General features: G+C 58.9%; 1 protein-coding gene and 1 long non-coding RNA gene across 2 annotated transcripts; both read right to left on the bottom strand.

The window, feature by feature from the left end:
• Positions 1 to 43534: 43534 nt before the first annotated feature.
• Positions 43535 to 49454, bottom strand: LOC135993188 (splicing factor, proline- and glutamine-rich-like). Its single transcript, XM_065642854.1, has 8 exons — positions 49241 to 49454; positions 47227 to 47298; positions 46738 to 46809; positions 46273 to 46371; positions 45582 to 45689; positions 45122 to 45184; positions 44510 to 44684; positions 43535 to 43983 (listed from the first exon to the last, which is right to left on the bottom strand). The coding sequence occupies exons 1-8, from the start codon at positions 49452 to 49454 to the stop codon at positions 43782 to 43784; spliced, it is 1005 nt and encodes a 334-aa protein (XP_065498926.1). The 3' UTR covers positions 43535 to 43781.
• Positions 49455 to 59681: 10227 nt separating this feature from the next.
• LOC135992849 (uncharacterized) lies at positions 59682 to 60921 on the bottom strand. The gene is made up of 3 exons (XR_010606780.1): positions 60838 to 60921; positions 60378 to 60440; positions 59682 to 59940 (listed from the first exon to the last, which is right to left on the bottom strand). It is a non-coding gene; the product is annotated as an uncharacterized LOC135992849 (long non-coding RNA).
• Between the last annotated feature and the right edge of the window lie 8591 nt (positions 60922 to 69512).

The raw sequence follows: 69512 nt of genomic DNA, 5'->3' as shown, positions 1-69512 counted from the left end.
CCGGCTGGTCTTGGAGGCCGCTGGGCTGGTCCCACCACTGCGGTGCTGCTGGGGACGGGCTGGGGGGCTGTGCAGATTTTGGGGAGGGTGGATGCTCCAGTTTTCCAGGATCAGTCACTGACTGCTGGTGTTGTATGCAGCTCCCAGGGGTAGCGCAGCGCCTGGTCCTTCTGCACCTGAACAAGGGGCAGCCACCATATTCTCGTCTGCCTTCTGCATCTGCATCACGGAGCCTGTGGAGAGAGGAGGCTGCTGAGGCCTCAGCTGCAGGCGGGACACAGGGACTCTCCTCCGCAGCACGGCCCAGAGCTGGCAAGGCTCCCCAGCACCACGGGCTGAGCTGCTGGCCGGGCTCGGCTGAGGTGGACACCTGCACCTCGTGGCACCACTGGGCAGGGGGATTCCTCTGGGCAAGTTCACTGCTCAGGAGCAGGTGACAGTGAGCATCTCGCTTTCTTGGGCAATCTCATCCCCTGCTCCTCCTCGTCCTGCCCTGGCTTTGCCTGTGCCTGTCGCTCCTGGGGCTGCTCTTGCCCAGGCAGGGTCAGTTTGAGCTAAGCCTGGCCCCAGTCAGAGCGAGCTCCTGAGAAGGCGGCCCAGGAATTAAGAGGCCAATTGAGGCATCTGACAGCAGCAGAAACCTCAGCAGAGCTCTGTGGCCAGCCAGTAACTGGCCACTCCACAGCAGCCTGACTAGAAATTCTTTGTGGCTACAAGCAGCCACCTAAGGAAGCAGAGGGGGGAAAAATCAATAACTCACTTTTTTGCCTTCATCCACTCCTGGATCATGACATAGAACAACACAACTGCAAGTGGCATGGAAAACACGGCAGTTACTGTGATTATAGTGCAGTGCTTTCCCACAACTTCGTGGCAGAGAACACTCGCACTTCCCTGGGGACTGGGAGTATCTGTGGTTCTCTGGCCGACCACATCTGGAGGAGAAATTCAAGATGTTAGGCCATCCTGTGCACCACTGCTAAGCCTGCAGCACCTTTGATAAGGCCAGCATGTTCCTCGTTTCCATCAGTGCTGCTGCCTGGAGGCACCATCCCACCCTTTAGGACAGGACTCCCACCCTTTGGGACAGGTTGTCCCACCAAACAAAACCCGGAAGGCCAGAAGGACAGCATGGGGGGAGCGCAGCTGCTTGACCAGTTGCTCCTTTGAGGGACACGGACAGAAGCCGTCCCTGCAGCAGGCAGTGCCACCCCCAGCTCTGTGCCCCGGTCCAGCTCCCACAGCCCCAGGGGACGCAGTCCGGCCCTCTCAAGAGGGACAGGAGCCTTGCGTTCCCTGTCTGCCTTTTCTGCTGCGTGGGCACCGCTTGCAGCCGCTCCCAGGTTTTGGGACATGTCTCCTGCTCAGGGACCTCAGCAAGACTGTTCATTACCTGAGTTCCCCCCACCAAATTCATTTATGCTGCTGCGCTGGTAACCTCCGGGCCTTGGCAGCCCTCTCAGAAAGCAGAGATGAGAGGTAAAGCCTCAGCACGACTCAGGCACAGAGGATGCAGGAGGACGGGGAGGTTCCCTCTAAGCCCCTGCCCGATCTGGCGGTCAGGGCATCGCTTTGGACCTCAGCTCACGGGAGTGATCCCGCTCAGCGCTGATCCTGTGCCTTGAGCCTCTGGGGACTCAGGGCAAGCTCTGGGCTGCAGCTACAGCGGGAGGTACGTTTGTGCAACAGTCACATTCCCCATCAGGTGCCAAACTCGGCCCAGATGCTTCGAGCCCAAAGCACTTTGAGTTTTGGCTGTGAGGTGATGTGCAAGAGCGGGCACTGGGGCAAGAGCCTGCTGACACACACCGATCCTGATGGGTGACACCGGCTGACCACACGACAGCGATTACCTGGCATACCAGTGGCTGGCATCGCCTCTGCTGCTTCAGGAGAGCCTGGCAGGGAGCCGCGGCTTCCTTCTGGAAACGCCTCCTCCTGCACAGCCTCGCGGTGCGCCTCTTGAGAAAGAAAGAGGGACAGTGGATCAAATGGAACCATTCCCCATCAGGGAGATGGTATCTTCAGGAGGAAATACTTCTCAAAGGCATGGCTGATGTTCAGAAACCAGGGCTGGGCTTTTGGGGCTGTGCCTAGCATTGCTCTGAACAACAGCCACACATGGCCCTGCTGGGAGACCAGGAAATCGCACGCGACCTTCTGGTTTGCATTGCACATTGTGGGCAAAGTGTAGGGTGATGCTGAACGCTGTCCTTCAAAGAGAACGGGAAGAAGCTGCAGCCAGGCCAGCTGGGGAAACAGCCCTTTGGAGAAGGCTCCTCTGCAAGGCCCTCGTGCCCTTCCCTGGAAGCACCAGCACCGGCCACATTCGCCCCATCCCAGCAGCTGCCCCTGGTGCTCAGCTTGAACCACAACTGGCCGCACAGGCCCTGCACCATCTCTCTGGCAGCTGCACTGTGTGAGACCAGCATCGCTGCAGAGGGGCTCTGATCGACCCCTTCCCGCTGTACAGCCTGTCCAGACCGGTACCTAAACCTGCGGATGCTGAGCCTCACGGCTAAGGCCAAGTGAAATAAACCCACCGTGTGCCCTTTGCAGTTCATCCAGGACTTGCCTCATGACTTCCGATGGATCTGTGGATGGTCTTGGTCCTTCAGCTTCATACATTGGCCTTGGAAGACCTTAGCAGCGAGATTCGGTTCCAAGTGAGATTAATACTTTACGGAAAAACAAGGCAGAGGTTGTGAGGTCAGCAGGGACAGACTACTCACCCCTGGGACGCCAGCCGGGCTGTAGCCCAGCACCCTGCCAAGGAGCCGGAAAAGTCCTTCCTGCGGGATCATCTGTCAATAAAGAGCCAGAGAAGCTTCCGTCACCTGCTGTGATCTGCATGGGCAGCACTGAATGGCAGAAGCGGTGAGGGCACCGCGCAAGGAGAGGGCACACACACGGGCAGGTCTCTGTCCTCACACCCGCAGACCTGCCCGGCTGGCGGACCTTGGGGCTTGGAGCTGGCAGCTCTCAAAAGAGGAAAAGCCGTGACGTACCCATGGCATGTCCTGGACGCTCGTTCCTGGAACGCAGATAGGAACTGGGATCAGCTTCGCCCACAGGCTTGGCTGCAAAGAAGCGCAGGACACAACAGCTCCCGTGACACAGTTCAAGATGCTTCTTCAGCTCGGAGTGGCCGGGAGCGCAATTCAAAGACGGCACTGCTCCGCGGCACTCATCCCTCCCTTCCAGTCGGGAGCGTGGGGCAAAGAGTCACCACGTCCCTGCAGCAGCACCGTGGTGGGACCAAACAGAGCCCATGCGGAGCTGCCAGGAGAAAGGACACCCTGGAGTTGACAGCAGCTCCAGACTCAACCACAACAAGATGCTGACCTGGCATTCGGCACCGGGGCAGCTCAGGCTCCAAGGGGCCGGCAAAGGCAGCTTGGCAAGGGAAAGCGCCCCGGGACACATCACTGAGCCTGACCCGTTCCCTCTCACCTCTCCTCCCTGTGTGAGTGTGGGCCACACAAGGAGCAACTTGCATTTCACATGGAACTTACCTGCAGGATACCTCAAGGGCTCCGAAACAACATCCAGCCAAGACGCTGGATAACCGTTGCCACCAGCCTCATCTGGAAACAAGCACAGAGGAGAAACGTTTCCGTTGCCCGCTGGGATCCACTGCTGCCTTAGGGAACTGCAGGCACTGGAAGGGGCTCGGGCATCCACGTGGCAGCCAGTTGGAGTTGGAGATTGCCAAAGCTGCACAGGGGCCGGTGAGCTCTTGGCCGGCTCTGGCTGCTCTGCACACACTCTGTGCAGGCCCCGTGCAACAGCCCTCAGGAGCAGCTGGACCAACATACGGCCCCTGGGGGCTTCCCTCCCGGGAGAGCTCTGGCGCACAGAGGAAGCCTCGCAGAGCACTGGAGGGAGCAACCAGCACCCACACTGCCCGGGGAGAAGCGTTAAAACCGTTTGCCCCTCAACACTGTGACAGGCAAAAGCGACGGCCATCTTAGGCAAGGCCTCAGGACGAACCCCAGGCCCAGCCTCCCTTTAGCCTAAGAAGCCCTGGGCTGCTGCTGTACAGTAACAGGGGGCTCAGCACCCAGATGTGCAGATACTTTGCAGCACCCCAAGGGGTGATGGCCTTGGCCTGTCCATTAGGACCCATCAAGGGCCTATTAATTCCTGAGGGCCTTTGTTGTGCCTCCAGTACATTTGCTTGTCGGGCTCATATCCTTAGAGGTGCTCTGGATGGCTTCCCTCTTTTCCTGGGTATCCCATTTGACAAGCTCCACGGCCAGATGACCCCGCTGCTACAAACGTTGCCTCACCCCACAGACCCTCACCATTCCGTGCGACTGCCCAGGCCGGGCTCCTGTCACCACCTCCCGCACCGTGTGTCGGTCAGATTGGTGTCACTGTCTGTTTCAGGCCATGGCCATGGGCTCCCCCAGCTCCTGGTGGTCCCACCGCTGCTGGGGGGAGCCCCGAGCCCGCCTCCTGCCGACCCCGAGGGGATCCAGGGCTGTGCCTGGGGGTTGATTTTGGTACCGCCAGGACACATGTGCAACAAATCAGTCCCTTTTATTCGGGGGACTGTGGGGACGGTGGATGTTCCCGTCATCAGCGCTATGGGAGCCAGACAACACTGGGCTTTTTCCACGGCTTCAGTAGCTTCAGTTCAGCTGGGACCGGGCTGCGGGAACGTTGGGGTGGTGATGAGGCCGGACGTGCTGCTTTGACGACCGTCTGATGCTGCAGAGCACCGTCCTGATCCTGTCCCTGCGGAGCAGATGGTGATGGGCTGGGGGGACGTAGGGGTATGGACGTTCTGACTTGAAGTCCATCAGTTGCTTGATGACATTCTTCTGTTCCCACTGCGGCTGGGCAGCCGGTGATATGCTGGGAGGAGATGGCAGCTGTGGGGAGGGAGGATTCGCCATTTTTCCAGGTCGGGGCAGCAGCTGCTGGTGTTGGGCGCAGCTCTCAGGAGCGCCAAAGTGCCTGGTCTTCTTTTCTGGAGTGAGGGGCGGCTGCCATATTCCTGACCGCCTGGCTGCTGCCTCTGCATCGCGGAGCCTGTGGAGAGAGGAGGCTGCTGAGGCCTCAGCTGCAGGCGGGACACAGGGACTCTCCTCCGCAGCACGGCCCAGAGCTGGCAAGGCTCCCCAGCACCACGGGCTGAGCTGCTGGCTGGGCTCGGCTGAGGTGGACACCTGCACCTCGTGGCACCACTGAGCAGGGGGATTCCTCTGGCCAGGTTCACCTCCGGGCAGGTTCACCCATCTCTTTCAGGCCATGGCCATGGGCTCCCTCAGACCCTGGTGGCCCCACCGCTGCTGGCAGGAGCCCTGTGCCCAGCTCCTGCCAGCCCTGAGGGCATCCAGGGTTGTGCCTGGGGAGCTTGATTTTGGTGTCACCAGGACATTGGTTAGATACCTCAGACCCTATTTATTTGGGGAGCTGTGGGCATGGTGGACAAACTCGTTTCCAGCACATCAGGCACTGAAGGAAACTTGGCTTTTTCTGCTTCCATGGAGCGGCCGAGGATGGGCCAGGGAGACGTGGGTGTCGTGGCACCAGTGCCACACAAGGAGCAACTTCTGGGGCTGGCACTGTTTCATCTCATCTCGGTGCAGCAAAATGGTGAGGGGGGGAGCCCCGTGCCCGGCTCCTGCTGCCCCTGAGGGCATCCAGGGCTGTGCCCAGGCCTTGGAGCTCAACCAGCACCGGTGCCTTCTGGGGTTTGATTTTGGTACCACACAAACACTTGTTCAACACCTTAGTCCCTCTTTATTTGGGGAGCTGTGGACATGGTGGAGGAACTTATTTGCAGCATGTCAGTCGCTGGAGGACACTCGGCTTGTACTGCTTCTGTGGAGCAGCTAAGGACGGGTTGGGGAGATGTGACGGTCGTGGTGATGGTGAGAGCACAGGTTTTGACTCTGTCTCTTGGATGCCATAGTTCTCTTCCTCCTCCTGGACCGGAGTCGGTGATGGTTCTGGAGGCCATGGCGATTCTGGAGAGGCCGGACACTCTGGTTCTGATTCCGGCTGGTCTTGGAGGCCGCTGGACTGGTCCCACCACTGCGATGCTGCTGGGGACGGGCTGGGGGGCTGTGCAGATTTTGGAGAGGGCGGATGCTCCAGTTTTCCAGGACCAATCACTGACTGCTGGTGTTGTATGCAGCTCCCAGGGGTAGCGCAGCGCCTGGTCCTTCTGCACCTGAACAAGGGGCAGCCACCATATTCTCGTCTGCCTTCTGCATCTGCATCACAGAGCCTGTGGAGAGACGAGGCTGCTGAGGCCTCAGCTGCAGGCGGGACACAGGGACTCTCCTCCGCAGCACGGCCCAGAGCTGGCAAGGCTCCCCAGCACCACGGGCTGAGCTGCTGGCCGGGCTCGGCCGAAGTGGACACCTGCACCTCATGGGACCATTGACCAGGGGGATTCCTCTGGGCAAGTTCACTGCTCAGGAGCAGGTGACAGTGAGCATCTCGCTTTCTTGGGCAATCTCATCCCCTGCTCCTCCTCGTCCTGCCCTGGCTTTGCCTGTGCCTGTTGCTCCTGGGGCTGCTCTTGCCCAGGCAGGGTCAGTTTGAGCTAAGCCTGGCCCCAGTCAGAGCGAGCTCCTGAGAAGGCGGCCCAGGAATTAAGAGGCCAATTCAGGCATCTGACAGCAGCAGAAACCTCAGCAGAGCTCTGTGGCCAGCCAGTAACTGGCCACTCCACAGCAGCCTGACTAGAAATTCTTTGTGGCTACAAGCAGCCACCTAAGGAAGCAGAGGGGGAAAAAATCAGTAACTCACTTTTTTGCCTTCATCCACTCCTGGATCATGACATAGAACAACACAACTGCAAGTGGCACGGAAAACACGGCGGTTGCTGTGATTATAGTGCAGCGCTTTCCCACAACTTCATGGCAGAGAACACTCGCGCTTCCCTGGGGACTGGGAGCATCTGTGGTTCTCTTGCCGATAAGATCTGGAGGAGAAATTCAAGATGTTAGGCCATCCTGTGCACCACTGCTAAGCCTGCAGCACCTTTGATATGGCCAGCAAGTTCCTGGTTTCCCTCAGTGGTGCTGCCTGGAGGCACCATCCCACCCTTTAGGACAGGACTCCCACCCTTTAGGACAGGTTGTCCCACCAAACAAAACCCAGAAGCCCAGAAGGACAGCATGGGGGGAGCGCAGCTGCTTGACCAGTCGCTCCTTTGAGGGACACGGACAGAAGCCGTCCCTGCAGCAGGCAGTGCCACCCCCATCTCTGTCCGCCGGTCCAGCTCCCACAGCCCCGGGGGACGCAGTCTGGCCCTCTCAAGAGGGACAGGAGCCTTGCGTTCCCCATCTGCCTTTACTCCTGCATGGGCACCGCTTGCAGCTGCTCCCAGGTTTTGGGACATGTCTCCTGCTCAGGGACCTCAGCAAGACTGTTCGTTACCTGAGTTTGCCCCACGGAATTCATTTATGTTGTTGCGCTGGTAGCCTCCGGGCCTTGGCAGCCCTCTCAGAAAGCAAGGACGAGAGGTAAAGCCTCAGCACGGCTCAGGCACAGAGGATGCAAGAGAATTTGCAGGTTCCCTCTAAGCCCCTGCCCGATCTGGCGGTCAGGGCATCGCTCTGGACCTCAGCTCACGGGAGGGATCCCGCTCAGTGCTGGTCCTGTGCCTTGAGCCTCTGGGGACTCAGGGCAAGCTCTGGGCTGCAGCTACAGCGGGAGGTACGTTTGTGCAACAGTCACATTCCCCGTCAGGTGCCAAACTCGGCCCAGATGCCTCGAGCCCAAAGCACTTTGAGTTTTGGCTGTGAGGTGACGTGCAAGAGGGGTACTGGGGCAAGAGCCTGCTGACACACACCGATCCTGATGGATGACACCGGCTGACCACACAACAGCGATTACCTGGCATACCAGTGGCTGGCATCGCCTCTGCTGCTTCAGGAGAGCCTGGCAGGGAGCCGCGGCTTCCTTCTGGAAACGCCTCCTTCTGCACAGCCTCGCGGTGCATCTCTTGAGAAAGAAAGAGGGACGGTGGATCAAATGGAACCATTCCCCATCAGGGAGATGGTATCTTCAGGAGGAAATACTTCTCAAAGGCATGGCTGATGTTCAGAAACCAGGGCTGGGCTTCTGGGGCTGTGCCTAGCATTGCTCTGAACAACAGCCACACATGGCCCTGCTGGGAGACCAGGAAATCTCACGCGACCTCCTGGTTTGCATTGCACATTGTGGGCAAAGTGTAGGGTGATGCTGAACGCTGTCCTTCAAAGAGAACGGGAAGAAGCTGAGCCAGGCCAGCTGGGGTAACAGCCCTTTGGAGAAGGCTCCTCTGCAAGGCCCTCGTGCCCTTCCCTGGAAGCACCAGCACCGGCCACATTCGCCCCATCCCAGCAGCTGCCCCTGGCACTCAGCTTGAACCACAACTGGCCGCACAGGCCCTGCACCATCTCTCTGGCAGCTGCACGGTGTGAGACGAGCATCGCTGCAGAGGGGCTCTGATCGACCCCTTCCCGCTGTACAGCCTGTCCAGACCGGTACCTAAACCTGCGGATGCTGAGCCTCACGGCTAAGGCCAAGTGAAATATACCCACCGTGTGCCCTTTGCAGTTCATCCAGGACTTGCCTCATGACTTCCGATGGATCTGTGGATGGTCTTGGTCCTTCAGCTTCATACATTGGCCTTGGAAGACCTTAGCAGCGAGATTCGGTTCCAAGTGAGATTAATACTTTACGGAAAAACAAGGCAGAGGTTGTGAGGTCAGCAGGGACAGACTACTCACCCCTGGGACGCCAGCCGGGCTGTAGCCCAGCACCCTGCCAAGGAGCCGGAAAAGTCCTTCCTGCGGGATCATCTGTCAATAAAGAGCCAGAGAAGCTTCCGTCACCTGCTGTGATCTGCATGGGCAGCACTGAATGGCAGAAGCGGTGAGGGCACCGCGCAAGGAGAGGGCACACACACGGGCAGGTCTCTGTCCTCACACCCGCAGACCTGCCCGGATGGCGGACCTTGGGGCTTGGAGCTGGCAGCTCTCAAAAGAGGAAAAGCCGTGACGTACCCATGGCATGTCCTGGAAGCTTGTTCCTGGAATGCAGATGGGAACCGGGATCAGCTTCGCCCACAGGCTTGGCTGCAAAGAAGCGCAGGACACAACAGCTCCCGTGACACAGTTCAAGATGCTTCTTCAGCTCGGAGTGGCCAGGAGCGCAATTCAGAGACAGGATTGCTCCGCGGCACTCATCCCTCCCTTCCACTCGGAGCGTGGGGCAAAGAGTCACCACGTCCCTGCAGCAGCACCGTGCTGGGACCAAACGGAGCCCATGCGGAGCTGCCAGGAGAAAGGACTCCCTGGAGTTGACAGCAGCTCCAGACTCAACCCCAACAAGATGCTGACCTGGCATTCGGCACCGGGGCAGCTCAGGCTCTGAGGAGCTGGCAAAGGCAGCTCGGCAACGGAAAGTGCCCCGGGACACATCACTGAGCCTGACCCGTTCCCTCTCGCCTCTCCTCCCTGTGTGAGTGTGGGCCACACAGGGGCAACTTGCATTTCACATGGAATTTACCTGCGGGGTACCTCAAGGGCTCCGAAACAACATCCAGCCAAGACACTGGATAACTGTTGCCACCAGCCTTATCTGGACACAAGCACAGAGGAGAAGCATTTGCGTTGCCCGCTGGGATCCACCGCTGCCTTAGGGAACTGCAGGCACTGGAAGGGGCTCGGGCATCCACGTGGCAGCCAGTTGGAGTTGGAGATTGCCAAAGCTGCACAGGGGCCGGTGACCTCTTGGCTGGCTCTGGCTGCTCTGCACACACTCTGTGCAGGCCCCGTGCAACAGCCCTCAGGAGCAGCTGGACCAACATACGGCCCCTGGGGGCTTCCCTCCCGGGAGAGCTCTGGCACCCAGAGGAAGCCTCGCAGAGCACTGGAGGGAGCAACCAGCACCCACGCTGCCCGGGGAGAAGAGCCCGCTGGCCGTGAAAGGCTGCACCGCTCACCTGCTCCCCGTGCTCGCCACGGAGCAGCCTGGGCAGGCCAGGCGTGCAGGGCCAGCAGGAGGAGGAGGAGGAAGAGGCGGCGGGTGGAGGACATGGTCCCTGCTGCTGCTGCTGCTGCTGCTGCTGCTGCTGCTGCTGCACTGGGAGCCGGGGGCTGCGCGGCCACTTCTTATGGCTGGCGCGGCACCGCGGGCTCTGTGACCTCACAGTCGCTGTGACCTCCCGGCTGGGCCGAGGCTGCGTGGGGCGGCTCAGGGCGCGGGTGGAAGGTGCTGGAGCAGAGCCGGGGAGCTGCCTCCAGGAGGGGAGCACGTCCCGTGGGGCAGCTCCGTCCAAGGGCTGGGCCACTGTCCTGCCCGGGGCTGGGCCCACGGCTCTGCCCTGCTCTGCGGGCACTGGCACAGGGGCAGGAGGAGCTCACAGTGCCCAGAACTGCCGGAGACCACAGCCACAGGACTGCTGACCTCCTCGGGTGCTGTCAGCAGCAGCTCGTGAGCCCCAAGAGTGAGGGATTTCTGTCTCCAGACAAGCGCAAGCTCCCCTCCTGTCGGCAGCTTCCAGGCTGAGCCTGGTCTGGCGCCTTGGGGGGCCCCAGGGATCACGAGTCTCTTTGGTTTTACAGGAGAGATAAAGCCTTTGATTTTCCATTCCTTCTTAATGCTCAGGCTGGTCGGGGCTCTGAGCCAACAGATCCAGTTGAAGATGTCCCTACTCATTGCCGGGTGTTGGACCAGATGAGCATTGAAGGTCTCTTCAAACCCAAATATTTTTATGATGCGACGATTCCGTGATCAGGCTGCTGGGATCACTGACTGCAGAGAAGGATGCGATCTGAACAGTATTAGTACTTAGTAATTTTTTTGGTTCACTGACAAATGCGATTGCAATTATGGCCAAACTTGCCACCACATCTGATTGAGTCCGTCATGGAAAAAACAAAACCAGTCCATCCAAATGAATAATTAAACCTAGAAAGTTTAGCATCTGCCTATTAATAAATTTATGACCTGCGTGATGTGAAGGGTTAAATCGTGAATACTCCTTTCTTCATCACTTCCTTATGCTCTACACCGACTCAAGCTTTGTGTGACAGCCTTGCAGCTGCGGGTTATGTGTGGGCAGTTTCTCTTTGCACTCACCCGGAGCCTTGTGGTGCTGATGCTGCATCAGCCCGTCCTGCTGCAGCAAAATGGCCACGAGCTCATGGCAGGATGGGACAGGAGGACCCCAGCTGGTGTCCACCACCCTCTCTGCTCTTCCAGGAAATTCCTCTCCCATGAGAAGGTCACCTCGGTATTGGCAGCAGCTATGAAGACCCCTGTAACAGCTACTGCAGCGAACCACAGAAAAGTCTTAACCTCTACTGAACCCTACCACAAAGTCATGTCGGAAGTGCCAACTCCACAACCCCCAACCAAGTCGTAGGGGAGAAACGTCCCCGCTGCCGCAGTGTTGTCCGCTTCCATAACATCGGACTCTTCTTCCTTGGCTTCTCTTGCCTCAAGTCCAACAGCCAGCTCACTCCTAACTTGTAGTAAGAAATGGTGATGACCAAAATATAACTAGAAGAATCCTGAGTAGACAAACATGCAGGTTACAGCCTTTGTGGCCAAATGCCTCCTTCTGCAATGTCTGCTCCCTTGCTCTGCCACCTCACAGCAGCGTGCTGGGGAAGGCTGCTGGGCACCTCCATCTGCTGTGCAGCACGGGGCTGACGCTGCAAGGAATTCATAAACTGCAGCACCTGCCCAAAGAGCAAACTGACCCTTGGCAACCTGGGTTGGAACACCTGGATTTTGCCCCCAGACTGGGCCTAGGTGGGTTTCCACATGAAATTCTAAGGTGGGTTTCCCAGGGTAGTGAGAATTTTCACTGGGTGAGCAAGGATGGAGGAAGGAGGTTTTTAGATCCAGTCAGTGACTATGGGACAGTCTCCTCGAGTGTGGCCAAGGAAAGGCAACTTCGTGTGGGTCCCCTGAGCCCTTTGCTGTTCCAGCTCTACCCCAGGGCTCTCTGTGGGGAAACAAGTACCTTCTCTTCCTCTCGTCTGGGATTTTGGCTCTCCAGGCACCAAGTGTGCCTTGTGAGGCACGTCTGAAAAGCGATGCTGCACAGGTTCTGCACAGATTGGAGTCTCACAGTAGCCTGGGTCTGAGGGAGGAGGTGTAATAAATTTCGACTCCAATTAACTTAAACAATTAAGGTTTTATTGCCAAACAGAAGCAGGCTGCAATAAGCAAAGACAGCGCTGGGCGGCCCCCCTTAATAGTGGCAGTGGCGCGCAACATGTGGCGGGTTCTTTCAGTTTTTATATCCTCCGGCCGTCCCTCCTGCGCATGTGTCTTCTGTTGCTAGGTGGTTGTCGTTGTGACTTTGCAATAACCTTGACACGCCTCTCCCGCCAAACAACCCACCACCCTTAGTTTTAAAACAACTTTCCAAACTGCTCATCAAGTATAACAAAACATTTCAACAAAGGGACTTTAATGAACAAATTCCTTGTATTTATCACAGAGGGGTAAGGGATGTAGGAATTTGAAGCCCAGAAGAGGAGACTGAAAGAACCTGGAGAAGCTCTCCTAGCAGCAGCCTCTCCTGGCCGTGCTGTGACTGTGAGTATGAGCACACTCTGCTGTCTCCACACAGCAGCGCACACAATGAAGAGGAAGGCATTGATAATGCTGGCTTTCTAACATGCAGTGCTGGCCAGGTGTTAGTGGGAGATACACGGAAGCCAACTACAGTGCACGGCTGCCAAGTGCAGGGACATGGGGAGAAGAAATATGTGTAGCTGGTCAAGATAATGCCGGGCCTTGTGGTGCACAAAGGGGACTGGATTGGACTTGCTGGAGAGGGGCCAGAGGAGCCACAGAAACAATCCGAGGCTGGAACAGCTCCGCTGGGAGGACAGGCTGAGAGAGCTGGGGTGTTCAGCTGGAGAAGAGAAGGCTCCAGAAAGACCTTGTCGCAGCCTTTCCGGACTTCAAAGGGGCCAATAAGAAAGATGGGGACGGACTTTTAGCAGGGCCTATTGCAACAGGAGAAGGGGTGGCGGTTTTAAACTAAAGGAGGGGATAGTCAGGCCACGCATGAGGAAAATATTTTTGTAGAGAAGGATGGTGAAACACTGTCCCAGGTTTCCCAGAGAGGTGGTACATGCCCCATCCCTGGAGACTTTCAAGACCAATAGTCACTCTAGCCTGGGGTCCCTGGCCTGTGGGTGAAGCCCAGGATGGCAGGTGGGAGCAAGGCCAGCAGGGGAGAATTCCCCGAGTGCTCTCCCGAGACACCGTGATCTACAGCACCGATGTTGTGAGCGGTGGAGGGGCCGGTGAGCTCTTGGCCGGCTCTGGCTGCTCTGACACACCCTGTACAGGCCCCGTGCAACAGCTCTTGAGGAGAGGATGGACCAACATACGGCCCCTGGGGGCTTCCCTCCCGGGAGAGCTCTGGCACCCAGAGGAAGCCTCGCAGAGCACTGGAGGGAACAACCAGCACCCACACTGCCCGGGGAGAAGCGTTAAAACCGTTTGCCCCTCAACACTGTGACAGGCAAAAGCGACGGCCATCTTAGGCAAGGCCTCAGGACGAACCCCAGGCCCAGCCTGCCTTTAGCCTAAGAAGCCCCGGGCTGCTGCTGTACAGTAACAGGGGGCTCAGCACCCAGATGTGCAGATACTTTGCAGCACCCCAAGGGGTGATGGCCTTGGCCTGTCCATTAGGACCCATCAAGGGCCTATTAATTCCTGAGGGCCTTTGTTGTGCCTCCAGTACATTTGCTTGTCGGGCTCATATCCTTAGAGGTGCTCTGGATGGCTTCCCTCTTTTCCTGGGTATCCCATTTGACAAGCTCCACGGCCAGATGACCCCGCTGCTACAAACGTTGCCTCACCCCACAGACCCTCACCATTCCGTGCGACTGCCCAGGCCGGGCTCCTGTCACCACCTCCCGCACCGTGTGTCGGTCAGATTGGTGTCACCGTCTGTTTCAGGCCATGGCCATGGGCTCCCCCAGCTCCTGGTGGTCCCACCGCTGCTGGGGGGAGCCCCGAGCCCGCCTCCTGCCGACCCCGAGGGGATCCAGGGCTGTGCCTGGGGGTTGATTTTGGTACCGCCAGGACACATGTGCAACAAATCAGTCCCTTTTATTCGGGGGACTGTGGGGACGGTGGATGTTCCCGTCATCAGCGCTATGGGAGCCAGACAACACTGGGCTTTTTCCACGGCTTCAGTAGCTTCAGTTCAGCTGGGACCGGGCTGCGGGAACGTTGGGGTGGTGATGAGGCCGGACGTGCTGCTTTGACGACCGTCTGATGCTGCAGAGCACCGTCCTGATCCTGTCCCTGCGGAGCAGATGGTGGTGGGCTGGGGGGACGTAGGGGTATGGACGTTCTGACTTGAAGTCCATCAGTTGCTTGATGACATTCTTCTGTTCCCACTGCGGCTGGGCAGCCGGTGATATGCTGGGAGGAGATGGCAGCTGTGGGGAGGGAGGATATGGCATTTTTCCAGGCCGGGGCAGCAGCTGCTGGTGTTGGGCGCAGCTCTCAGGAGCGCCAAAGTGCCTGGTCTTCTTTTCTGGAGTGAGGGGCGGCTGCCATATTCCTGACCGCCTGGCTGCTGCCTCTGCATCGCGGAGCCTGTGGAGAGAGGAGGCTGCTGAGGCCTCAGCTGCAGGCGGGACACAGGGACTCTCCTCCGCAGCACGGCCCAGAGCTGGCAAGGCTCCCCAGCACCACGGGCTGAGCTGCTGGCTGGGCTCGGCTGAGGTGGACACCTGCACCTCGTGGCACCACTGAGCAGGGGGATTCCTCTGGCCAGGTTCACCTCCGGGCAGGTTCACCCGTCTCTTTCAGGCCATGGCCATGGGCTCCCTCAGACCCTGGTGGCCCCAGCGCTGCTGGCGGGAGCCCTGTGCCCAGCTCCTCCCAACCCCGAGGGCATCCCGGGCTGTGCCTGGGGAGCTTGATTTTGGTGTCACCAGGACATTGGTTAGATACCTCAGACCCTATTTATCTGGGGAGCTGTGGGCATGGTGGACAAACTCGTTTCCAGCACATCAGGCACTGAAGGAAACTTGGCTTTTTCTGCTTCCATGGAGCGGCCGAGGATGGGCCAGGGAGACGTGGGTGTCGTGGCACCAGTGCCACACAAGGAGCAACTTCTGGGGCTGGCACTGTTTCATCTCATCTCGGTGCAGCAAAATGGTGAGGGGGGGAGCCCCGTGCCCGGCTCCTGCTGCCCCTGAGGGCATCCAGGGCTGTGCCCAGGCCTTGGAGCTCAACCAGCACCGGTGCCTTGCGGGGTTTGATTTTGGTACCACACAAACACTTGTTCAACACCTTAGTCCCTCTTTATCTGGGGAGCTGTGGACATGGTGGAGGAACTTATTTGCAGCATGTCAGTCGCTGGAGGACACTCGGCTTGTACTGCTTCTGTGGAGCAGCTAAGGACGGGTTGGGGAGATGTGACGGTCGTGGTGATGGTGAGAGCACAGGTTTTGACTCTGTCTCTTGGATGCCATAGTTCTCTTCCTCCTCCTGGACCGGAGTCGGTGATGGTTCTGGAGGCCATGGCGATTCTGGAGAGGCCGGACACTCTGGTTCTGATTCCGGCTGGTCTTGGAGGCCGCTGGACTGGTCCCACCACTGCGGTGCTGCTGGGGACGGGCTGGGGGGCTGTGCAGATTTTGGAGAGGGTGGATGCTCCAGTTTTCCAGGATCAGTCACTGACTGCTGGTGTTGTATGCAGCTCCCAGGGGTAGCTCAGCGCCTGGTCCTTCTGCACCTGAACAAGGGGCAGCCACCATATTCTCGTCTGCCTTCTGCATCTGCATCACGGAGCCTGTGGAGAGAGGAGGCTGCTGAGGCCTCAGCTGCAGGCGGGACACAGGGACTCTCCTCCGCAGCACGGCCCAGAGCTGGCAAGGCTCCCCAGCACCACGGGCTGAGCTGCTGGCCGGGCTCGGCTGAGGTGGACACCTGCACCTCGTGGCACCACTGGGCAGGGGGATTCCTCTGGGCAAGTTCACTGCTCAGGAGCAGGTGACAGTGAGCATCTCGCTTTCTTGGGCAATCTCATCCCCTGCTCCTCCTCGTCCTGCCCTGGCTTTGCCTGTGCCTGTCGCTCCTGGGGCTGCTCTTGCCCAGGCAGGGTCAGTTTGAGCTAAGCCTGGCCCCAGTCAGAGCGAGCTCCTGAGAAGGCGGCCCAGGAATTAAGAGGCCAATTGAGGCATCTGACAGCAGCAGAAACCTCAGCAGAGCTCTGTGGCCAGCCAGTAACTGGCCACTCCACAGCAGCCTGACTAGAAATTCTTTGTGGCTACAAGCAGCCACCTAAGGAAGCAGAGGGGGGAAAAATCAATAACTCACTTTTTTGCCTTCATCCACTCCTGGATCATGACATAGAACAACACAACTGCAAGTGGCATGGAAAACACGGCAGTTACTGTGATTATAGTGCAGTGCTTTCCCACAACTTCGTGGCAGAGAACACTCGCACTTCCCTGGGGACTGGGAGTATCTGTGGTTCTCTGGCCGACCACATCTGGAGGAGAAATTCAAGATGTTAGGCCATCCTGTGCACCACTGCTAAGCCTGCAGCACCTTTGATAAGGCCAGCATGTTCCTCGTTTCCATCAGTGCTGCTGCCTGGAGGCACCATCCCACCCTTTAGGACAGGACTCCCACCCTTTGGGACAGGTTGTCCCACCAAACAAAACCCGGAAGGCCAGAAGGACAGCATGGGGGGAGCGCAGCTGCTTGACCAGTCGCTCCTTTGAGGGACACGGACAGAAGCCGTCCCTGCAGCAGGCAGTGCCACCCCCAGCTCTGTGCCCCGGTCCAGCTCCCACAGCCCCAGGGGACGCAGTCCGGCCCTCTCAAGAGGGACAGGAGCCTTGCGTTCCCCGTCTGCCTTTTCTGCTGCGTGGGCACCGCTTGCAGCCGCTCCCAGGTTTTGGGACATGTCTCCTGCTCAGGGACCTCAGCAAGACTGTTCATTACCTGAGTTCCCCCCACCAAATTCATTTATGCTGCTGCGCTGGTAACCTCCGGGCCTTGGCAGCCCTCTCAGAAAGCAGAGATGAGAGGTAAAGCCTCAGCACGACTCAGGCACAGAGGATGCAGGAGGATGGGGAGGTTCCCTCTAAGCCCCTGCCCGATCTGGCGGTCAGGGCATCGCTTTGGACCTCAGCTCACGGGAGTGATCCCGCTCAGCGCTGATCCTGTGCCTTGAGCCTCTGGGGACTCAGGGCAAGCTCTGGGCTGCAGCTACAGCGGGAGGTACGTTTGTGCAACAGTCACATTCCCCATCAGGTGCCAAACTCTGCCCAGATGCTTCGAGCCCAAAGCACTTTGAGTTTTGGCTGTGAGGTGATGTGCAAGAGCGGGCACTGGGGCAAGAGCCTGCTGACACACACCGATCCTGATGGGTGACACCGGCTGACCACACGACAGCGATTACCTGGCATACCAGTGGCTGGCATCGCCTCTGCTGCTTCAGGAGAGCCTGGCAGGGAGCCGCGGCTTCCTTCTGGAAACGCCTCCTCCTGCACAGCCTCGCGGTGCGCCTCTTGAGAAAGAAAGAGGGACAGTGGATCAAATGGAACCATTCCCCATCAGGGAGATGGTATCTTCAGGAGGAAATACTTCTCAAAGGCATGGCTGATGTTCAGAAACCAGGGCTGGGCTTTTGGGGCTGTGCCTAGCATTGCTCTGAACAACAGCCACACATGGCCCTGCTGGGAGCCCAGGAAATCTCACGCGACCTTCTGGTTCGCATTGCACATTGTGGGCAAAGTGTAGGGTGATGCTGAACGCCGTCCTTCAAAGAGAACGGGAAGAAGCTGCAGCCAGGCCAGCTGGGGTAACAGCCCTTTGGAGAAGGCTCCTCTGCAAGGCCCTCGTGCCCTTCCCTGGAAGCACCAGCACCGGCCACATTCGCCCCATCCCAGCAGCTGCCCCTGGTGCTCAGCTTGAACCACAACTGGCCGCACAGGCCCTGCACCATCTCTCTGGCAGCTGCACTGTGTGAGACCAGCATCGCTGCAGAGGGGCTCTGATCGACCCCTTCCCGCTGTACAGCCTGTCCAGACCGGTACCTAAACCTGCGGATGCTGAGCCTCACGGCTAAGGCCAAGTGAAATAAACCCACCGTGTGCCCTTTGCAGTTCATCCAGGACTTGCCTCATGACTTCCGATGGATCTGTGGATGGTCTTGGTCCTTCAGCTTCATACATTGGCCTTGGAAGACCTTAGCAGCGAGATTCGGTTCCAAGTGAGATTAATACTTTACGGAAAAACAAGGCAGAGGTTGTGAGGTCAGCAGGGACAGACTACTCACCCCTGGGACGCCAGCCGGGCTGTAGCCCAGCACCCTGCCAAGGAGCCGGAAAAGTCCTTCCTGCGGGATCATCTGTCAATAAAGAGCCAGAGAAGCTTCCGTCACCTGCTGTGATCTGCATGGGCAGCACTGAATGGCAGAAGCGGTGAGGGCACCGCGCAAGGAGAGGGCACACACACGGGCAGGTCTCTGTCCTCACACCCGCAGACCTGCCCGGCTGGCGGACCTTGGGGCTTGGAGCTGGCAGCTCTCAAAAGAGGAAAAGCCGTGACGTACCCATGGCATGTCCTGGACGCTCGTTCCTGGAACGCAGATAGGAACTGGGATCAGCTTCGCCCACAGGCTTGGCTGCAAAGAAGCGCAGGACACAACAGCTCCCGTGACACAGTTCAAGATGCTTCTTCAGCTCGGAGTGGCCGGGAGCGCAATTCAAAGACGGCACTGCTCCGCGGCACTCATCCCTCCCTTCCAGTCGGGAGCGTGGGGCAAAGAGTCACCACCTCCCTGCAGCAGCACCGTGGTGGGACCAAACAGAGCCCATGCGGAGCTGCCAGGAGAAAGGACACCCTGGAGTTGACAGCAGCTCCAGACTCAACCACAACAAGATGCTGACCTGGCATTCGGCACCGGGGCAGCTCAGGCTCCAAGGGGCCGGCAAAGGCAGCTTGGCAAGGGAAAGCGCCCCGGGACACATCACTGAGCCTGACCCGTTCCCTCTCACCTCTCCTCCCTGTGTGAGTGTGGGCCACACAAGGAGCAACTTGCATTTCACATGGAACTTACCTGCAGGATACCTCAAGGGCTCCGAAACAACATCCAGCCAAGACGCTGGATAACCGTTGCCACCAGCCTCATCTGGAAACAAGCACAGAGGAGAAACGTTTCCGTTGCCCGCTGGGATCCACTGCTGCCTTAGGGAACTGCAGGCACTGGAAGGGGCTCGGGCATCCACGTGGCAGCCAGTTGGAGTTGGAGATTGCCAAAGCTGCAGAGCGGCTGGTGAGCTCTTGGCCGGCTCTGGCTGCTCTGCACACACTCTGTGCAGGCCCCGTGCAACAGCCCTCAGGAGCAGCTGGACCAACATACGGCCCCTGGGGGCTTCCCTCCCGGGAGAGCTCTGGCGCACAGAGGAAGCCTCGCAGAGCACTGGAGGGAGCAACCAGCACCCACACTGCCCGGGGAGAAGCGTTAAAACCGTTTGCCCCTCAACACTGTGACAGGCAAAAGCGACGGCCATCTTAGGCAAGGCCTCAGGACGAACCCCAGGCCCAGCCTCCCTTTAGCCTAAGAAGCCCCGGGCTGCTGCTGTACAGTAACAGGGGGCTCAGCACCCAGATGTGCAGATACTTTGCAGCACCCCAAGGGGTGATGGCCTTGGCCTGTCCATTAGGACCCATCAAGGGCCTATTAATTCCTGAGGGCCTTTGTTGTGCCTCCAGTACATTTGCTTGTCGGGCTCATATCCTTAGAGGTGCTCTGGATGGCTTCCCTCTTTTCCTGGGTATCCCATTTGACAAGCTCCACGGCCAGATGACCCCGCTGCTACAAACGTTGCCTCACCCCACAGACCCTCACCATTCCGTGCGACTGCCCAGGCCGGGCTCCTGTCACCACCTCCCGCACCGTGTGTCGGTCAGATTGGTGTCACCGTCTGTTTCAGGCCATGGCCATGGGCTCCCCCAGCTCCTGGTGGTCCCACCGCTGCTGGGGGGAGCCCCGAGCCCGCCTCCTGCCGACCCCGAGGGGATCCAGGGCTGTGCCTGGGGGTTGATTTTGGTACCGCCAGGACACATGTGCAACAAATCAGTCCCTTTTATTCGGGGGACTGTGGGGACGGTGGATGTTCCCGTCATCAGCGCTATGGGAGCCAGACAACACTGGGCTTTTTCCACGGCTTCAGTAGCTTCAGTTCAGCTGGGACCGGGCTGCGGGAACGTTGGGGTGGTGATGAGGCCGGACGTGCTGCTTTGACGACCGTCTGATGCTGCAGAGCACCGTCCTGATCCTGTCCCTGCGGAGCAGATGGTGATGGGCTGGGGGGACGTAGGGGTATGGACGTTCTGACTTGAAGTCCATCAGTTGCTTGATGACATTCTTCTGTTCCCACTGCGGCTGGGCAGCCGGTGATATGCTGGGAGGAGATGGCAGCTGTGGGGAGGGAGGATTCGCCATTTTTCCAGGTCGGGGCAGCAGCTGCTGGTGTTGGGCGCAGCTCTCAGGAGCGCCAAAGTGCCTGGTCTTCTTTTCTGGAGTGAGGGGCGGCTGCCATATTCCTGACCGCCTGGCTGCTGCCTCTGCATCGCGGAGCCTGTGGAGAGAGGAGGCTGCTGAGGCCTCAGCTGCAGGCGGGACACAGGGACTCTCCTCCGCAGCACGGCCCAGAGCTGGCAAGGCTCCCCAGCACCACGGGCTGAGCTGCTGGCCGGGCTCGGCCGAGGTGGACACCTGCACCTCGTGGGACCATTGACCAGGGGGATTCCTCTGGGCAAGTTCACTGCTCAGGAGCAGGTGACAGTGAGCATCTCGCTTTCTTGGGCAATCTCATCCCCTGCTCCTCCTCGTCCTGCCCTGGCTTTGCCTGTGCCTGTCGCTCCTGGGGCTGCTCTTGCCCAGGCAGGGTCAGTTTGAGCTAAGCCTGGCCCCAGTCAGAGCGAGCTCCTGAGAAGGCGGCCCAGGAATTAAGAGGCCAATTCAGGCATCTGACAGCAGCAGAAACCTCAGCAGAGCTCTGTGGCCAGCCAGTAACTGGCCACTCCACAGCAGCCTGACTAGAAATTCTTTGTGGCTACAAGCAGCCACCTAAGGAAGCAGAGGGGGGAAAAATCAATAACTCACTTTTTTGCCTTCATCCACTCCTGGATCATGACATAGAACAACACAACTGCAAGTGGCACGGAAAACACGGCGGTTGCTGTGATTATAGTGCAGTGCTTTCCCACAACTTCATGGCAGAGAACACTCGCGCTTCCCTGGGGACTGGGAGCATCTGTGGTTCTCTTGCCGATAAGATCTGGAGGAGAAATTCAAGATGTTAGGCCATCCTGTGCACCACTGCTAAGCCTGCAGCACCTTTGATATGGCCAGCAAGTTCCTGGTTTCCCTCAGTGGTGCTGCCTGGAGGCACCATCCCACCCTTTAGGACAGGACTCCCACCCTTTAGGACAGGTTGTCCCACCAAACAAAACCCAGAAGCCCAGAAGGACAGCATGGGGGGAGCGCAGCTGCTTGACCAGTCGCTCCTTTGAGGGACACGGACAGAAGCCGTCCCTGCAGCAGGCAGTGCCACCCCCATCTCTGTCCGCCGGTCCAGCTCCCACAGCCCCGGGGGACGCAGTCCGGCCCTCTCAAGAGGGACATGAGCCTTGCGTTCCCCATCTGCCTTTACTCCTGCATGGGCACCGCTTGCAGCTGCTCCCAGGTTTTGGGACATGTCTCCTGCTCAGGGACCTCAGCAAGACTGTTCGTTACCTGAGTTTGCCCCACGGAATTCATTTATGTTGTTGCGCTGGTAGCCTCCGGGCCTTGGCAGCCCTCTCAGAAAGCAAGGACGAGAGGTAAAGCCTCAGCACGGCTCAGGCACAGAGGATGCAAGAGAATTTGCAGGTTCCCTCTAAGCCCCTGCCCGATCTGGCGGTCAGGGCATCGCTCTGGACCTCAGCTCACGGGAGGGATCCCGCTCAGTGCTGCTCCTGTGCCTTGAGCCTCTGGGGACTCAGGGCAAGCTCTGGGCTGCAGCTACAGCGGGAGGTACGTTTGTGCAACAGTCACATTCCCCGTCAGGTGCCAAACTCGGCCCAGATGCCTCGAGCCCAAAGCACTTTGAGTTTTGGCTGTGAGGTGACGTGCAAGAGGGGTACTGGGGCAAGAGCCTGCTGACACACACCGATCCTGATGGATGACACCGGCTGACCACACAACAGCGATTACCTGGCATACCAGTGGCTGGCATCGCCTCTGCTGCTTCAGGAGAGCCTGGCAGGGAGCCGCGGCTTCCTTCTGGAAACGCCTCCTTCTGCACAGCCTCGCGGTGCATCTCTTGAGAAAGAAAGAGGGACGGTGGATCAAATGGAACCATTCCCCATCAGGGAGATGGTATCTTCAGGAGGAAATACTTCTCAAAGGCATGGCTGATGTTCAGAAACCAGGGCTGGGCTTCTGGGGCTGTGCCTAGCATTGCTCTGAACAACAGCCACACATGGCCCTGCTGGGAGACCAGGAAATCGCACGCGACCTCCTGGTTTGCATTGCACATTGTGGGCAAAGTGTAGGGTGATGCTGAACGCTGTCCTTCAAAGAGAACGGGAAGAAGCTGAGCCAGGCCAGCTGGGGTAACAGCCCTTTGGAGAAGGCTCCTCTGCAAGGCCCTCGTGCCCTTCCCTGGAAGCACCAGCACCGGCCACATTCGCCCCATCCCAGCAGCTGCCCCTGGCACTCAGCTTGAACCACAACTGGCCGCACAGGCCCTGCACCATCTCTCTGGCAGCTGCACGGTGTGAGACGAGCATCGCTGCAGAGGGGCTCTGATCGACCCCTTCCCGCTGTACAGCCTGTCCAGACCGGTACCTAAACCTGCGGATGCTGAGCCTCACGGCTAAGGCCAAGTGAAATATACCCACCGTGTGCCCTTTGCAGTTCATCCAGGACTTGCCTCATGACTTCCGATGGATCTGGGGATGGTCTTGGTCCTTCAGCTTCATACATTGGCCTTGGAAGACCTTAGCAGCGAGATTCGGTTCCAAGTGAGATTAATACTTTACGGAAAAACAAGGCAGAGGTTGTGAGGTCAGCAGGGACAGACTACTCACCCCTGGGACGCCAGCCGGGCTGTAGCCCAGCACCCTGCCAAGGAGCCGGAAAAGTCCTTCCTGCGGGATCATCTGTCAATAAAGAGCCAGAGAAGCTTCCGTCACCTGCTGTGATCTGCATGGGCAGCACTGAATGGCAGAAGCGGTGAGGGCACCGCGCAAGGAGAGGGCACACACACGGGCAGGTCTCTGTCCTCACACCCGCAGACCTGCCCGGCTGGCGGACCTTGGGGCTTGGAGCTGGCAGCTCTCAAAAGAGGAAAAGCCGTGACGTACCCATGGCATGTCCTGGAAGCTTGTTCCTGGAATGCAGATGGGAACCGGGATCAGCTTCGCCCACAGGCTTGGCTGCAAAGAAGCGCAGGACACAACAGCTCCCGTGACACAGTTCAAGATGCTTCTTCAGCTCGGAGTGGCCAGGAGCGCAATTCAGAGACAGGATTGCTCCGCGGCACTCATCCCTCCCTTCCACTCGGAGCGTGGGGCAAAGAGTCACCACGTCCCTGCAGCAGCACCGTGCTGGGACCAAACGGAGCCCATGCGGAGCTGCCAGGAGAAAGGACTCCCTGGAGTTGACAGCAGCTCCAGACTCAACCCCAACAAGATGCTGACCTGGCATTCGGCACCGGGGCAGCTCAGGCTCTGAGGAGCTGGCAAAGGCAGCTCGGCAACGGAAAGTGCCCCGGGACACATCACTGAGCCTGACCCGTTCCCTCTCGCCTCTCCTCCCTGTGTGAGTGTGGGCCACACAGGGGCAACTTGCATTTCACATGGAATTTACCTGCGGGGTACCTCAAGGGCTCCGAAACAACATCCAGCCAAGACACTGGATAACTGTTGCCACCAGCCTTATCTGGACACAAGCACAGAGGAGAAGCATTTGCGTTGCCCGCTGGGATCCACCGCTGCCTTAGGGAACTGCAGGCACTGGAAGGGGCTCGGGCATCCACGTGGCAGCCAGTTGGAGTTGGAGATTGCCAAAGCTGCAGAGCGGCCGGTGACCTCTTGGCTGGCTCTGGCTGCTCTGCACACACTCTGTGCAGGCCCCGTGCAACAGCCCTCAGGAGCAGCTGGACCAACATACGGCCCCTGGGGGCTTCCCTCCCGGGAGAGCTCTGGCACCCAGAGGAAGCCTCGCAGAGCACTGGAGGGAGCAACCAGCACCCACGCTGCCCGGGGAGAAGAGCCCGCTGGCCGTGAAAGGCTGCACCGCTCACCTGCTCCCCGTGCTCGCCACGGAGCAGCCTGGGCAGGCCAGGCCTGCAGGGCCAGCAGGAGGAGGAGGAGGAAGAGGCGGCGGGTGGAGGACATGGTCCCTGCTGCTGCTGCTGCTGCTGCTGCTGCTGCTGCTGCTGCACTGGGAGCCGGGGGCTGCGCGGCCACTTCTTATGGCTGGTGCGGCACCGCGGGCTCTGTGACCTCACAGTCGCTGTGACCTCCCGGCTGGGCCGAGGCTGCGTGGGGCGGCTCAGGGCGCGGGTGGAAGGTGCTGGAGCAGAGCCGGGGAGCTGCCTCCAGGAGGGGAGCACGTCCCGTGGGGCAGCTCCGTCCAAGGGCTGGGCCACTGTCCTGCCCGGGGCTGGGCCCACGGCTCTGCCCTGCTCTGCGGGCACTGGCACAGGGGCAGGAGGAGCTCACAGTGCCCAGAACTGCCGGAGACCACAGCCACAGGACTGCTGACCTCCTCGGGTGCTGTCAGCAGCAGCTCGTGAGCCCCAAGAGTGAGGGATTTCTGTCTCCAGACAAGCGCAAGCTCCCCTCCTGTCGGCAGCTTCCAGGCTGAGCCTGGTCTGGCGCCTTGGGGGGCCCCAGGGATCACGAGTCTCTTTGGTTTTACAGGAGAGATAAAGCCTTTGATTTTCCATTCCTTCTTAATGCTCAGGCTGGTCGGGGCTCTGAGCCAACAGATCCAGTTGAAGATGTCCCTACTCATTGCCGGGTGTTGGACCAGATGAGCATTGAAGGTCTCTTCAAACCCAAATATTTTTATGATGCGACGATTCCGTGATCAGGCTGCTGGGATCACTGACTGCAGAGAAGGATGCGATCTGAACAGTATTAGTACTTAGTAATTTTTTTGGTTCACTGACAAATGCGATTGCAATTATGGCCAAACTTGCCACCACATCTGATTGAGTCCGTCATGGAAAAAACAAAACCAGTCCATCCAAATGAATAATTAAACCTAGAAAGTTTAGCATCTGCCTATTAATAAATTTATGACCTGCGTGATGTGAAGGGTTAAATCGTGAATACTCCTTTCTTCATCACTTCCTTATGCTCTACACCGACTCAAGCTTTGTGTGACAGCCTTGCAGCTGCGGGTTATGTGTGGGCAGTTTCTCTTTGCACTCACCCGGAGCCTTGTGGTGCTGATGCTGCATCAGCCCGTCCTGCTGCAGCAAAATGGCCACGAGCTCATGGCAGGATGGGACAGGAGGACCCCAGCTGGTGTCCACCACCCTCTCTGCTCTTCCAGGAAATTCCTCTCCCATGAGAAGGTCACCTCGGTATTGGCAGCAGCTATGAAGACCCCTGTAACAGCTACTGCAGCGAACCACAGAAAAGTCTTAACCTCTACTGAACCCTACCACAAAGTCATGTCGGAAGTGCCAACTCCACAACCCCCAACCAAGTCGTAGGGGAGAAACGTCCCCGCTGCCGCAGTGTTGTCCGCTTCCATAACATCGGACTCTTCTTCCTTGGCTTCTCTTGCCTCAAGTCCAACAGCCAGCTCACTCCTAACTTGTAGTAAGAAATGGTGATGACCAAAATATAACTAGAAGAATCCTGAGTAGACAAACATGCAGGTTACAGCCTTTGTGGCCAAATGCCTCCTTCTGCAATGTCTGCTCCCTTGCTCTGCCACCTCACAGCAGCGTGCTGGGGAAGGCTGCTGGGCACCTCCATCTGCTGTGCAGCACGGGGCTGACGCTGCAAGGAATTCATAAACTGCAGCACCTGCCCAAAGAGCAAACTGACCCTTGGCAACCTGGGTTGGAACACCTGGATTTTGCCCCCAGACTGGGCCTAGGTGGGTTTCCACATGAAATTCTAAGGTGGGTTTCCCAGGGTAGTGAGAATTTTCACTGGGTGAGCAAGGATGGAGGAAGGAGGTTTTTAGATCCAGTCAGTGACTATGGGACAGTCTCCTCGAGTGTGGCCAAGGAAAGGCAACTTCGTGTGGGTCCCCTGAGCCCTTTGCTGTTCCAGCTCTACCCCAGGGCTCTCTGTGGGGAAACAAGTACCTTCTCTTCCTCTCGTCTGGGATTTTGGCTCTCCAGGCACCAAGTGTGCCTTGTGAGGCACGTCTGAAAAGCGATGCTGCACAGGTTCTGCACAGATTGGAGTCTCACAGTAGCCTGGGTCTGAGGGAGGAGGTGTAATAAATTTCGACTCCAATTAACTTAAACAATTAAGGTTTTATTGCCAAACAGAAGCAGGCTGCAATAAGCAAAGACAGCGCTGGGCGGCCCCCCTTAATAGTGGCAGTGGCGCGCAAGATGTGGCGGGTTCTTTCAGTTTTTATATCCTCCGGCCGTCCCTCCTGCGCATGTGTCTTCTGTTGCTAGGTGGTTGTCGTTGTGACTTTGCAATAACCTTGACACGCCTCTCCCGCCAAACAACCCACCACCCTTAGTTTTAAAACAACTTTCCAAACTGCTCATCAAGTATAACAAAACATTTCAACAAAGGGACTTTAATGAACAAATTCCTTGTATTTATCACAGAGGGGTAAGGGATGTAGGAATTTGAAGCCCAGAAGAGGAGACTGAAAGAACCTGGAGAAGCTCTCCTAGCAGCAGCCTCTCCTGGCCGTGCTGTGACTGTGAGTATGAGCACACTCTGCTGTCTCCACACAGCAGCGCACACAATGAAGAGGAAGGCATTGATAATGCTGGCTTTCTAACATGCAGTGCTGGCCAGGTGTTAGTGGGAGATACACGGAAGCCAACTACAGTGCACGGCTGCCAAGTGCAGGGACATGGGGAGAAGAAATATGTGTAGCTGGTCAAGATAATGCCGGGCCTTGTGGTGCACAAAGGGGACTGGATTGGACTTGCTGGAGAGGGGCCAGAGGAGCCACAGAAACAATCCGAGGCTGGAACAGCTCCGCTGGGAGGACAGGCTGAGAGAGCTGGGGTGTTCAGCTGGAGAAGAGAAGGCTCCAGAAAGACCTTGTCGCAGCCTTTCCGGACTTCAAAGGGGCCAATAAGAAAGATGGGGACGGACTTTTAGCAGGGCCTATTGCAACAGGAGAAGGGGTGGCGGTTTTAAACTAAAGGAGGGGATAGTCAGGCCACGCATGAGGAAAATATTTTTGTAGAGAAGGATGGTGAAACACTGTCCCAGGTTTCCCAGAGAGGTGGTACATGCCCCATCCCTGGAGACTTTCAAGACCAATAGTCACTCTAGCCTGGGGTCCCTGGCCTGTGGGTGAAGCCCAGGATGGCAGGTGGGAGCAAGGCCAGCAGGGGAGAATTCCCCGAGTGCTCTCCCGAGACACCGTGATCTACAGCACCGATGTTGTGAGCGGTGGAGGGGCCGGTGAGCTCTTGGCCGGCTCTGGCTGCTCTGACACACCCTGTACAGGCCCCGTGCAACAGCTCTTGAGGAGAGGATGGACCAACATACGGCCCCTGGGGGCTTCCCTCCCGGGAGAGCTCTGGCGCACAGAGGAAGCCTCGCAGAGCACTGGAGGGAACAACCAGCACCCACACTGCCCGGGGAGAAGCGTTAAAACCGTTTGCCCCTCAACACTGTGACAGGCAAAAGCGACGGCCATCTTAGGCAAGGCCTCAGGACGAACCCCAGGCCCAGCCTGCCTTTAGCCTAAGAAGCCCCGGGCTGCTGCTGTACAGTAACAGGGGGCTCAGCACCCAGATGTGCAGATACTTTGCAGCACCCCAAGGGGTGATGGCCTTGGCCTGTCCATTAGGACCCATCAAGGGCCTATTAATTCCTGAGGGCCTTTGTTGTGCCTCCAGTACATTTGCTTGTCGGGCTCATATCCTTAGAGGTGCTCTGGATGGCTTCCCTCTTTTCCTGGGTATCCCATTTGACAAGCTCCACGGCCAGATGACCCCGCTGCTACAAACGTTGCCTCACCCCACAGACCCTCACCATTCCGTGCGACTGCCCAGGCCGGGCTCCTGTCACCACCTCCCGCACCGTGTGTCGGTCAGATTGGTGTCACTGTCTGTTTCAGGCCATGGCCATGGGCTCCCCCAGCTCCTGGTGGTCCCACCGCTGCTGGGGGGAGCCCCGAGCCCGCCTCCTGCCGACCCCGAGGGGATCCAGGGCTGTGCCTGGGGGTTGATTTTGGTACCGCCAGGACACATGTGCAACAAATCAGTCCCTTTTATTCGGGGGACTGTGGGGACGGTGGATGTTCCCGTCATCAGCGCTATGGGAGCCAGACAACACTGGGCTTTTTCCACGGCTTCAGTAGCTTCAGTTCAGCTGGGACCGGGCTGCGGGAACGTTGGGGTGGTGATGAGGCCGGACGTGCTGCTTTGACGACCGTCTGATGCTGCAGAGCACCGTCCTGATCCTGTCCCTGCGGAGCAGATGGTGGTGGGCTGGGGGGACGTAGGGGTATGGACGTTCTGACTTGAAGTCCATCAGTTGCTTGATGACATTCTTCTGTTCCCACTGCGGCTGGGCAGCCGGTGATATGCTGGGAGGAGATGGCAGCTGTGGGGAGGGAGGATATGGCATTTTTCCAGGCCGGGGCAGCAGCTGCTGGTGTTGGGCGCAGCTCTCAGGAGCGCCAAAGTGCCTGGTCTTCTTTTCTGGAGTGAGGGGCGGCTGCCATATTCCTGACCGCCTGGCTGCTGCCTCTGCATCGCGGAGCCTGTGGAGAGAGGAGGCTGCTGAGGCCTCAGCTGCAGGCGGGACACAGGGACTCTCCTCCGCAGCACGGCCCAGAGCTGGCAAGGCTCCCCAGCACCACGGGCTGAGCTGCTGGCTGGGCTCGGCTGAGGTGGACACCTGCACCTCGTGGCACCACTGAGCAGGGGGATTCCTCTGGCCAGGTTCACCTCCGGGCAGGTTCACCCGTCTCTTTCAGGCCATGGCCATGGGCTCCCTCAGACCCTGGTGGCCCCAGCGCTGCTGGCGGGAGCCCTGTGCCCAGCTCCTCCCAACCCCGAGGGCATCCCGGGCTGTGCCTGGGGAGCTTGATTTTGGTGTCACCAGGACATTGGTTAGATACCTCAGACCCTATTTATCTGGGGAGCTGTGGGCATGGTGGACAAACTCGTTTCCAGCACATCAGGCACTGAAGGAAACTTGGCTTTTTCTGCTTCCATGGAGCGGCCGAGGATGGGCCAGGGAGACGTGGGTGTCGTGGCACCAGTGCCACACAAGGAGCAACTTCTGGGGCTGGCACTGTTTCATCTCATCTCGGTGCAGCAAAATGGTGAGGGGGGGAGCCCCGTGCCCGGCTCCTGCTGCCCCTGAGGGCATCCAGGGCTGTGCCCAGGCCTTGGAGCTCAACCAGCACCGGTGCCTTGCGGGGTTTGATTTTGGTACCACACAAACACTTGTTCAACACCTTAGTCCCTCTTTATCTGGGGAGCTGTGGACATGGTGGAGGAACTTATTTGCAGCATGTCAGTCGCTGGAGGACACTCGGCTTGTACTGCTTCTGTGGAGCAGCTAAGGACGGGTTGGGGAGATGTGACGGTCGTGGTGATGGTGAGAGCACAGGTTTTGACTCTGTCTCTTGGATGCCATAGTTCTCTTCCTCCTCCTGGACCGGAGTCGGTGATGGTTCTGGAGGCCATGGCGATTCTGGAGAGGCCGGACACTCTGGTTCTGATTCCGGCTGGTCTTGGAGGCCGCTGGACTGGTCCCACCACTGCGGTGCTGCTGGGGACGGGCTGGGGGGCTGTGCAGATTTTGGAGAGGGTGGATGCTCCAGTTTTCCAGGATCAGTCACTGACTGCTGGTGTTGTATGCAGCTCCCAGGGGTAGCTCAGCGCCTGGTCCTTCTGCACCTGAACAAGGGGCAGCCACCATATTCTCGTCTGCCTTCTGCATCTGCATCACGGAGCCTGTGGAGAGAGGAGGCTGCTGAGGCCTCAGCTGCAGGCGGGACACAGGGACTCTCCTCCGCAGCACGGCCCAGAGCTGGCAAGGCTCCCCAGCACCACGGGCTGAGCTGCTGGCCGGGCTCGGCTGAGGTGGACACCTGCACCTCGTGGCACCACTGGGCAGGGGGATTCCTCTGGGCAAGTTCACTGCTCAGGAGCAGGTGACAGTGAGCATCTCGCTTTCTTGGGCAATCTCATCCCCTGCTCCTCCTCGTCCTGCCCTGGCTTTGCCTGTGCCTGTCGCTCCTGGGGCTGCTCTTGCCCAGGCAGGGTCAGTTTGAGCTAAGCCTGGCCCCAGTCAGAGCGAGCTCCTGAGAAGGCGGCCCAGGAATTAAGAGGCCAATTGAGGCATCTGACAGCAGCAGAAACCTCAGCAGAGCTCTGTGGCCAGCCAGTAACTGGCCACTCCACAGCAGCCTGACTAGAAATTCTTTGTGGCTACAAGCAGCCACCTAAGGAAGCAGAGGGGGGAAAAATCAATAACTCACTTTTTTGCCTTCATCCACTCCTGGATCATGACATAGAACAACACAACTGCAAGTGGCATGGAAAACACGGCAGTTACTGTGATTATAGTGCAGTGCTTTCCCACAACTTCGTGGCAGAGAACACTCGCACTTCCCTGGGGACTGGGAGTATCTGTGGTTCTCTGGCCGACCACATCTGGAGGAGAAATTCAAGATGTTAGGCCATCCTGTGCACCACTGCTAAGCCTGCAGCACCTTTGATAAGGCCAGCATGTTCCTCGTTTCCATCAGTGCTGCTGCCTGGAGGCACCATCCCACCCTTTAGGACAGGACTCCCACCCTTTGGGACAGGTTGTCCCACCAAACAAAACCCGGAAGGCCAGAAGGACAGCATGGGGGGAGCGCAGCTGCTTGACCAGTTGCTCCTTTGAGGGACACGGACAGAAGCCGTCCCTGCAGCAGGCAGTGCCACCCCCAGCTCTGTGCCCCGGTCCAGCTCCCACAGCCCCAGGGGACGCAGTCCGGCCCTCTCAAGAGGGACAGGAGCCTTGCGTTCCCTGTCTGCCTTTTCTGCTGCGTGGGCACCGCTTGCAGCCGCTCCCAGGTTTTGGGACATGTCTCCTGCTCAGGGACCTCAGCAAGACTGTTCATTACCTGAGTTCCCCCCACCAAATTCATTTATGCTGCTGCGCTGGTAACCTCCGGGCCTTGGCAGCCCTCTCAGAAAGCAGAGATGAGAGGTAAAGCCTCAGCACGGCTCAGGCACAGAGGATGCAGGAGGACGGGGAGGTTCCCTCTAAGCCCCTGCCCGATCTGGCGGTCAGGGCATCGCTTTGGACCTCAGCTCACGGGAGTGATCCCGCTCAGCGCTGAACCTGTGCCTTGAGCCTCTGGGGACTCAGGGCAAGCTCTGGGCTGCAGCTACAGCGGGAGGTACGTTTGTGCAACAGTCACATTCCCCATCAGGTGCCAAACTCGGCCCAGATGCTTCGAGCCCAAAGCACTTTGAGTTTTGGCTGTGAGGTGATGTGCAAGAGCGGGCACTGGGGCAAGAGCCTGCTGACACACACCGATCCTGATGGGTGACACCGGCTGACCACACGACAGCGATTACCTGGCATACCAGTGGCTGGCATCGCCTCTGCTGCTTCAGGAGAGCCTGGCAGGGAGCCGCGGCTTCCTTCTGGAAACGCCTCCTCCTGCACAGCCTCGCGGTGCGCCTCTTGAGAAAGAAAGAGGGACAGTGGATCAAATGGAACCATTCCCCATCAGGGAGATGGTATCTTCAGGAGGAAATACTTCTCAAAGGCATGGCTGATGTTCAGAAACCAGGGCTGGGCTTTTGGGGCTGTGCCTAGCATTGCTCTGAACAACAGCCACACATGGCCCTGCTGGGAGCCCAGGAAATCTCACGCGACCTTCTGGTTTGCATTGCACATTGTGGGCAAAGTGTAGGGTGATGCTGAACGCTGTCCTTCAAAGAGAACGGGAAGAAGCTGCAGCCAGGCCAGCTGGGGAAACAGCCCTTTGGAGAAGGCTCCTCTGCAAGGCCCTCGTGCCCTTCCCTGGAAGCACCAGCACCGGCCACATTCGCCCCATCCCAGCAGCTGCCCCTGGTGCTCAGCTTGAACCACAACTGGCCGCACAGGCCCTGCACCATCTCTCTGGCAGCTGCACTGTGTGAGACCAGCATCGCTGCAGAGGGGCTCTGATCGACCCCTTCCCGCTGTACAGCCTGTCCAGACCGGTACCTAAACCTGCGGATGCTGAGCCTCACGGCTAAGGCCAAGTGAAATAAACCCACCGTGTGCCCTTTGCAGTTCATCCAGGACTTGCCTCATGACTTCCGATGGATCTGGGGATGGTCTTGGTCCTTCAGCTTCATACATTGGCCTTGGAAGACCTTAGCAGCGAGATTCGGTTCCAAGTGAGATTAATACTTTACGGAAAAACAAGGCAGAGGTTGTGAGGTCAGCAGGGACAGACTACTCACCCCTGGGACGCCAGCCGGGCTGTAGCCCAGCACCCTGCCAAGGAGCCGGAAAAGTCCTTCCTGCGGGATCATCTGTCAATAAAGAGCCAGAGAAGCTTCCGTCACCTGCTGTGATCTGCATGGGCAGCACTGAATGGCAGAAGCGGTGAGGGCACCGCGCAAGGAGAGGGCACACACACGGGCAGGTCTCTGTCCTCACACCCGCAGACCTGCCCGGCTGGCGGACCTTGGGGCTTGGAGCTGGCAGCTCTCAAAAGAGGAAAAGCCGTGACGTACCCATGGCATGTCCTGGACGCTCGTTCCTGGAACGCAGATAGGAACTGGGATCAGCTTCGCCCACAGGCTTGGCTGCAAAGAAGCGCAGGACACAACAGCTCCCGTGACACAGTTCAAGATGCTTCTTCAGCTCGGAGTGGCCGGGAGCGCAATTCAAAGACGGCACTGCTCCGCGGCACTCATCCCTCCCTTCCAGTCGGGAGCGTGGGGCAAAGAGTCACCACGTCCCTGCAGCAGCACCGTGGTGGGACCAAACAGAGCCCATGCGGAGCTGCCAGGAGAAAGGACACCCTGGAGTTGACAGCAGCTCCAGACTCAACCACAACAAGATGCTGACCTGGCATTCGGCACCGGGGCAGCTCAGGCTCCAAGGGGCCGGCAAAGGCAGCTTGGCAAGGGAAAGCGCCCCGGGACACATCACTGAGCCTGACCCGTTCCCTCTCACCTCTCCTCCCTGTGTGAGTGTGGGCCACACAAGGAGCAACTTGCATTTCACATGGAACTTACCTGCAGGATACCTCAAGGGCTCCGAAACAACATCCAGCCAAGACGCTGGATAACCGTTGCCACCAGCCTCATCTGGAAACAAGCACAGAGGAGAAACGTTTCCGTTGCCCGCTGGGATCCACTGCTGCCTTAGGGAACTGCAGGCACTGGAAGGGGCTCGGGCATCCACGTGGCAGCCAGTTGGAGTTGGAGATTGCCAAAGCTGCACAGGGGCCGGTGAGCTCTTGGCCGGCTCTGGCTGCTCTGCACACACTCTGTGCAGGCCCCGTGCAACAGCCCTCAGGAGCAGCTGGACCAACATACGGCCCCTGGGGGCTTCCCTCCCGGGAGAGCTCTGGCGCACAGAGGAAGCCTCGCAGAGCACTGGAGGGAGCAACCAGCACCCACACTGCCCGGGGAGAAGCGTTAAAACCGTTTGCCCCTCAACACTGTGACAGGCAAAAGCGACGGCCATCTTAGGCAAGGCCTCAGGACGAACCCCAGGCCCAGCCTCCCTTTAGCCTAAGAAGCCCTGGGCTGCTGCTGTACAGTAACAGGGGGCTCAGCACCCAGATGTGCAGATACTTTGCAGCACCCCAAGGGGTGATGGCCTTGGCCTGTCCATTAGGACCCATCAAGGGCCTATTAATTCCTGAGGGCCTTTGTTGTGCCTCCAGTACATTTGCTTGTCGGGCTCATATCCTTAGAGGTGCTCTGGATGGCTTCCCTCTTTTCCTGGGTATCCCATTTGACAAGCTCCACGGCCAGATGACCCCGCTGCTACAAACGTTGCCTCACCCCACAGACCCTCACCATTCCGTGCGACTGCCCAGGCCGGGCTCCTGTCACCACCTCCCGCACCGTGTGTCGGTCAGATTGGTGTCACTGTCTGTTTCAGGCCATGGCCATGGGCTCCCCCAGCTCCTGGTGGTCCCACCGCTGCTGGGGGGAGCCCCGAGCCCGCCTCCTGCCGACCCCGAGGGGATCCAGGGCTGTGCCTGGGGGTTGATTTTGGTACCGCCAGGACACATGTGCAACAAATCAGTCTCTTTTATTCGGGGGACTGTGGGGACGGTGGATGTTCCCGTCATCAGCGCTATGGGAGCCAGACAACACTGGGCTTTTTCCACGGCTTCAGTAGCTTCAGTTCAGCTGGGACCGGGCTGCGGGAACGTTGGGGTGGTGATGAGGCCGGACGTGCTGCTTTGACGACCGTCTGATGCTGCAGAGCACCGTCCTGATCCTGTCCCTGCGGAGCAGATGGTGATGGGCTGGGGGGACGTAGGGGTATGGACGTTCTGACTTGAAGTCCATCAGTTGCTTGATGACATTCTTCTGTTCCCACTGCGGCTGGGCAGCCGGTGATATGCTGGGAGGAGATGGCAGCTGTGGGGAGGGAGGATTCGCCATTTTTCCAGGTCGGGGCAGCAGCTGCTGGTGTTGGGCGCAGCTCTCAGGAGCGCCAAAGTGCCTGGTCTTCTTTTCTGGAGTGAGGGGCGGCTGCCATATTCCTGACCGCCTGGCTGCTGCCTCTGCATCGCGGAGCCTGTGGAGAGAGGAGGCTGCTGAGGCCTCAGCTGCAGGCGGGACACAGGGACTCTCCTCCGCAGCACGGCCCAGAGCTGGCAAGGCTCCCCAGCACCACGGGCTGAGCTGCTGGCTGGGCTCGGCTGAGGTGGACACCTGCACCTCGTGGCACCACTGAGCAGGGGGATTCCTCTGGCCAGGTTCACCTCCGGGCAGGTTCACCCATCTCTTTCAGGCCATGGCCATGGGCTCCCTCAGACCCTGGTGGCCCCACCGCTGCTGGCAGGAGCCCTGTGCCCAGCTCCTGCCAGCCCTGAGGGCATCCAGGGTTGTGCCTGGGGAGCTTGATTTTGGTGTCACCAGGACATTGGTTAGATACCTCAGACCCTATTTATTTGGGGAGCTGTGGGCATGGTGGACAAACTCGTTTCCAGCACATCAGGCACTGAAGGAAACTTGGCTTTTTCTGCTTCCATGGAGCGGCCGAGGATGGGCCAGGGAGACGTGGGTGTCGTGGCACCAGTGCCACACAAGGAGCAACTTCTGGGGCTGGCACTGTTTCATCTCATCTCGGTGCAGCAAAATGGTGAGGGGGGGAGCCCCGTGCCCGGCTCCTGCTGCCCCTGAGGGCATCCAGGGCTGTGCCCAGGCCTTGGAGCTCAACCAGCACCGGTGCCTTCTGGGGTTTGATTTTGGTACCACACAAACACTTGTTCAACACCTTAGTCCCTCTTTATTTGGGGAGCTGTGGACATGGTGGAGGAACTTATTTGCAGCATGTCAGTCGCTGGAGGACACTCGGCTTGTACTGCTTCTGTGGAGCAGCTAAGGACGGGTTGGGGAGATGTGACGGTCGTGGTGATGGTGAGAGCACAGGTTTTGACTCTGTCTCTTGGATGCCATAGTTCTCTTCCTCCTCCTGGACCGGAGTCGGTGATGGTTCTGGAGGCCATGGCGATTCTGGAGAGGCCGGACACTCTGGTTCTGATTCCGGCTGGTCTTGGAGGCCGCTGGACTGGTCCCACCACTGCGATGCTGCTGGGGACGGGCTGGGGGGCTGTGCAGATTTTGGAGAGGGCGGATGCTCCAGTTTTCCAGGACCAATCACTGACTGCTGGTGTTGTATGCAGCTCCCAGGGGTAGCGCAGCGCCTGGTCCTTCTGCACCTGAACAAGGGGCAGCCACCATATTCTCGTCTGCCTTCTGCATCTGCATCACAGAGCCTGTGGAGAGACGAGGCTGCTGAGGCCTCAGCTGCAGGCGGGACACAGGGACTCTCCTCCGCAGCACGGCCCAGAGCTGGCAAGGCTCCCCAGCACCACGGGCTGAGCTGCTGGCCGGGCTCGGCTGAGGTGGACACCTGCACCTCATGGGACCATTGATCAGGGGGATTCCTCTGGGCAAGTTCACTGCTCAGGAGCAGGTGACAGTGAGCATCTCGCTTTCTTGGGCAATCTCATCCCCTGCTCCTCCTCGTCCTGCCCTGGCTTTGCCTGTGCCTGTTGCTCCTGGGGCTGCTCTTGCCCAGGCAGGGTCAGTTTGAGCTAAGCCTGGCCCCAGTCAGAGCGAGCTCCTGAGAAGGCGGCCCAGGAATTAAGAGGCCAATTCAGGCATCTGACAGCAGCAGAAACCTCAGCAGAGCTCTGTGGCCAGCCAGTAACTGGCCACTCCACAGCAGCCTGACTAGAAATTCTTTGTGGCTACAAGCAGCCACCTAAGGAAGCAGAGGGGGAAAAAATCAGTAACTCACTTTTTTGCCTTCATCCACTCCTGGATCATGACATAGAACAACACAACTGCAAGTGGCACGGAAAACACGGCGGTTGCTGTGATTATAGTGCAGCGCTTTCCCACAACTTCATGGCAGAGAACACTCGCGCTTCCCTGGGGACTGGGAGCATCTGTGGTTCTCTTGCCGATAAGATCTGGAGGAGAAATTCAAGATGTTAGGCCATCCTGTGCACCACTGCTAAGCCTGCAGCACCTTTGATATGGCCAGCAAGTTCCTGGTTTCCCTCAGTGGTGCTGCCTGGAGGCACCATCCCACCCTTTAGGACAGGACTCCCACCCTTTAGGACAGGTTGTCCCACCAAACAAAACCCAGAAGCCCAGAAGGACAGCATGGGGGGAGCGCAGCTGCTTGACCAGTCGCTCCTTTGAGGGACACGGACAGAAGCCGTCCCTGCAGCAGGCAGTGCCACCCCCATCTCTGTCCGCCGGTCCAGCTCCCACAGCCCCGGGGGACGCAGTCCGGCCCTCTCAAGAGGGACAGGAGCCTTGCGTTCCCCATCTGCCTTTTCTCCTGCATGGGCACCGCTTGCAGCTGCTCCCAGGTTTTGGGACATGTCTCCTGCTCAGGGACCTCAGCAAGACTGTTCGTTACCTGAGTTTGCCCCACGGAATTCATTTATGTTGTTGCGCTGGTAGCCTCCGGGCCTTGGCAGCCCTCTCAGAAAGCAAGGACGAGAGGTAAAGCCTCAGCACGGCTCAGGCACAGAGGATGCAAGAGAATTTGCAGGTTCCCTCTAAGCCCCTGCCCGATCTGGCGGTCAGGGCATCGCTCTGGACCTCAGCTCACGGGAGGGATCCCGCTCAGTGCTGCTCCTGTGCCTTGAGCCTCTGGGGACTCAGGGCAAGCTCTGGGCTGCAGCTACAGCGGGAGGTACGTTTGTGCAACAGTCACATTCCCCGTCAGGTGCCAAACTCGGCCCAGATGCCTCGAGCCCAAAGCACTTTGAGTTTTGGCTGTGAGGTGACGTGCAAGAGGGGTACTGGGGCAAGAGCCTGCTGACACACACCGATCCTGATGGATGACACCGGCTGACCACACAACAGCGATTACCTGGCATACCAGTGGCTGGCATCGCCTCTGCTGCTTCAGGAGAGCCTGGCAGGGAGCCGCGGCTTCCTTCTGGAAACGCCTCCTTCTGCACAGCCTCGCGGTGCATCTCTTGAGAAAGAAAGAGGGACGGTGGATCAAATGGAACCATTCCCCATCAGGGAGATGGTATCTTCAGGAGGAAATACTTCTCAAAGGCATGGCTGATGTTCAGAAACCAGGGCTGGGCTTCTGGGGCTGTGCCTAGCATTGCTCTGAACAACAGCCACACATGGCCCTGCTGGGAGACCAGGAAATCGCACGCGACCTCCTGGTTTGCATTGCACATTGTGGGCAAAGTGTAGGGTGATGCTGAACGCTGTCCTTCAAAGAGAACGGGAAGAAGCTGAGCCAGGCCAGCTGGGGTAACAGCCCTTTGGAGAAGGCTCCTCTGCAAGGCCCTCGTGCCCTTCCCTGGAAGCACCAGCACCGGCCACATTCGCCCCATCCCAGCAGCTGCCCCTGGCACTCAGCTTGAACCACAACTGGCCGCACAGGCCCTGCACCATCTCTCTGGCAGCTGCACGGTGTGAGACGAGCATCGCTGCAGAGGGGCTCTGATCGACCCCTTCCCGCTGTACAGCCTGTCCAGACCGGTACCTAAACCTGCGGATGCTGAGCCTCACGGCTAAGGCCAAGTGAAATATACCCACCGTGTACCCTTTGCAGTTCATCCAGGACTTGCCTCATGACTTCCGATGGATCTGGGGATGGTTTTGGTCCTTCAGCTTCATACATTGGCCTTGGAAGACCTTAGCAGCAAGATTCAGTTCCAAGTGAGATTAATACTTTACGGAAAAACAAGGCAGATGTGAGGTCAGCAGGGACAGACTACTCACCCCTGGGATGCCAGGCGGGCTGTAGCCCAGCACCCTGCCAAGGAGCCGGAAAAGTCCTTCCTGCAGGATCATCTGTCAATAAAGAGCCAGAGAAGCTTCTGTCACCTGCTGTGATCTGCATGGGCAGCACTGAATGGCAGAAGCGGTGAGGGCACCGCGCAAGGAGAGGGCACACACACGGGCAGGTCTCTGTCCTCACACCCGCAGACCTGCCCGGATGGCGGACCTTGGGGCTTGGAGCTGGCAGCTCTCAAAAGAGGAAAAGCCGTGACGTACCCATGGCATGTCCTGGAAGCTCGTTCCTGGAATGCAGATGGGAACCGGGATCAGCTTCGCCCACAGGCTTGGCTGCAAAGAAGCGCAGGACACAACAGCTCCCGTGACACAGTTCAAGATGCTTCTTCAGCTCGGAGTGGCCAGGAGCGCAATTCAGAGACAGGATTGCTCCGCGGCACTCATCCCTCCCTTCCACTCGGAGCGTGGGGCAAAGAGTCACCACGTCCCTGCAGCAGCACCGTGCTGGGACCAAACGGAGCCCATGCGGAGCTGCCAGGAGAAAGGACTCCCTGGAGTTGACAGCAGCTCCAGACTCAACCCCAACAAGATGCTGACCTGGCATTCGGCACCGGGGCAGCTCAGGCTCTGAGGAGCTGGCAAAGGCAGCTCGGCAACGGAAAGTGCCCCGGGACACATCACTGAGCCTGACCCGTTCCCTCTCGCCTCTCCTCCCTGTGTGAGTGTGGGCCACACAGGGGCAACTTGCATTTCACATGGAATTTACCTGCGGGGTACCTCAAGGGCTCCGAAACAACATCCAGCCAAGACACTGGATAACTGTTGCCACCAGCCTTATCTGGACACAAGCACAGAGGAGAAGCATTTGCGTTGCCCGCTGGGATCCACCGCTGCCTTAGGGAACTGCAGGCACTGGAAGGGGCTCGGGCACCCACGTGGCAGCCAGTTGGAGTTGGAGATTGCCAAAGCTGCAGAGCGGCCGGTGAGCTCTTGGCCGGCTCTGGCTGCTCTGCACACACTCTGTGCAGGCCCCGTGCAACAGCCCTCAGGAGCAGCTGGACCAACATATGGCCCCTGGGGGCTTCCCTCCCGGGAGAGCTCTGGCACCCAGAGGAAGCCTCGCAGAGCACTGGAGGGAGCAACCAGCACCCACGCTGCCCGGGGAGAAGAGCCCGCTGGCCGTGAAAGGCTGCACCGCTCACCTGCTCCCCGTGCTCGCCACGGAGCAGCCTGGGCAGGCCAGGCCTGCAGGGCCAGCAGGAGGAGGAGGAGGAAGACGCAGCCGGTGGGGGACATGGTCCCGTGCACTTGCAACGTCTTTGTGCTGCTGCTGCTGCTGCTACTGCTGCTGCTGCTGCTGCTGCTGCTGTACTGGGAGCCGGGGGCTGCGCGGCCGCTTCTTATGGCCGGCGTGGCACCGCGGGCTCTGTGACCTCACAGTCGCTGTGACCTCCCGGCCGGGTCGTGTGGCAGTGTTCTGACATGGGGCCTGTGAGAAACTACAGGATTTGACTGCGTGGGAAGTAGCGTTGATGGGGAAATACGAGCAGCAAGGACTGTATACTTATTGATACATGAAGGACAGAGGGATTGATGCAGGATTGATCCATCAAGGGCAGGGGGGTAACTTGTGATAGACCATAAAATGCTTTAATGGTAGCAACTTCGGTGGGAGCGCAAAATGTATGGCTTATGTAATGCCTAACTTAGCCAATCAGCAATGCTTCAGCAAGCATCATAGCAAGTGTTAATAGAAGCCTGAATTTGTGATGAATGTCTCTCCTTGCCTCTAAAAAAGGGAGGTCGTGCCTCAGACGCTACAGGGCCGAGGCTGCGTGGGGCGGCTCAGGGCGCTGGTGGAAGGTGCTGGAGCAGAGCCGGGGAGCTGCCTCCAGGAGGGGAGCACGTCCCGTGGGGCAGCTCCGTCCAAGGGCTGGGCCACTGTCCTGCCCGGGGCTGGGCCCACGGCTCTGCCCTGCTCTGCGGGCACTGGCACAGGGGCAGGAGGAGCTCACAGCGCCCAGAACTGCCGGAGACCACAGCCACAGGACTGCTGACCAACTCGGGTGCTGTCAGCAGCAGCTCGTGAGCCCCAAGAGTGAGGGATTTCTGTCTCCAGACAAGCGCAAGCTCCCCTCCTGTCGGCAGCTTCCAGGCTGAGCCTGGTCTGGCGCCTCGGGGGACCCCAGGGATCACGAGTCTCTTTGGTTTTACAGGAGAGATAAAGCCTTTGATTTTCCATTCCTTCTTAATGCTCAGGCTGGTTGGGGCTCTGAGCCAACAGATCCAGGTGAAGGTGTCCCTGCTCATTGCCGGGTGTTGGACCAGATGAGCATTGAAGGTCCCTTTCTTGGGGGTGCTTGAGGCGTTTGAGGACACGGAGCTGGGTCCGCTGCTGCAGGGCATCTGGGGACAGGCTGGGGGGCTTTTGGGGCCCAGAGGATGATGGACATAATGGATTTAATTCCATCTGCTGCTGGAGGCCACTGTCTTGGTCTTGCAACTACAAGGCAGACAGGGATGGGCTGGGTGGATGCACGGGCCACAAGACGGTGGACGTATTGTTCTCCACTTCCTTGGTGCCTGAGGATGCTGGGGTTGTTCCACTGCTGCAGGGCAGCTGGTACAGTCTGGAGGGACGTGGGAGCCGTGGGGAGGGAGGACGCACTGGTTTACCAGGCTGAAAGAGCGGCTGCTGGTGTTGGGTGCAGCTCTCAGAGGTGCCACAGCTGCTGCTCCTTCTGTCCAGGAGTGAGGGGCAGCCGCCATTTTCCCACCTGGCTCCTGCACCTGCATCGCTGCAGGAGACAGGCTGCTGCAGGGCGGCTGGGGACAGGCAGGGGGGACGTGGGGTTGTGGCGACCGTGGGCGCACGGGCTTTGATTCCGACATATGCTGGAGTTTGTTGTTCTGGTCCTGCCGCTGCAGGGCAGCCGGTGATGGGCTTGGGGACATGAAGGCCACGGGGATGATGGCCACTCTGGTTTTCATTCCAGCTGTTGTTGGAGGCCATGGGGCTGGTTCACCACTGCAGGGCTTCTGGGGACGGGCTGAGAGGACACAGGGGCCATGGAGATGGTGGATGCACTGGCCTCTACCCCATGGGGTGCTTGAGGACTGTCCCAGGTTTCCCAGAGAGGTGGTACGTGCCCCATCCCTGGAGACTTTCAAGACCAATAGTCACTCTAGCCTGGGGTCCCTGGCCTGTGGGTGAAGCCCAGGATGGCAGGTGGGAGCAAGGCCAGCAGGGGAGAATTCCCCGAGTGCTCTCCCGAGACACCGTGATCTACAGCACCGATGTTGTGAGCGGTGGAGGGGCCGGTGAGCTCTTGGCCGGCTCTGGCTGCTCTGACACACCCTGTACAGGCCCCGTGCAACAGCTCTTGAGGAGAGGATGGACCAACATACGGCCCCTGGGGGCTTCCCTCCCGGGAGAGCTCTGGCGCACAGAGGAAGCCTCGCAGAGCACTGGAGGGAACAACCAGCACCCACACTGCCCGGGGAGAAGCGTTAAAACCGTTTGCCCCTCAACACTGTGACAGGCAAAAGCGACGGCCATCTTAGGCAAGGCCTCAGGACGAACCCCAGGCCCAGCCTGCCTTTAGCCTAAGAAGCCCCGGGCTGCTGCTGTACAGTAACAGGGGGCTCAGCACCCAGATGTGCAGATACTTTGCAGCAGCCCAAGGGGTGATGGCCTTGGCCTGTGTCGTGGTTTGACTGCGGGTTGACAATAAATCCGTGGCAGACGTATTGTTAACTTCCTCTCTCCCGCTTCCCCCTTCAGCCCCTCCCTCTCCCCTCTTCCCACTAAGTACAGGCGATTTGGAGGGAAAGAAGGACAGAGAGAAGAGAGTTTGAAAAATTAGAAACGTTTTACTAATGCTACCAATAAAAATAGAGAAAATAATACAAAATATAGAAAACCAATCTTGAAAGTCCCAGCAACTGCTCCGGCAGATGTAGGGCCGGCACCCGAAGTCCTGGACTGGACTCTGCAGCCAACCGGAGCTGGATTCAGTCTGTCACTGGGCCTCAGTACACAGGGACAACTCGCAAGGTCCTCTCCCAATGTCGGCCATAAGGAAAAAGGGACGAGATCCTCGTGATCCCCCACTTTCGTATGAAGTATGACATGAATGGAATGGAATACTTTAGTTGGTCAGTTTTTTGGACACCTGTTTCAGTTCACTGCTCTCGCGACATGTGCATCCATCCTTATCAATGACCTCGCATTCTACTGCTATGTCTACAAACACATGTATCTAGCTTTCAGGAAAACTGCAGTTATTTAGGAGGCTTTAGCTGACAGGGAAATTCACTAAAAGAGAAACTTGTTTTTTGACAAAACCAGGACAGCCTGTCAATTAGGGCCCATCAAGGGCCTATTAATTCCTGAGGGCCTTTGTTGTGCCTCCAGTACATTTGCTTGTCGGGCTCATATCCTTAGAGGTGCTCTGGATGGCTTCCCTCTTTTCCTGGGTATCCCATTTGACAAGCTCCACGGCCAGATGACCCCGCTGCTACAAACGTTGCCTCACCCCACAGACCCTCACCATTCCGTGCGACTGCCCAGGCCGGGCTCCTGTCACCACCTCCCGCACCGTGTGTCGGTCAGATTGGTGTCACCGTCTGTTTCAGGCCATGGCCATGGGCTCCCCCAGCTCCTGGTGGTCCCACCGCTGCTGGGGGGAGCCCCGAGCCCGCCTCCTGCCGACCCCGAGGGGATCCAGGGCTGTGCCTGGGGGTTGATTTTGGTACCACCAAGACATATGTGCAACAAATCAGTCCCTTTTATTTGGGGAGCTGTGGGGATGGTGGATGTCCTTGTCCCCACCACGTTGGGAGCTGGACACCGCGGGGTTGCTTCCACGGCTTCCACTGCTGCAGTGCAGCTGGGAATGGGCTGCGGGAAAGTGGGGGTGGTGATGAGGCCGGACGTGCTGCCTTGACATCAAACTGCTGCTTAAGGCCACCATCCTGGTCCTGCTGCTGCAGAGGAGCTGGTGATGGGCTGTCAGATGGTAGGGGTGCAGGGGAGTGTGGATGTGGTGGCTTGAAGTCCATCTGTTGATTGAGGCCATTCTTCTGCTCCCGCTACTGCAAGGCAGCTGGTGATGTGCTGGGGGGACACAGGAGCTGTGGGGATGGAGGATTCACCATTTTTCCAGTCTTTATCAGTGGCTGCTGGTTTTGGGCGCAGCTGTCAGGAGTGCCACAGTGCTGGGTCTTCTGTTCTGGAGTGAGGGGCGGCTGCGATCTTCCTGCCTGCCTGGCTGCTGCCTCTGGATTGCGGAGCCTGTGGAGAGAGGAGGCTGCTGAGGCCTCAGCCGCAGGCGGGACACAGGGACTCTCCTCCGCAGCACGGCCCAGAGCTGGCAAGGCTCCCCAGCACCACGGGCTGAGCTGCTGGCCGGGCTCGGCCGAGGTGGACACCTGCACCTCGTGGGACCATTGACCAGGGGGATTCCTCCGGGCACCTTCACTGCTCAGGAGCAGGTGACAGTGAGCACCTCGCTTTCTTGGGCAATCTCATCCCCTGCTCCTCCTCGTCCTGCCCTGGCTTTGCCTGTGCCTGTTGCTCCTGGGGCTGCTCTTGCCCAGGCAGGGTCAGTTTGAGCTAAGCCTGGCCCCAGTCAGAGCGAGCTCCTGAGAAGGCGGCCCAGGAATTAAGAGGCCAATTGAGGCATCTGACAGCAGCAGAAACCTCAGCAGAGCTCTGTGGCCAGCCAGTAACTGGCCACTCCACAGCAGCCTGACTAGAAATTCTTTGTGGCTACAAGCAGCCACCTAAGGAAGCAGTGGGGGGAAAAGCAATAACTCACTTTTTAGCCGTCCTCCACTGCCAGATCACGATGCAGAACAACACTATTGCCAGTGGCATGGAAATCAGGGTTGCTATTGCATTTAACATACAGTGCTTTCTCGCAATATGGGAGAAGAGAACACTTGCGCTGCCCTTGGGACTGGGAGCAGCTGTGGTTCTCTTGCCGACCACATCTGGAGGAGAAATTCAAGATGTTATTCCATCCTGTGCACCAGTGCTAAGCTTGTAGCACCTTTGATAGGGCCAGCAAGTTCCTGGTTTCCCTCAGTGCTGCTGCCTGGAGGCACCATCCCACCCTTTGGGACAGGTTGTCCCACCAAACAAAACCCGGAAGCCCAGAAGGACAGCATGGGGAGAGCGCAGCTGCTTGACCAGTTGCTCCTTTGAGGGACACGGACAGAAGCCATCCCTGCAGCAGGCAGTGCCACCCCCAGCTCTGTCCGCCGGTCCAGCTCCCACAGCCCCAGGGGACGCAGTCCGGCCCTCTCAAGAGGGACATGAGCCTTGCGTTCCCTGTCTGCCTTTTCTGCTGCGTGGGCACCGCTTGCAGCTGCTCCCAGGTTTTGGGACATGTCTCCTGCTCAGGGACCTCAGCAAGACTGTTCGTTACCTGAGTTCGCCCCACGGAATTCATTTATGCTGTTGCGCTGGTAGCCTCCGGGCTTTGGCAGCCCTGTCAGAAAGCAGAGATGAGAGGTAAAGCCTCAGCACGGCTCAGGCGCAGAGGATGCAAGAGAATTTGCAGGTTCCCTCTAAGCCCCTGCCCAATCTGGCGGTCAGGGCATCGCTCTGGACCTCAGCTCATGGGAGGGATCCCGCTCGGTGCTGCTCCTGTGCCTTGAGCCTCTGGGGACTCAGGGCAAGCTCTGGGCTGCAGCTACAGCGGGAGGTACGTTTGTGCAACAGTCACATTCCCCGTCAGGTGCCAAACTCGGCCCAGATGCTTCGAGCCCAAAGCACTTTGAGTTTTGGCTGTGAGGTGACGTGCAAGAGCGGGCACTGGGGCAAGAGCCTGCTGACACACACCGATCCTGATGGGTGACACTGGCTGACCACACGACAGCAATTACCTGGCATACCACCGGCTGGCATCACCTCTGCTGCTTCAGGGGAGCCTGGCAGGGAGCCGCGGCTTCCTTCTGGAAACGCCTCCTTCTGCACAGCCTCGCGGTGCGTCTCTTGAGAAAGAAAGAGGGACGGCTGGATCAAATGGAACCGTTCGCCATCAGGGAGATGGTATCTTCAGGAGGAAATACTTCTCAAAGGCATGGCCGATGTTCAGAAACCAGGGCTGGGCTTTTGGGGCTGTGCCTAGCATTGCTCTGAACAACAGCCACACATGGCCCTGCTGGGAGCCCAGGAAATCGCACGCGACCTTCTGGTTTGCATTGCACATTGTGGGCAAAGTGTAGGGTGATGCTGAACGCTGTCCTTCAAAGAGAACGGGAAGAAGCTGCAGCCAGGCCAGCTGGGGAAACAGCCCTTTGGAGAAGGCTCCTCTGCAAGGCCCTCGTGCCCTTCCCTGGAAGCACCAGCACGGGCCACATTCGCCCCATCCCAGCAGCTGCCCCTGGCACTCAGCTTGAACCACAACTGGCCGCACAGGCCCTGCACCATCTCTCTGGCAGCTGCACGGTGTGAGACGAGCATCGCTGCAGAGGGGCTCTGATCGACCCCTTCCCGCTGTACAGCCTGTCCAGACCGGCACCTAAACCTGCAGATGCTGAGCCTCATGGCTAAGGCCGAGTAAAATCTACCCACCGTGTGCTCTGTGCAGTTCATTCAGGTTTGGCCTCAGGACTTTTGATGGATCTGGGGACTTTTTTCCTCCCTCAGCTTCATACATTGGCCTTGGAAGACCTTAGCAGCAAGATTCGGTTCCAAGTGAGATTAATACATTATGGAAAAACAAGGCAGAGATTGTGAGGTCAGCAGGGACAGACTACTCACCCCTGGGACGCCAGCCGGGCTGTAGCCCAGCACCCTGCCAAGGAGGCGGAAAAGTCCTTCCTGCAGGATCATCTGTCAATAAAGAGCCAGAGAAGCTTCTGTCACCTGCTGTGATCTGCATGGGCAGCACTGAATGGCAGAAGCGGCGAGGGCACCGCGCAAGGAGAGGGCACACACACGGGCAGGTCTCTGTCCTCACACCCGCAGACCTGCCCGGCTGGCGGACCTTGGGGCTTGGAGCTGGCAGCTCTCAAAAGAGGAAAAGCCGTGACGTACCCACGGCATGTCCTGGAAGCTCGTTCCTGGAATGCAGATGGGAACCGGGATCAGCTTCGCCCACAGGCTTGGCTGCAAAGAAGCGCAGGACACAACAGCTCCCGTGACACAGTTCAAGATGCTTCTTCAGCTCAGAGTGGGAGGGAGCGCAATTCAAAGACGGGATTGCTCCGCAGCACTCATGCCTCCCTTCCACTCGGAGCGTGGGGCAAAGAGTCACCACGTCCCTGCAGCAGCACTGTGCTGGGACCAAACGGAGCCCATGCGGAGCTGCCAGGAGAAAGGACTCCCTGGAGTTGACAGCAGCTCCAGAGTCAACCACAACAAGATGCTGACACCAGCTCAGGCTCCAAGGGGCCGGCAAAGGCAGCTTGGCAAGGGAAAGCGCCCCGGGACACATCACTGAGCCTGACCCGTTCCCTCTCGCCTCTCCTCCCTGTGTGAGTGTGGGCCACACAAGGGGGAACTTGCATTTCACATGGAATTTACCTGCAGGATACCTCAAGGGCTCCGAAACAACATCCAGCCAAGACGCTGGATAACCGTTGCCACCAGCCTCATCTGGAAACAAGCACAGAGGAGAAACGTTTGCGTTGCCCGATGGGATCCACCGCTGCCTTAGGGAACTGCAGGCACTGGAAGGGGCTCGGGCACCCACGTGGCAGCCAGTTGGAGTTGGAGATTGCCAAAGCTGCACAGGGGCCGGTGAGCTCTTGGCCAGCTCTGGCTGCTCTGCACACACTCTGTGCAGGCCCCGTGCAACAGCCCTCAGGAGCAGCTGGACCAACATACGGCCCCTGGGGGCTTCCCTCCCGGGAGAGCTCTGGCACCCAGAGGAAGCCTCGCAGAGCACTGGAGGGAACAACCAGCACCCACGCTGCCCGGGGAGAAGAGCCCGCTGGCCGTGAAAGGCTGCACCGCTCACCTGCTCCCCGTGCTTGCCACGGAGCAGCCTGGGCAGGCCAGGCCTGCAGGGCCAGCAGGAGGAGGAGGAGGAAGAGGCGGCGGGTGGGGGACATGGTCCCGTGCACTTGCAACATCTTTGTGCTGCTGCTGCTGCTGCTGCTGCTGCTGCTGCTGCTGCTGCTGCTGCTGCACTGGGAGCCGGGGGCTGCACGGCCGCTTCTTATGGCTGGTGCGGCACCGCGGGCTCTGTGACCTCACAGTCGCTGTGACCTCCCGGCCGGGTCGTGTGGCAGTGTTCTGACATGGGGCCTGTGAGAAACTACAGGATTTGACTGCGTGGGAAGAAGCGTTGATGGGGAAATACGAGCAGCAAGGACTGTATACTTATTGATACATGAAGGACAGAGGGATTGATGAAGGATTGATCCATCAAGGGCAGGGGGGTAACTTGTGATAGACCATAAAATGCTTTAATGGTAGCAACTTCGGTGGGAGCGCAAAATGTATGGCTTATGTAATGCCTAACTTAGCCAATCAGCAATGCTTCAGCAAGCATCATAGCAAGTGTTAATAGAAGCCTGAATTTGTGATGAATGTCTCTCCTTGCCTCTAAAAAAGGGAGGTCGTGCCTCAGACGCTACAGGGCCGAGGCTGCGTGGGGCGGCTCAGGGCGCTGGTGGAAGGTGCTGGAGCAGAGCCGGGGAGCTGCCTCCAGGAGGGGAGCACGTCCCGTGGGGCAGCTCCGTCCAAGGGCTGGGCCACTGTCCTGCCCGGGGCTGGGCCCACGGCTCTGCCCTGCTCTGCGGGCACTGGCACAGGGGCAGGAGGAGCTCACAGTGCCCAGAACTGCCGGAGACCACAGCCACAGGACTGCTGACCTCCTCGGGTGCTGTCAGCAGCAGCTCGTGAGCCCCAAGAGTGAGGGATTTCTGTCTCCAGACAAGCGCAAGCTCCCCTCCTGTCGGCAGCTTCCAGGCTGAGCCCGGTCTGGCGCCTCGGGGGACCCCAGGGATCACGAGTCTCTTTGGTTTTACAGGAGAGATAAAGCCTTTGATTTTCCATTCCTTCTTAATGCTCAGGCTGGTTGGGGCTCTGAGCCAACAGATCCAGTTGAAGGTGTCCCTGCTCATTGCCAGGTTTTGGACCAGATGAGCTTTGAAGGTCCCTTTCTTGGGGGTGCTTGAGGCGTTTGAGGACACGGAGCTGGGTCCGCTGCTGCAGGGCATCTGGGGACAGGCTGGGGGGCTTTTGGGGCCCAGAGGATGATGGACATGATGGATTTAATTCCATCTGCTGCTGGAGGCCACTGCCTTGGCCCTGCAACTACAAGGCAGACAGGGATGGGCTGGGTGGATGCACGGGCCACAAGACGGTGGACGTATTGTTCTCCACTTCCTTGGTGCCTGAGGATGCTGGGGTTGTTCCACTGCTGCAGGGCAGCTGGTACAGTCTGGAGGGACGTGGGAGCCGTGGGGAGGGAGGACGCACTGGTTTACCAGGCTGAAAGAGCGGCTGCTGGTGTTGGGTGCAGCTCTCAGAGGTGCCACAGCTGCTGCTCCTTCTGTCCAGGAGTGAGGGGCAGCCGCCATTTTCCCACCTGGCTCCTGCACCTGCATCGCTGCAGGAGACAGGCTGCTGCAGGGCGGCTGGGGACAGGCAGGGGGGACGTGGGGTTGTGGCGACCGTGGGCGCACGGGCTTTGATTCCGACATATGCTGGAGTTTGTTGTTCTGGTCCTGCCGCTGCAGGGCAGCCGGTGATGGGCTTGGGGACATGAAGGCCACGGGGATGATGGCCACTCTGGTTTTCATTCCAGCTGTTGTTGGAGGCCATGGGGCTGGTTCACCACTGCAGGGCTTCTGGGGACGGGCTGAGAGGACACAGGGGCCATGGAGATGGTGGATGCGCTGGCCTCTACCCCATGGGGTGCTTGAGGACTGTCCCAGGTTTCCCAGAGAGGTGGTACATGCCCCATCCCTGGAGACTTTCAAGACCAATAGTCACTCTAGCCTGGGGTCCCTGGCCTGTGGGTGAAGCCCAGGATGGCAGGTGGGAGCAAGGCCAGCAGGGGAGAATTCCCCGAGTGCTCTCCCGAGACACCGTGATCTACAGCACCGATGTTGTGAGCGGTGGAGGGGCCGGTGAGCTCTTGGCCGGCTCTGGCTGCTCTGACACACCCTGTACAGGCCCCGTGCAACAGCTCTTGAGGAGAGGATGGACCAACATACGGCCCCTGGGGGCTTCCCTCCCGGGAGAGCTCTGGCGCACAGAGGAAGCCTCGCAGAGCACTGGAGGGAACAACCAGCACCCACACTGCCCGGGGAGAAGCGTTAAAACCGTTTGCCCCTCAACACTGTGACAGGCAAAAGCGACGGCCATCTTAGGCAAGGCCTCAGGACGAACCCCAGGCCCAGCTTCCCTTTAGCCTAAGAAGCCCCGGGCTGCTGCTGTACAGTAACAGGGGGCTCAGCACCCAGATGTGCAGATACTTTGCAGCACCCCAAGGGGTGATGGCCTTGGCCTGTCCATTAGGGCCCATCAAGGGCCAATTAATTAGTTAGGGCCTTTGTTGTGCCTCCAGTACACACTTCTGCAAAACCTCAGTCCCTCTTTATCTGGGGAGCTGTGGGGATGGTGCACACGCTCTTATCCACCACTTTGGGTGCTGGACAATGGTGGGCTGCTTCCACTGCTACCACTGCTGCAGTGCGGCTGTGAATGGGCTGGGGGATGTGGGGGTGGTGAGGATGATGGACGTGAGGCTTGAATTCCATCTATTGCCTGATGCCGTTGTCCTGGTCCTGCTGCTGCAGGGCACCTCTTCTGCTGCGGGGCGGCTAAGGACGGGTTGGGGAGACGTGAGGGGGTCCTGGTGACGGTGGGCGCACAGGTTTTGACTCGGTCTTTTGGGTGCCGTTGTTGTCATCCTGCTGCTGTAGCAGCAAAGCCGGTTCTGGTTCTGGAGGCCATGGTGGTTCTAGCGAGGCCGGACACTCTGGTTCTGATTCCGGCTGGTCTTGGAGGCCACTGGGCTGCTCCCACCACTGCGGTGCTGCTGGAGACGGGCTGGGGGGCTGTGAAGACTTTGGGGAGGGCAGATACGCCAGTTTTCCTGGCTCAAACAGTGGCTGCTGGTGTTGGCTGCACCTCTCAGGGGTAGCGCAGCACCTGGTCCTTCTGCCACGGAGCAAGGGGCAGCCGCCATTTTCCCGCCTGGCTGCTGCCTCTGCATCGCGGAGCCTGTGGAGAGAGGAGGCTGCTGAGGCCTCAGCTGCAGGCGGGACACAGGGACTCTCCTCCGCAGCACGGCCCAGAGCTGGCAAGGCTCCCCAGCACCACGGGCTGAGCTGCTGGCCGGGCTCGGCCGAGGTGGACACCTGCACCTCGTGGGACCATTGACCAGGGGGATTCCTCTGGGCACGTTCACCTCCAGGCAGGTTCACCCGTCTCTTTCAGGCCATGGCCATGGGCTCCCCCAGCCCCTGGTGGCCCCACCGCTGTTGAAGGGAGCCCCGTGCCGCGCTCCTGCCGACCCTGAGGGCATCATCACCCTGACATTTGTTAAACACCTCAGACCCTCTTTATTTAGGGAGCCGTGGGCATGGTGGACAAACTCGTGTCCAGCATAACAGGCGCTGGAGAAAACCCGGCTTTTTCGGCTTCTGCGGAGCAGCCGAGGACAGGTCAGGTAGACATGGGGTTTGTGGCAATTGTGTTTGCACAGATTTTGATTGCAATGTCTTTTGGATGTTGTTGTTCTCATCCTGCTGCTGCAGCAGCAAAGCCGGTTCTGGTTCTGGAGGCCATGGTGGTTCTAGCGAGGCCGGACACTCTGGTTCTGATTCCGGCTGGTCTTGGAGGCTGCTGGGCTGGTCCCACCACTGCGGTGCTGCTGGGGACGGGCTGGGGGGCTGTGCAGATTTTGGGGATGGCGGACACTCCAGTTTTCCAGGCTCGAACAGCAGCTGCTGATGTTGGATCCAGCTCTCAGGGGTAGCACAGCGCCTGTTCCTTCTGCATCTGAACAAGGGGCAGCTGCCATATTCACGCCTGCCTGCTGCCTCTGCATCGCGGAGCCTGTGGAGAGAGGAGGCTGCTGAGGCCTCAGCTGCAGGCGGGACACAGGGACTCTCCTCCGCAGCACGGCCCAGAGCTGGCAAGGCTCCCCAGCACCACGGGCTGAGCTGCTGGCCGGGCTCGGCCGAGGTGGACACCTGCACCTCATGGGACCATTGACCAGGGGGATTCCTCCGGGCACCTTCACTGCTCAGGAGCAGGTGACAGTGAGCATCTCGCTTTCTTGGGCAATCTCATCCCCTGCTCCTCCTCGTCCTGCCCTGGCTTTGCCTGTGCCTGTTGCTCCTGGGGCTGCTCTTGCCCAGGCAGGGTCAGTTTGAGCTAAGCCTGGCCCCAGTCAGAGCGAGCTCCTGAGAAGGCGGCCCAGGAATTAAGAGGCCAATTGAGGCATCTGACAGCAGCAGAAACCTCAGCAGAGCTCTGTGGCCAGCCAGTAACTGGCCACTCCACAGCAGCCTGACTAGAAATTCTTTGTGGCTACAAGCAGCCACCTAAGGAAGCAGTGGGGGGAAAAGCAATAACTCACTTTTTTGCCTTCATCCTCACGCAGATAATGACACAACAAAAGATTATGGCAAGTGGAACAGAAATCACGACTGCTACTGCATTAATGATACAGCGCTTTCCCATAACTTCGGGGCAGAGAACACTTGCACTCTCCTGGGGACTGGGAGTATCTGTGGTTCTCTTGCCGACCACATCTGGAGGAGAAATTCAAGATGTTAGGCCATCCTGTGCACCACTGCTAAGCTTGCAACACTTTTGATATGGCCAGCAAGTTCCTGGTTTCCCTCAGTGCTGCTGCCTGGAGGCACCATCCCACCCTTTGGGACAGGACTCCCACCCTTTGGGACAGGTTGTCCCACTAAACAAAACCCGGAAGCCCAGAAGGACAGCATGGGGGGAGCGCAGCTGCTTGACCAGTTGCTCCTTTGAGGGACACGGACAGAAGCCGTCCCTGCAGCAGGCAGTGCCACCCCCAGCTCTGTCCCCCGGTCCAGCTCCCACAGCCCCGGGGGACGCAGTCTGGCCCTCTCAAGAGGGACATGAGCCTTGCGCTCCCCGTCTGCCTTTTCTCCTGCGTGGGCACCGCTTGCAGCTGCTCCCAGGTTTTGGGACATGTCTCCTGCTCAGGGACCTCAGCAAGACTGTTCATTACCTGAGTTCCCCCCACCAAATTCATTTATGCTGCTGCGCTGGTAACCTCCGGGCCTTGGCAGCCCTCTCAGAAAGCAGAGATGAGAGGTAAAGCCTCAGCACGGCTCAGGCACAGAGGATGCAGGAGGACGGGGAGGTTCCCTCTAAGCCCCTGCCCGATCTGGCGGTCAGGGCATCGCTCTGGACCTCAGCTCACGGGAGGGATCCCGCTCGGTGCTGCTCCTGTGCCTTGAGCCTCTGGGGACTCAGGGCAAGCTCTGGGCTGCAGCTACAGCGGGAGGTACGTTTGTGCAACAGTCACATTCCCCATCAGGTGCCAAACTCTGCCCAGATGCCTCGAGCCCAAAGCACTTTGAGTTTTGGCTGTGAGGTGACGTGCAAGAGCGGGCACTGGGGCAAGAGCCTGCTGACACACACCGATCCTGATGGGTGACACCGGCTGACCACACGACAGCGATTACCTGGCATACCACCGGCTGGCATCGCCTCTGCTGCTTCAGGAGAGCCTGGCAGGGAGCCGCGGCTTCCTTCTGGAAACACCTCCTTCTGCACAGCCTCACGGTGCGTCTCTTGAGAAAGAAAGAGGGACGGCTGGATCAAATGGAACCATTCCCCATCAGGGAGATGGTATCTTCAGGAGGAAATACTTCTCAAAGGCATGGCTGATGTTTAGAAACCAGGGCTGGGCTTCTGGGGCTGCACCTAGCATTGCTCTGAACAACAGTCACACATGGCCCTACTGGGAGACCAGGAAATCGCACGCGACCTCCTGGTTTGCATTGCTCTGATCGACCCCTTCCTGCAGTACAGCCTGTCCAGACTGGAACCGAAACCTGCGGATGCTGAGCCTCACGGCTAAGGCCGAGTAAAATCTACCCACCGTGTGCTCTTTGCAGTTCGTCCAGGACTTGCCTCACGATTTCCGATGGATCTGGGGATGGTTTTGGTCCTTCAGCTTCATACATTGGTCTTGGAAGACCTTAGCAGCGAGAGTCAGTTCCAAGTGAGATTAATACATTACGGAAAAACAAGGCAGAGGTTGTGAGGTCAGCAGGGACAGACTACTCACTCCTGGGACGCCAGCCGGGCTGTAGCCCAGCACCCTGCCAAGGAGCCGGAAAAGTCCTTCCTGCAGGATCATCTGTCAATAAAGAGCCAGAGAAGCTTCCGTCACCTGCTGTGATCTGCATGGGCAGCACTGAATGGCAGAAGCGGTGAGGGCACCGCGCAAGGAGAGGGCACACACACGGGCAGGTCTCTGTCCTCACACCCGCAGACCTGCCCGGATGGCGGACCTTGGGGCTTGGAGCTGGCAGCTCTCAAAAGAGGAAAAGCCGTGACGTACCCACGGCATGTCCTGGAAGCTCGTTCCTGGAATGCAGACGGGAACCGGGATCAGCTTCGCCCACAGGCTTGGCTGCAAAGAAGCGCAGGACACAACAGCTCCCGTGACACAGTTCAAAATGCTTATTCAGCTCGGAGTGGGAGGGAGCGCAATTCAGAGACGGGATTGCTCCGCGGCACTCATCCCTCCCTTCCAGTCGGGAGCGTGGGGCAAAGAGTCACCACGTCCCTGCAGCAGCACCGTGGTGGGACCAAACGGAGCCCATGCGGAGCTGCCAGGAGAAAGGACTCCCTGGAGTTGACAGCAGCTCCAGACTCAACCCCAACAAGATGCTGACCTGGCATTCGGCACCGGGGCAGCTCAGGCTCTGAGGAGCTGGCAAAGGCAGCTCGGCAACGGAAAGTGCCCCGGGACACATCACTGAGCCTGACCTGTTCCCTCTCGCCTCTCCTCCCTGTGTGAGTGTGGGCCACACAGGGGCAACTTGCATTTCACATGGAATTTACCTGCAGGATACCTCAAGGGCTCCGAAACAACATCCAGCCAAGACGCTGGATAACTGTTGCCACCAGCCTTATCTGGACACAAGCACAGAGGAGAAGCATTTGCGTTGCCCGCTGGGATCCACCACTGCCTTAGGGAACTGCAGGCACTGGAAGGGGCTCGGGCATCCACGTGGGAGCCAGTTGGAGTTGGAGATTGCCAAAGCTGCAGAGCGGCCGGTGAGCTCTTGGCCGGCTCTGGCTGCTCTGCACACACTCTGTGCAGGCCCCGTGCAACAGCCCTCAGGAGCAGCTGGACCAACATACGGCCCCTGGGGGCTTCCCTCCCGGGAGAGCTCTGGCACCCAGAGGAAGCCTCGCAGAGCACTGGAGGGAGCAACCAGCACCCACACTGCCCGGGGAGAAGAGCCCGCTGGCCGTGAAAGGCTGCACCGCTCACCTGCTCCCCGTGCTCGCCACGGAGCAGCCTGGGCAGGCCAGGCCTGCAGGGCCAGCAGGAGGAGGAGGAGGAAGAGGCGGCGGGTGGGGGACATGGTCCCTGCTGCTGCTGCTGCCACTGCTGCTGCTGCTGCTGCTGCTGCTGCTGTACTGGGAGCCGGGGGCTGCGCGGCCGCTTCTTATGGCCGGCGCGGCACCGCGGGCTCTGTGACCTCACAGTCGCTGTGACCTCCCGGCCGGGTCGTGTGGCAGTGTTCTGACATGGGGCCTGTGAGAAACTACAGGATTTGACTGCGTGGGAGGAAGCGTTGATGGAGAAATACGAGCAGCAAGGACTGTATACTTATTGATACATGAAGGACAGAGGGATTGATGCAGGATTGATCCATCAAGGGCAGGGGGGTAACTTGTGATAGACCATAAAATGCTTTAATGGTAGCAACTTCGGTGGGAGCGCAAAATGTATGGCTTATGTAATGCCTAACTTAGCCAATCAGCAATGCTTCAGCAAGCATCATAGCAAGTGTTAATAGAAGCCTGAATTTGTGATGAATGTCTCTCCTTGCCTCTAAAAAAGGGAGGTCGTGCCTCAGACGCTACAGGGCCGAGGCTGCGTGGGGCGGCTCAGGGCGCTGGTGGAAGGTGCTGGAGCAGAGCCGGGGAGCTGCCTCCAGGAGGGGAGCACGTCCCGTGGGGCAGCTCCGTCCAAGGGCTGGGCCACTGTCCTGCCCGGGGCTGGGCCCACGGCTCTGCCCTGCTCTGCGGGCACTGGCACAGGGGCAGGAGGAGCTCACAGCGCCCAGAACTGCCGGAGACCACAGCCACAGGACTGCTGACCAACTCGGGTGCTGTCAGCAGCAGCTCGTGAGCCCCAAGAGTGAGGGATTTCTGTCTCCAGACAAGCGCAAGCTCCCCTCCTGTCGGCAGCTTCCAGGCTGAGCCTGGTCTGGCGCCTCGGGGGACCCCAGGGATCACGAGTCTCTTTGGTTTTACAGGAGAGATAAAGCCTTTGATTTTCCATTCCTTCTTAATGCTCAGGCTGGTTGGGGCTCTGAGCCAACAGATCCAGGTGAAGGTGTCCCTGCTCATTGCCGGGTGTTGGACCAGATGAGCATTGAAGGTCCCTTTCTTGGGGGTGCTTGAGGCGTTTGAGGACACGGAGCTGGGTCCGCTGCTGCAGGGCATCTGGGGACAGGCTGGGGGGCTTTTGGGGCCCAGAGGATGATGGACATAATGGATTTAATTCCATCTGCTGCTGGAGGCCACTGTCTTGGTCTTGCAACTACAAGGCAGACAGGGATGGGCTGGGTGGATGCACGGGCCACAAGACGGTGGACGTATTGTTCTCCACTTCCTTGGTGCCTGAGGATGCTGGGGTTGTTCCACTGCTGCAGGGCAGCTGGTACAGTCTGGAGGGACGTGGGAGCCGTGGGGAGGGAGGACGCACTGGTTTACCAGGCTGAAAGAGCGGCTGCTGGTGTTGGGTGCAGCTCTCAGAGGTGCCACAGCTGCTGCTCCTTCTGTCCAGGAGTGAGGGGCAGCCGCCATTTTCCCACCTGGCTCCTGCACCTGCATCGCTGCAGGAGACAGGCTGCTGCAGGGCGGCTGGGGACAGGCAGGGGGGACGTGGGGTTGTGGCGACCGTGGGCGCACGGGCTTTGATTCCGACATATGCTGGAGTTTGTTGTTCTGGTCCTGCCGCTGCAGGGCAGCCGGTGATGGGCTTGGGGACATGAAGGCCACGGGGATGATGGCCACCCTGGTTTTCATTCCAGCTGTTGTTGGAGGCCACGGGGCTGGTTCACCACTGCAGGGCTTCTGGGGACGGGCTGAGAGGACACAGGGGCCATGGAGATGGTGGATGCGCTGGCCTCTACCCCATGGGGTGCTTGAGGACTGTCCCAGGTTTCCCAGAGAGGTGGTACGTGCCCCATCCCTGGAGACTTTCAAGACCAATAGTCACTCTAGCCTGGGGTCCCTGGCCTGTGGGTGAAGCCCAGGATGGCAGGTGGGAGCAAGGCCAGCAGGGGAGAATTCCCCGAGTGCTCTCCCGAGACACCGTGATCTACAGCACCGATGTTGTGAGCGGTGGAGGGGCCGGTGAGCTCTTGGCCGGCTCTGGCTGCTCTGACACACCCTGTACAGGCCCCGTGCAACAGCTCTTGAGGAGAGGATGGACCAACATACGGCCCCTGGGGGCTTCCCTCCCGGGAGAGCTCTGGCGCACAGAGGAAGCCTCGCAGAGCACTGGAGGGAACAACCAGCACCCACACTGCCCGGGGAGAAGCGTTAAAACCGTTTGCCCCTCAACACTGTGACAGGCAAAAGCGACGGCCATCTTAGGCAAGGCCTCAGGACGAACCCCAGGCCCAGCCTCCCTTTAGCCTAAGAAGCCCCGGGCTGCTGCTGTACAGTAACAGGGGGCTCAGCACCCAGATGTGCAGATACTTTGCAGCAGCCCAAGGGGTGATGGCCTTGGCCTGTGTCGTGGTTTGACTGCGGGTTGACAATAAATCCGTGGCAGACGTATTGTTAACTTCCTCTCTCCCGCTTCCCCCTTCAGCCCCTCCCTCTCCCCCCTTCCCACTAAGTACAGGCGATTTGGAGGGAAAGAAGGACAGAGAGAAGAGAGTTTGAAAAATTAGAAACGTTTTACTAATGCTACCAATAAAAATAGAGAAAATAATACAAAATATAGAAAACCAATCTTGAAAGTCCCGGCAACTGCTCCGGCAGATGTAGGGCCGGCACCCGAAGTCCTGGACTGGACTCTGCAGCCAACCGGAGCTGGATTCAGTCTGTCACTGGGCCTCAGTACACAGGGACAACTCGCAAGGTCCTCTCCCAATGTCGGCCATAAGGAAAAAGGGACGAGATCCTCGTGATCCCCCACTTTCGTATGAAGTATGACATGAATGGAATGGAATACTTCAGTTGGTCAGTTTTTTGGACACCTGTTTCAGTTCACTGCTCTCGCGACATGTGCATCCATCCTTATCAATGACCTCGCATTCTACTGCTATGTCTACAAACACATGTATCTAGCTTTCAGGAAAACTGCAGTTATTTAGGAGGCTTTAGCTGACAGGGAAATTCACTAAAAGAGAAACTTGTTTTTTGACAAAACCAGGACAGCCTGTCAATTAGGGCCCATCAAGGGCCTATTAATTCCTGAGGGCCTTTGTTGTGCCTCCAGTACATTTGCTTGTCGGGCTCATATCCTTAGAGGTGCTCTGGATGGCTTCCCTCTTTTCCTGGGTATCCCATTTGACAAGCTCCACGGCCAGATGACCCCGCTGCTACAAACGTTGCCTCACCCCACAGACCCTCACCATTCCGTGCGACTGCCCAGGCCGGGCTCCTGTCACCACCTCCCGCACCGTGTGTCGGTCAGATTGGTGTCACCGTCTGTTTCAGGCCATGGCCATGGGCTCCCCCAGCTCCTGGTGGTCCCACCGCTGCTGGGGGGAGCCCCGAGCCCGCCTCCTGCCGACCCCGAGGGGATCCAGGGCTGTGCCTGGGGGTTGATTTTGGTACCACCGAGACACATGTGCAACAAATCAGTCCCTTTTATTTGGGGAGCTGTGGGGATGGTGGATGTCCTTGTCCCCACCACGTTGGGAGCTGGACACCGCGGGGTTGCTTCCACGGCTTCCACTGCTGCAGTGCAGCTGGGAATGGGCTGCGGGAAAGTGGGGGTGGTGATGAGGCCGGACGTGCTGCCTTGACATCAAACTGCTGCTTAAGGCCACCATCCTGGTCCTGCTGCTGCAGAGGAGCTGGTGATGGGCTGTCAGATGGTAGGGGTGCAGGGGAGTGTGGATGTGGTGGCTTGAAGTCCATCTGTTGATTGAGGCCATTCTTCTGCTCCCGCTACTGCAAGGCAGCTGGTGATGTGCTGGGGGGACACAGGAGCTGTGGGGATGGAGGATTCACCATTTTTCCAGTCTTTATCAGTGGCTGCTGGTTTTGGGCGCAGCTGTCAGGAGTGCCACAGTGCCGGGTCTTCTGTTCTGGAGTGAGGGGCGGCTGCGATCTTCCTGCCTGCCTGGCTGCTGCCTCTGCATCGCGGAGCCTGTGGAGAGAGGAGGCTGCTGAGGCCTCAGCTGCAGGCGGGACACAGGGACTCTCGTCCGCAGCACGGCCCAGAGCTGGCAAGGCTCCCCAGCACCACGGGCTGAGCTGCTGGCCGGGCTCGGCCGAGGTGGACACCTGCACCTCGTGGGACCATTGACCAGGGGGATTCCTCCGGGCACCTTCACTGCTCAGGAGCAGGTGACAGTGAGCACCTCGCTTTCTTGGGCAATCTCATCCCCTGCTCCTCCTCGTCCTGCCCTGGCTTTGCCTGTGCCTGTTGCTCCTGGGGCTGCTCTTGCCCAGGCAGGGTCAGTTTGAGCTAAGCCTGGCCCCAGTCAGAGCGAGCTCCTGAGAAGGCGGCCCAGGAATTAAGAGGCCAATTGAGGCATCTGACAGCAGCAGAAACCTCAGCAGAGCTCTGTGGCCAGCCAGTAACTGGCCACTCCACAGCAGCCTGACTAGAAATTCTTTGTGGCTACAAGCAGCCACCTAAGGAAGCAGTGGGGGGAAAAGCAATAACTCACTTTTTAGCCGTCCTCCACTGCCAGATCACGATGCAGAACAACACTATTGCCAGTGGCATGGAAATCAGGGTTGCTATTGCATTTAACATACAGTGCTTTCTCGCAATATGGGAGAAGAGAACACTTGCGCTGCCCTTGGGACTGGGAGCAGCTGTGGTTCTCCTGCCGACCACATCTGGAGGAGAAATTCAAGATGTTATTCCATCCTGTGCACCACTGCTAAGCTTGTAGCACCTTTGATAGGGCCAGCAAGTTCCTGGTTTCCCTCAGTGCTGCTGCCTGGAGGCACCATCCCACCCTTTGGGACAGGTTGTCCCACCAAACAAAACCCAGAAGGCCAGAAGGACAGCATGGGGGGAGCGCAGCTGCTTGACCAGTTGCTCCTTTGAGGGACACGGACAGAAGCCGTCCCTGCAGCAGGCAGTGCCACCCCCAGCTCTGTGCCCCGGTCCAGCTCCCACAGCCCCAGGGGACGCAGTCCGGCCCTCTCAAGAGGGACATGAGCCTTGCGCTCCCCGTCTGCCTTTTCTGCTGCGTGGGCACCGCTTGCAGCTGCTCCCAGGTTTTGGGACATGTCTCCTGCTCAGGGACCTCAGCAAGACTGTTCGTTACCTGAGTTCGCCCCACGGAATTCATTTACGTTGTTGCGCTGGTAACCTCCAGGCCTTGGCAGCCCTGTCAGAAAGCAGAGATGAGAGGTAAAGCCTCAGCACGGCTCAGGCGCAGAGGATGCAAGAGAATTTGCAGGTTCCCTCTAAGCCCCTGCCCGATCTGGCGGTCAGGGCATCGCTCTGGACCTCAGCTCACGGGAGGGATCCCGCTCGGTGCTGCTCCTGTGCCTTGAGCCTCTGGGGACTCAGGGCAAGCTCTGGGCTGCAGCTACAGCGGGAGGTACGTTTGTGCAACAGTCACATTCCCCGTCAGGTGCCAAACTCGGCCCAGATGCTTCGAGCCCAAAGCACTTTGAGTTTTGGCTGTGAGGTGACGTGCAAGAGTGGGTACTGGGGCAAGAGCCTGCTGACACACACCGATCCTGATGGGTGACACTGGCTGACCACATGACAGCGATTACCTGGCATACCACCGGCTGGCATCACCTCTGCTGCTTCAGGAGAGCCTGGCAGGGAGCCGCGGCTTCCTTCTGGAAACGCCTCCTTCTGCACAGCCTCGCGGTGCGTCTCTTGAGAAAGAAAGAGGGACGGCTGGATCAAATGGAACCGTTCGCCATCAGGGAGATGGTATCTTCAGGAGGAAATACTTCTCAAAGGCATGGCCGATGTTCAGAAACCAGGGCTGGGCTTTTGGGGCTGTGCCTAGCATTGCTCTGAACAACAGCCACACATGGCCCTGCTGGGAGACCAGGAAATCGCACGCGACCTTCTGGTTTGCATTGCACATTGTGGGCAAAGTGTAGGGTGATGCTGAACGCTGTCCTTCAAAGAGAACGGGAAGAAGCTGAGCCAGGCCAGCTGGGGAAACAGCCCTTTGGAGAAGGCTCCTCTGCAAGGCCCTCGTGCCCTTCCCTGGAAGCACCAGCACCGGCCACATTCGCCCCATCCCAGCAGCTGCCCCTGGCACTCAGCTTGAACCACAACTGGCCGCACAGGCCCTGCACCATCTCTCTGGCAGCTGCACGGTGTGAGACGAGCATTGCTGCAGAGGGGCTCTGATCGACCCCTTCCCGCTGTACAGCCTGTCCAGACCGGTACCTAAACCTGCAGATGCTGAGCCTCATGGCTAAGGCCGAGTAAAATCTACCCACCGTGTGCTCTGTGCAGTTCATTCAGGTTTGGCCTCAGGACTTTTGATGGATCTGGGGACTTTTTTCCTCCCTCAGCTTCATACATTGGCCTTGGAAGACCTTAGCAGCAAGATTCGGTTCCAAGTGAGATTAATACATTATGGAAAAACAAGGCAGAGATTGTGAGGTCAGCAGGGACAGACTACTCACCCCTGGGACGCCAGCCGGGCTGTAGCCCAGTACCCTGCCAAGGAGGCGGAAAAGTCCTTCCTGCAGGATCATCTGTCAATAAAGAGCCAGAGAAGCTTCTGTCACCTGCTGTGATCTGCATGGGCAGCACTGAATGGCAGAAGCGGTGAGGGCACCGCGCAAGGAGAGGGCACACACACGGGCAGGTCTCTGTCCTCACACCCGCAGACCTGCCCGGATGGCGGACCTTGGGGCTTGGAGCTGGCAGCTCTCAAAAGAGGAAAAGCCGTGACGTACCCATGGCATGTCCTGGAAGCTCGTTCCTGGAATGCAGATGGGAACCGGGATCAGCTTCGCCCACAGGCTTGGCTGCAAAGAAGCGCAGGACACAACAGCTCCCGTGACACAGTTCAAGATGCTTCTTCAGCTCGGAGTGGGAGGGAGCGCAATTCAAAGACAGGATTGCTCCGCGGCACTCATCCCTCCCTTCCACTCGGAGCGTGGGGCAAAGAGTCACCACGTCCCTGCAGCAGCACCGTGCTGGGACCAAACGGAGCCCATGCGGAGCTGCCATGAGAAAGGACTCCCTGGAGTTGACAGCAGCTCCAGAGTCAACCACAACAAGATGCTGAAACCAGCTCAGGCTCCAAGGGGCCGGCAAAGGCAGCTTGGCAAGGGAAAGCGCCCCGGGACACATCACTGAGCCTGACCCGTTCCCTCTCGCCTCTCCTCCCTGTGTGAGTGTGGGCCACACAAGGAGCAACTTGCATTTCACATGGAACTTACCTGCAGGATACCTCAAGGGCTCCGAAAAATCATCCAGCCAAGACGCTGGATAACCGTTGCCACCAGCCTCATCTGGAAACAAGCACAGAGGAGAAACGTTTGCGTTGCCCGCTGGGATCCACCGCTGCCTTAGGGCACTGCAGGCACTGGAAGGGGCTCGGGCACCCACGTGGCAGCCAGTTGGAGTTGGAGATTGCCAAAGCTGCAGAGCGGCCGGTGAGCTCTTGGCCGGCTCTGGCTGCTCTGCACACACTCTGTGCAGGCCCCGTGCAACAGCCCTCAGGAGCAGCTGGACCAACATACGGCCCCTGGGGGCTTCCCTCCCGGGAGAGCTCTGGCACCCAGAGGAAGCCTCGCAGAGCACTGGAGGGAGCAACCAGCACCCACGCTGCCCGGGGAGAAGAGCCCGCTGGCCGTGAAAGGCTGCACCGCTCACCTGCTCCCCGTGCTCGCCACGGAGCAGCCTGGGCAGGCCAGGCCTGCAGGGCCAGCAGGAGGAGGAGGAGGAGGAAGAGGCGGCGGGTGGGGGACATGGTCCCGTGCACTTGCAACATCTTTGTGCTGCTGCTGCTGCTGCTGCTGCTGCTGCTGCTGCTGCTGCTGCTGCTGCACTGGGAGCCGGGGGCTGCACGGCCGCTTCTTATGGCTGGTGCGGCACCGCGGGCTCTGTGACCTCACAGTCGCTGTGACCTCCCGGCCGGGTCGTGTGGCAGTGTTCTGACATGGGGCCTGTGAGAAACTACAGGATTTGACTGCGTGGGAAGAAGCGTTGATGGAGAAATACGAGCAGCAAGGACTGTATACTTATTGATACATGAAGGACAGAAGGATTGATGCAGGATTGATCCATCAAGGGCAGGGGGGTAACTTGTGATAGACCATAAAATGCTTTAATGGTAGCAACTTCGGTGGGAGCGCAAAATGTATGGCTTATGTAATGCCTAACTTAGCCAATCAGCAATGCTTCAGCAAGCATCATAGCAAGTGTTAATAGAAGCCTGAATTTGTGATGAATGTCTCTCCTTCCCTCTAAAAAAGGGAGCTCGTGCCTCAGACGCTACAGGGCCGAGGCTGCGTGGGGCGGCTCGGGGCGCTGGTGGAAGGTGCTGGAGCAGAGCCGGGGAGCTGCCTCCAGGAGGGGAGCACGTCCCGTGGGGCAGCTCCGTCCAAGGGCTGGGCCACTGTCCTGCCCGGGGCTGGGCCCACGGCTCTGCCCTGCTCTGCGGGCACTGGCACAGGGGCAGGAGGAGCTCACAGTGCCCAGAACTGCCGGAGACCACAGCCACAGGACTGCTGACCAACTCGGGTGCTGTCAGCAGCAGCTCGTGAGCCCCAAGAGTGAGGGATTTCTGTCTCCAGACAAGCGCAAGCTCCCCTCCTGTCGGCAGCTTCCAGGCTGAGCCCGGTCTGTCGCCTCGGGGGACCCCAGGGATCACAAGTCTCTTTGGTTTTACAGGAGAGATAAAGCCTTTGATTTTCCATTCCTTCTTAATGCTCAGGCTGGTTGGGGCTCTGAGCCAACAGATCCAGTTGAAGGTGTCCCTGCTCATTGCCGGGTTTTGGACCAGATGAGCTTTGAAGGTCCCTTTCTTGGGGGTGCTTGAGGCGTTTGAGGACATGGAGCTGGGTCCGCTGCTGCAGGGCATCTGGGGACAGGCTGGGGGGCTTTTGGGGCCCAGGGGATGATGGACATGATGGATTTAATTCCATCTGCTGCTGGAGGCCACTGCCTTGGCCCTGCAACTACAAGGCAGACAGTGATGGGCTGGGTGGATGCACGGGCCACAAGACGGTGGACGTATTGTTCTCCACTTCCTTGGTGCCTGAGGATGCTGGGGTTGTTCCACTGCTGCAGGGCAGCTGGTACAGTCTGGAGGGACGTGGGAGCCGTGGGGAGGGAGGACGCACTGGTTTACCAGGCTGAAAGAGCGGCTGCTGGTGTTGGGTGCAGCTCTCAGAGGTGCCACAGCTGCTGCTCCTTCTGTCCAGGAGTGAGGGGCAGCCGCCATTTTCCCACCTGGCTCCTGCACCTGCATCGCTGCAGGAGACAGGCTGCTGCAGGGCGGCTGGGGACAGGCAGGGGGGACGTGGGGTTGTGGCGACCGTGGGCGCACGGGCTTTGATTCCGACATATGCTGGAGTTTGTTGTTCTGGTCCTGCCACTGCAGGGCAGCCGGTGATGGGCTTGGGGACATGAAGGCCACGGGGATGATGGCCACTCTGGTTTTCATTCCAGCTGTTGTTGGAGGCCACGGGGCTGGTTCACCACTGCAGGGCTTCTGGGGACGGGCTGAGAGGACACAGGGGCCATGGAGATGGTGGATGCGCTGGCCTCTACCCCATGGGGTGCTTGAGGACTGTCCCAGGTTTCCCAGAGAGGTGGTACATGCCCCATCCCTGGAGACTTTCAAGACCAATAGTCACTCTAGCCTGGGGTCCCTGGCCTGTGGGTGAAGCCCAGGATGGCAGGTGGGAGCAAGGCCAGCAGGGGAGAATTCCCCGAGTGCTCTCCCGAGACACCGTGATCTACAGCACCGATGTTGTGAGCGGTGGAGGGGCCGGTGAGCTCTTGGCCGGCTCTGGCTGCTCTGACACACCCTGTACAGGCCCCGTGCAACAGCTCTTGAGGAGAGGATGGACCAACATACAGCCCCTGGGGGCTTCCCTCCCGGGAGAGCTCTGGCACACAGAGGAAGCCTCGCAGAGCACTGGAGGGAACAACCAGCACCCACACTGCCCGGGGAGAAGCGTTAAAACCGTTTGCCCCTCAACACTGTGACAGGCAAAAGCGACGGCCATCTTAGGCAAGGCCTCAGGACGAACCCCAGGCCCAGCCTCCCTTTAGCCTAAGAAGCCCCGGGCTGCTGCTGTACAGTAACAGGGGGCTCAGCACCCAGATGTGCAGATACTTTGCAGCACCCCAAGGGGTGATGGCCTTGGCCTGTCCATTAGGGCCCATCAAGGGCCTATTAATTAGTTAGGGCCTTTGTTGTGCCTCCAGTACACACTTCTGCAAAACCTCAGTCCCTCTTTATCTGGGGAGCTGTGGGGATGGTGCACACGCTCTTATCCACCACTTTGGGTGCTGGACAATGGTGGGCTGCTTCCACTGCTACCACTGCTGCAGTGCGGCTGTGAATGGGCTGGGGGATGTGGGGGTGGTGAGGATGATGGACGTGAGGCTTGAATTCCATCTATTGCCTGATGCCGTTGTCCTGGTCCTGCTGCTGCAGGGCACCTCTTCTGCTGCGGGGCGGCTAAGGACGGGTTGGGGAGACGTGAGGGGGTCCTGGTGACGGTGGGCGCACAGGTTTTGACTCGGTCTTTTGGGTGCCGTTGTTGTCATCCTGCTGCTGTAGCAGCAAAGCCGGTTCTGGTTCTGGAGGCCATGGTGGTTCTAGCGAGGCCGGACACTCTGGTTCTGATTCCGGCTGGTCTTGGAGGCCACTGGGCTGCTCCCACCACTGCGGTGCTGCTGGAGACGGGCTGGGGGGCTGTGAAGACTTTGGGGAGGGCAGATACGCCAGTTTTCCTGGCTCAAACAGTGGCTGCTGGTGTTGGCTGCACCTCTCAGGGGTAGCGCAGCACCTGGTCCTTCTGCCACGGAGCAAGGGGCAGCCGCCATTTTCCCGCCTGGCTGCTGCCTCTGCATCGCGGAGCCTGTGGAGAGAGGAGGCTGCTGAGGCCTCAGCTGCAGGCGGGACACAGGGACTCTCCTCCGCAGCACGGCCCAGAGCTGGCAAGGCTCCCCAGCACCACGGGCTGAGCTGCTGGCCGGGCTCGGCCGAGGTGGACACCTGCACCTCGTGGGACCATTGACCAGGGGGATTCCTCTGGGCACGTTCACCTCCAGGCAGGTTCACCCGTCTCTTTCAGGCCATGGCCATGGGCTCCCCCAGCCCCTGGTGGCCCCACCGCTGTTGAAGGGAGCCCCGTGCCGCGCTCCTGCCGACCCTGAGGGCATCATCACCCTGACATTTGTTAAACACCTCAGACCCTCTTTATTTAGGGAGCCGTGGGCATGGTGGACAAACTCGTGTCCAGCATAACAGGCGCTGGAGAAAACCCGGCTTTTTCGGCTTCTGCGGAGCAGCCGAGGACAGGTCAGGTAGACATGGGGTTTGTGGCAATTGTGTTTGCACAGATTTTGATTGCAATGTCTTTTGGATGTTGTTGTTCTCATCCTGCTGCTGCAGCAGCAAAGCCGGTTCTGGTTCTGGAGGCCATGGTGGTTCTAGCGAGGCCGGACACTCTGGTTCTGATTCCGGCTGGTCTTGGAGGCCGCTGGGCTGGTCCCACCACTGCGATGCTGCTGGGGACGGGCTGGGGGGCTGTGAAGACTTTGGGGATGGCGGACACTCCAGTTTTCCAGGCTCGAACAGCAGCTGCTGATGTTGGATCCAGCTCTCAGGGGTAGCACAGCGCCTGTTCCTTCTGCATCTGAACAAGGGGCAGCTGCCATATTCACGCCTGCCTGCTGCCTCTGCATCGCGGAGCCTGTGGAGAGAGGAGGCTGCTGAGGCCTCAGCTGCAGGCGGGACACAGGGACTCTCCTCCGCAGCACGGCCCAGAGCTGGCAAGGCTCCCCAGCACCACGGGCTGAGCTGCTGGCCGGGCTCGGCCGAGGTGGACACCTGCACCTCGTGGGACCATTGACCAGGGGGATTCCTCCGGGCACCTTCACTGCTCAGGAGCAGGTGACAGTGAGCACCTCGCTTTCTTGGGCAATCTCATCCCCTGCTCCTCCTCGTCCTGCCCTGGCTTTGCCTGTGCCTGTTGCTCCTGGGGCTGCTCTTGCCCAGGCAGGGTCAGTTTGAGCTAAGCCTGGCCCCAGTCAGAGCGAGCTCCTGAGAAGGCGGCCCAGGAATTAAGAGGCCAATTGAGGCATCTGACAGCAGCAGAAACCTCAGCAGAGCTCTGTGGCCAGCCAGTAACTGGCCACTCCACAGCAGCCTGACTAGAAATTCTTTGTGGCTACAAGCAGCCACCTAAGGAAGCAGTGGGGGGAAAAGCAATAACTCACTTTTTTGCCTTCATCCTCACGCAGATAATGACACAACAAAAGATTATGGCAAGTGGAACAGAAATCACGACTGCTACTGCATTAATGATACAGCGCTTTCCCATAACTTCGGGGCAGAGAACACTTGCACTCTCCTGGGGACTGGGAGTATCTGTGGTTCTCTTGCCGACCACATCTGGAGGAGAAATTCAAGATGTTAGGCCATCCTGTGCACCACTGCTAAGCTTGCAACACTTTTGATATGGCCAGCAAGTTCCTGGTTTCCCTCAGTGCTGCTGCCTGGAGGCACCATCCCACCCTTTGGGACAGGACTCCCACCCTTTGGGACAGGTTGTCCCACCAAACAAAACCCGGAAGCCCAGAAGGACAGCATGGGGGGAGCGCAGCTGCTTGACCAGTTGCTCCTTTGAGGGACACGGACAGAAGCCGTCCCTGCAGCAGGCAGTGCCACCCCCAGCTCTGTGCCCCGGTCCAGCTCCCACAGCCCCGGGGGACGCAGTCTGGCCCTCTCAAGAGGGACATGAGCCTTGCGCTCCCCGTCTGCCTTTTCTCCTGCGTGGGCACCGCTTGCAGCTGCTCCCAGGTTTTGGGACATGTCTCCTGCTCAGGGACCTCAGCAAGACTGTTCATTACCTGAGTTCCCCCCACCAAATTCATTTATGCTGCTGCGCTGGTAACCTCCGGGCCTTGGCAGCCCTCTCAGAAAGCAGAGATGAGAGGTAAAGCCTCAGCACGGCTCAGGCACAGAGGATGCAGGAGGACGGGGAGGTTCCCTCTAAGCCCCTGCCCGATCTGGCGGTCAGGGCATCGCTCTGGACCTCAGCTCACGGGAGGGATCCCGCTCGGTGCTGCTCCTGTGCCTTGAGCCTCTGGGGACTCAGGGCAAGCTCTGGGCTGCAGCTACAGCGGGAGGTACGTTTGTGCAACAGTCACATTCCCCATCAGGTGCCAAACTCTGCCCAGATGCCTCGAGCCCAAAGCACTTTGAGTTTTGGCTGTGAGGTGACGTGCAAGAGCGGGCACTGGGGCAAGAGCCTGCTGACACACACCGATCCTGATGGGTGACACCGGCTGACCACACGACAGCGATTACCTGGCATACCACCGGCTGGCATCGCCTCTGCTGCTTCAGGAGAGCCTGGCAGGGAGCCGCGGCTTCCTTCTGGAAACGCCTCCTTCTGCACAGCCTCGCGGTGCGTCTCTTGAGAAAGAAAGAGGGACGGCTGGATCAAATGGAACCATTCCCCATCAGGGAGATGGTATCTTCAGGAGGAAATACTTCTCAAAGGCATGGCTGATGTTTAGAAACCAGGGCTGGGCTTCTGGGGCTGCACCTAGCATTGCTCTGAACAACAGTCACACATGGCCCTGCTGGGAGACCAGGAAATCGCACGCGACCTCCTGGTTTGCATTGCTCTGATCGACCCCTTCCTGCAGTACAGCCTGTCCAGACTGGAACCGAAACCTGCGGATGCTGAGCCTCACGGCTAAGGCCGAGTAAAATCTACCCACCGTGTGCTCTTTGCAGTTCGTCCAGGACTTGCCTCACGATTTCCGATGGATCTGGGGATGGTTTTGGTCCTTCAGCTTCATACATTGGTCTTGGAAGACCTTAGCAGCGAGAGTCAGTTCCAAGTGAGATTAATACATTACGGAAAAACAAGGCAGAGGTTGTGAGGTCAGCAGGGACAGACTACTCACTCCTGGGACGCCAGCCGGGCTGTAGCCCAGCACCCTGCCAAGGAGCCGGAAAAGTCCTTCCTGCAGGATCATCTGTCAATAAAGAGCCAGAGAAGCTTCCGTCACCTGCTGTGATCTGCATGGGCAGCACTGAATGGCAGAAGCGGTGAGGGCACCGCGCAAGGAGAGGGCACACACACGGGCAGGTCTCTGTCCTCACACCCGCAGACCTGCCCGGCTGGCGGACCTTGGGGCTTGGAGCTGGCAGCTCTCAAAAGAGGAAAAGCCGTGACGTACCCACGGCATGTCCTGGAAGCTCGTTCCTGGA

The sequence above is a fragment of the Caloenas nicobarica genome, chromosome 11 (assembly GCF_036013445.1).
Source record: "Caloenas nicobarica isolate bCalNic1 chromosome 11, bCalNic1.hap1, whole genome shotgun sequence".
Taxonomy (NCBI): domain Eukaryota; kingdom Metazoa; phylum Chordata; class Aves; order Columbiformes; family Columbidae; genus Caloenas; species Caloenas nicobarica.
This window is presented reverse-complemented; position numbering and strand designations above follow the sequence as displayed.

What these genes read in the sequence shown, in the direction of transcription:
- LOC135993188 (XM_065642854.1), bottom strand. Translation starts at nt 49,454, where the DNA reads ATGAAAACCAGAGTGGCCATCATCCCCGTGGCCTTCATGTCCCCAAGC. An exon ending in GATGCAGGTGCAGGAGCCAG is followed by an intron (nt 47,299 to 49,240) that starts GTGGGAAAATGG and finishes GCTTGTTTCCAG; the next exon opens with ATGAGGCTGGTGGCAACGGT. An exon ending in CAGTGGAGGACGGCTAAAAA is followed by an intron (nt 43,984 to 44,509) that starts GTGAGTTATTGC and finishes CTCTCTCCACAG; the next exon opens with GCTCCGCAATCCAGAGGCAG.